Here is a 62,666-nt window from a genome sequence, read left to right on the forward strand (position 1 = left end):
CCCTACACCGGGGGGGGGGGGTCCTATCTCGTGGGGGCCTCAGCTGCTTCTTGACTTGCACTCCAAGTCCTCTGGATCACGTTCGTTCCAAAAATCACGCTCCCAAACGTTTCATTCCGTTTGGACTCCGTCTGATATTCCTTTTCTTGGAAATACTGAAATAGGCAAAAAAACCAGCAATATGGGCTGGCCTCCGGTTAGTAGGTTAGTCCCAAAAATGATATAAACGTGTAAAATAAAGCCCATAAACATCCAAAAGGGGTAATATAATTGCATGGAACAATCAAAAATTATAGATATGTTGGAGACGTATCAGGCATCCCCAAGCTTAATTCCTGCTCGTCCTCGAGTAGGTAAATGATAAAAAAGAAATTTTTGATGTGGAATGCTACCTAGCATAATTCTCAATGTAATTTTCTCTATTGTGGCATGAATGTTCAGATCCAAATGATTCAAAATAAAAGCTTATAAAACATAAAAATAATAATGCTTCAAAGCATATTAATAAATAATCATGTCCTATCAAAATAACATAGCCAAAGAAAGCTTATCCCTACAAAATCATATAGTTAGGCCATGCTTCATTATCATTACACAAAATACTCCTATCATGCACAACCCCGATGACGAGCCGAGCAATTGTTTCATACTTTTTAACGCACTTCAGCTTTTTCAACTCTTATGCAATACATGAGCGCAAGGCATGGACATATCACTATGGTGGTATATGGTGGTGGTTGTGAGGACAAAATGGGAGAAGATAGTCTCACATCAACTAGGCGTATTAACGGGCTATATGGAGATGCCCATTAATAGATATCAATGTGAGTGAGTAGGGATTGCCATGCAATGGATGCACTAGAGTTATAAATATATGAAAGCTCAACAAAAGAAACTAAGTGGGTGTGCATCCAACATGCTTGCTCACGAAGACCTAGGGCATTTTGAGGAAGCCCATCATTGGAATATACAAGCCAAGTTCTATAATGAAAAATTCCCACTTAGTATATGAAAGTGACAACATAGGAGACTCTCTATCATGAAGATCATGGTGCTACTTTGAAGCACAAGTGTGGAAAAAGAGATGGTAGCATTGTCCCTTCTCTCTTTTTCTCTCATTTTATTTTATTCTCTTTTTTTTCTTTCTTTCTTTTTTTTCTTTCGCCTTCTTTTTTTTCTTTTTGTCCTTTCTCTTTTTTTTTCTCTTTTTTTTGTAAAGTCTGAAGTCTCATCCCGACTTGTGGGGGAATCATAGCCTTCATCATCCTTTCCTCACTAGGACAATGCTCTAATAATGAATATCATCACACTTTTATGAATTTACAACTCAAGAATTACAACTCAAAGCTTGAACAAGATATGACTCTATATGAATGCCTCCAGCGGTGTACCGGGATATGCAATGAATCAAGAGTGACATGTATGAAAATTATGAAGGTGGCCTTGCCACGAATACGATATCAACTACATGATCATGCAAAGAGCATTATGACAATGATGGAACGTGTCATAATAAACGAAACGGTGGAAAGTTGCATGGTAATATATCTCGGAATGGCTATGGAAATGTCATAATAGGTAGGTATGGTGGCTGTTTTGAGGAAGGTAAATAAGGGGTTTATGATACCGGCGAAAGTTGCACGGTAATAATAAAGGCTAGCAAAGTGAAAGGATGAGTGTGCATATATCCATGGACTCACATTAGTGAAAAAGAACTCATATACTTATTGCAAAAGTCTACTTAGCCCTCGAAGCAAAGTACTACTACGCATGCCCCAAGAGGGATAGATTGGTAGGAAAAGACCATCACTCATCCCCGATTGCCACTCATAAGGAAGACAATCAAAAGAGAACCTCATGCAACAAATTTGTCACACAACTTTTACCATAAGTGCATGCTACGGGACTTGCCAACTTCAACAAAAGTTTTTCTTAATTTCATAATTACCCACTAGCATGACGCTAACATTACTACCTTTATATCTGAAAACAATTATCACGCATCAAATTGATCATAGCATCCAATTCTTTTTCTATGATAGTTTTTATTATACCCAACTTGGATGCTCATCATTCTAGGACCAACTTTGTAACCATAGTAAATACCATGCTGTTCTAAAAGACTCTCAAAAAGATATAAGTGAGTCATGAGAGACTAGAAATTTCTTCAAAATTAAGACACCACCGTGCTCTAAGAGATATAAGTGAAGCACTAGAGCAAAAACTATCAAGCTCAAAAGATATAAGTGAAGCACATAGAGTATTCTAGCAAATTATAATCAAATAGGCTTCTCACAAAAGGTGTGTACAGCAAGGATGATTGTGGTAAACTAAAAAGCAAAGACTAATATAATACACGACGCTCCAAGCAAAACACATATCATGTAGTGAATAAAAATATAGCTCCAAGTAAAGTTACCAATGAACGAAGACAAAAGAGGGGATGCCTTCCCGGAGCATCCCCAAGCTTAGGCTTTTGGCTATTCTTAAATATCTTGGGGTGCCATGGGCATCCCCAAGCTTAGGCTCTTGCGACTCCTTATTCCATAGTCCATAAAAGCTTTACCCAAAACTTGAAAACTTCACAACACAAAACTCAATAGGAAATCTTATAAGCTCCGTTAGTGAAAGAAAACAAAACCACCACATAAGGTACTGCAATGAACTCATTATTTATTTATTTTGGTGTTAAAAATACTGTATTCCAACTTCTTTATGGTTCATAAACTATTTTACTAGCCATAGATGCATTGAAATAAGCAAACAACACACGAAAAACAGAATCTGTCAAAAACAGAACAGTCTGTAGCAATCTGTAACTAACGCAAACTTCTGGAACTCTAAAAATCCTACCAAAATAGGAAGTCCTGGAAAATTTGTTTATTGAACAGAATCAAAAAAGAATCAACCCAAAATCACGTTCCTGTGATTTAACAAAATTATATCCGTGCGCGCAAAGTTTCTGTTTTTCAGCAGAATCAAATCAACTATCATCGTAGGTTATCCTATAGGTTCTACTTGGCACAAACACTAAATAAAAGATAAAAACACATCTAAACAGCAGGTAGATGCAAGATTTATTACTAAACAGGAGAAAAAACAAAAAACATAAAGAAAATTGGGTTTCCTCCCAATTAGCGCTATCGTTTAACGCCCCTAGCTAGGCATAAAAGCGAAGATAGATCTAAGTAGTGCCATCTTTGGCACTAAATTCATAAGTAGCACGCATGATAGATTCATAAGGTAATTTGACTTTCTTTCTTGGAAAGTGATCCATGCCTTTGTTTAATGGAAATTGGAATCTAATATTCCCTTCCTTCATATCAATAATCGCACCAATCGTTCTAAGGAAAGGTCTACCAAGAATAATAGGGCAAGAAAGATTGCAATCTATTCAAGAATGATAAAATCCACGGGTACCAAATTTCTATTTGCAACAATGAGAACATCATTGATCCTTCCTATTGTCTTTTTAATGGTGGAATCCGCAAGGTGCAAATTTAAAGAGCAATCATCAAGATCATGGAAACCTAGAATATTACATAAAGTTTTCGGAATCGTGGAAACACTAGCACCCAAATCACACAAAGCAAAACACTCATAATCTTTAATTCTAATCTTTATAGTAGGTTCCCACTCATCATTAAGTTTTCTAGGTATAGAAACTTCCAAATTAAGTTTTTCATCATAAGATTGCATCAAGGCATCAACAATATGTTTGGTAAAAGCTTTATTTTGACTATAAGCATGAGGACAATTAACAACGGATTGCAACAAGGAAATACAACCTTTTAAAGAGAAATTATCATAATCAATTTCCTTGAAATCCGAGATAGTAGGTTCAATGTTATTAGAAGTTGAGGACTCTCCAATCTCACTTTTACCAAATTTAGCATCAAGATCTAAAGACTCCGAATTCTTGGGACTCCTTCTAGGCAAAGTTGATTCATTATCAGTCCCATAATCATCAAAATTCATATTGCAAAACATAGATCTAATAGGAGACGCATCAATAACTTTAAGATCCTCATCATTATTTGCATGGAAACTAGAAGAACACGCTTTTATAAAGCTATCTTTCTTAGCTCGCAATCTAGCGGTTATTTCCTTACACTCGTCAATGGAAATTCTCATTACTTTGAGAGACTCATTGATATCATGCTTAGGAGGAGAAGATATAAGTTTAAGAGAATCAACATCAAGCGAAAGTCTATCAACGTTCCTAGCCAAATCATCAACTTTGAGCAATTTTTCTTCAAGCAAAGCATTAAAATTCTTTTGAGAAATCATAAATTCTTTCACACTATTCTCAAAATCAGAGGGCATATTATTAAAATTACCATAAGAATTATTGTAGGAATGTCCATAATTATTAGAGGAATTACTAGGGAACGGCCTAGCATTAAAGTTTCCTCTATAAGCGTTGTTTCCAAAACTATTCCTACCAACAAAGTTCACATCCATAGATTCATTATTATTATCAATCAAAGAAGAAAAAGGCATATCATTGGGATCAAGAGGAGTATTTTTAGTAGCAAACATCTTCATAAGTTCAGCCATCTTTCCACTTAAAACATTGATTTCTTCTATAGCATGCACTTTTTTACTAGAAGATCTTTCGGTGTGCCATTGAGAATAATTAGCCATAATATTATCAAGCAATTTTGTAGCATCTCCTAATGTGATTTCCATAAACGTGCCTCCCGCGGCCGAATCTAAGAGATTTCTAGAAGCAAAGTTCAAACTGGCATAAATTTTTTGTATGATCATCCATAAATTCAAACCATGAGTAGGGCAATTGCGAAGCATCAATTTCATTCTTTCCCAAGATTGGGCAACATGCTCATGATCAAGTTGTTTAAAATTCATAATATCGTTCCTAAGAGTAATGATCTTAGTGGGAGGAAAATAGTTAGAGATAAAAGCATCTTTGCACTTGTTCCAAGAATCAATACTATTTTTAGGCAAAGACGAAAACCAAACTTTAGCACGATCTCTAAGTGAAAACGGAAATAACTTCAATTTGACAATATTGTTATCTGTATCTTTCTTCTTTTGCATATCACACAAACCAACAAAGTTGTTTAGATGAGTAGCGGCATCTTCACTAGGAAGGTCGGCGAATTGATCTTTCATAACAAGATTCAGCAAAGCGGTATTCATTTCATAAGACTCAACATCATTAAGAGGAGCAATCGGAGTACTAAGGAAATCATTATTATTGGTATTCGAGAAATCACACAATTTGGTATTATCTTGCGCCATGGCAACAAGTAATCCAACACACAAGCAAGCAGAAAAAGGCAAGCGAAAAAGAGGAGGAGATTGGGAAAGAGAGAGCGAATAAAATGGCAAGGGTGAAGGGCGGGAGAGGAAAATGAGAGGCAAATGGCAAATAATGTAAATGCGAGGGAGATGGGTTTGTGATGGGTACTTGGTATGTTGACTTGAGCGAAGACCTCCCCGGCAACGGCGCCAGAAATCCTTCTTGCTATGTCTTCAGCTTGCGTTCGTTTTCCTCGAAGAGGAGAGGGTGATTCAGCAATAGTAGCGTAAGTATTTCCCTCAGTTTTTGAGAACCAAGGTATCAATCCAGTAGGAGGCTCCTCAAAAGTCACACGCACCTACACAAACAAACAAAGAACTCGCAACCAACGCAATAAAGGGGTTGTCAATCCCTTCACGGCCACTTGCGAAAGTGAGATCTAATAAAGATAGTAAGATAAGATAAATATATTTTTGGTATTTTATAATATAGATGCAAAAAGTAAAGATGCAAATAAAAGTAGATTGAAAGCAAATATGATAAGAGATAGACCCAGGGGCCATAGGTTTCACTAGAGGCTTCTCTCAAGATAGCATAAGTATTACGGTGGGTGAACAAATTACTGTCGAGCAGTTGATAGAAAAGCGCATAGTTATGATATTATCTAGGCATGATCATGTATATAGGCATCAAGTCCATAACTAGTAGACCGACTCCTGCCTGCATCTACTACTATTACTCCACACATCGACCGACTCCTGCCTGCATCTAGAGTATTAAGTTCATAATAACAGAGTAACGCATTAAGCAAGATGACATGATGTAGAGGGATAAACTCATGCAATATGATATAACCCCATCTTGTTATCCTCGATGGCAACAATACAATACGTGCCTTGCAACCCTTTCTGTCACTGGGTAAGGACACCGCAAGCTTGAACCCAAAGCTAAGCACTTCTCCCATGGCAAGAAAGATCAATCTAGTAGGCCAAACCAAACTCATAATTCGAAGAGACTTGCAAAGATAACTCAATCATACATAAAAGAATTCAGAGAAGATTCAAATATTATTCATAGATAAACTTGATCATAAACCCACAATTCATCGGATCTCGACAAACACACTGCAAAAAGAGTTTACATCGAATAGATCTCCACAAGAGAGGGGGAGAACATTGTATTGAGATCCAAAAAGAGAGAAGAAGCCATCTAGCTAATAACTATGGACCCGTAGGTCTGTGGTAAACTACTCACAACTCATCGGAGCGGCAAGTATGTTGATGTAGAAGGCCTCCGTGGTCGATTCCCCCTCCAGCAGAGTGTCGGCGAAGGCTCCAAGATGAGATCTCGTGGATACAGAAGGTTACAACGTTGGAAATTGTGTTTCGTGGTGCCCCTGGATGTTTTCGGGGTACGTATGTATATATAGGAGGAAGAAGTACGTCAGTGGCCGCCCGAGGGGCCCACGAGACAGGGGGGCGTGCCCTACAGGGGGTGGGGGCGCGGCCTCCTATCTCGTGGGGGCCTCGGCTGCTTCTTGACTTGCACTCCAAGTCCTCTGGATCACGTTCGTTCCAAAAATCACGCTCCCGAAGGTTTCATTCCGTTTGGACTCCGTTTGATATTCCTTTTCTTCGAAATACTGAGATAGGCAAAAAAACAGCAATATGGGCTGGGCCTCCGGTTAGTAGGTTAGTCCCAAAAATGATACAAATGTGTAACATAATGCCCATAAACATCCAAAATGGGTAATATAATAGCATGGAACAATCAAAAATTATAGATACGTTGGTGACGTATCACTAGCCCCGATGAACAGGCCGTGAACGACGACTCGGAGGACAGCAATTACATGCCTCTCTCCGAGGATGAGGTGAGCCTCGGCGACGAAGAATTTATCGTGGCAGAGGATCCCATCGAGCAGGAGCATTTTAAGCGCCGGCTTATAGCCACCGCAAAGAGCCTGAAGAAAAAGCAGCAGCAGCTTCAAGATAATCAAGATCTGCTCACTGATAGATGGACTGAGGTCCTGGCAGCCGAGAAATATAGACTCAAACACCCAACAAAAAGTTACCTGAAGCGCAAATTGCTACCTTAATTCGATGACAAGGCGCTGAAGCTGGCACTACCAGCGCATACTGCGGCTGACCGACCACCGCGTGGCCGAGATAAAATGGCAATTCAGCCCAAGCACCAGCCGGCACTGCCTCGCCGAACAAATAGAAACACAACAGCTCGGGGATACACACATGACCCGCGGTACGATTTGGAAAACAGAGCAGGACAAACCAGATCGATCTATGGATCGCGGGGGTGCGCCCCAACGTGCAACGACGACCAATAGGCCGGATATAACAAGGACAAACCGGTCTGGACCGAATACCACAGACCGGCTCCATCCGAGCTGCGTCCCGACATAGCCCGACACAGAGGTGCCGCACACCCCCTCTACTTCACTGATGAAGTAATGGAGCATGAATTCCTAGAAGGGTTTAAACCCGTAAACTTTGAATCATATGAAGGAACAACAGATCCCGTGGTATGGGTCGAGGACTTCCTTCTCCATATACATATGGCCCGCGGCGATGACCTCCATGCCATCAAGTATCTCCCGCTAAAACTCAAGGGACCAACTAGGCACTGGTTGAACAGTTTGTATATGGAAGATGCATTCCTTGACAACTTCCAGGGCACTTATGTCCGACCTCCGGATGCCGATGACTTAAGTCATATAATCAAACAGCCTGGGAAGTCAGCCAGGAAATTCTGGACTCGGTTCTTAACTAAAAAGAACCAAATAGTCAACTGTCCGGATGTCGAAGCCCTAGCGGCCTTTAAGCATAACATCCGCGACGAGTGGCTCGCCCGACACCTCGGCCAAGAGAAGCCGAAGTCCATGGCAGCCCTTACGACGCTCATGACCCGCTTTTGTGCGGGCGAGGATAGCTGGCTAGCTCGTAGCAACAACACCTCAAGTAAACCTGGCACTTCCGAAGCCAGAGATAGCAACTGCAAGCCCCGACGCAACAGACACAAGCGTCGAAATAATGGCGATAACACCGAAGACACGGCCGTCAATGCCGGATTCAGTGGCTCCAAGTCCGGTCAGCAGAAAAAGCCATTTAAGAGAAATAATTCGGGCCCGTCCAGTCTGGACCGCATACTCGATCGTCCATGTCAAATCCATGGCACCCCCGATAAACCAGCCAATCATACCAACAGAGAATGTTGGGTCTTTAAATAGGCCGGCAAATTAAACGCCAAAAACAAGGAAAAGGGATCACAAAGCGACAACGACGAGGAACCCCGGCCACTGATCACAGGGGGACAGAAGAATTTTCCTCCCCAAGTTAAAACGGTGAATATGATATACGCTACCCATATCCCCAAAAGGGAGCGGAAGCGCGCACTAAGGCACGTCTATGCGATGGAGCCTGTTGCCCCAAAATACAACCCGTGGTCCTCCAATTCGATCACTTTTGATCAAAGGGACCATCCGACTAGTATCCGTCATGGCAGTTCAGCCGCACTGGTGCTAGACCATATCATTGAAGGATTCCACCTCACACGCGTCCTCATGGACGGTGGTAGCAGCCTGAACCTGCTCTATCAGGACACAGTGCGCAAAATGGGTATTGATCCCTCAAGGATCAAGCCCACAAAAACCACCTTTAGAGGTATCATACCAGGTGTAGAGGCCTGCTGTACGGGCTCCATCACACTAGAAGTGGTCTTTGGATCCCCGGATAATTTCCAAAGTGAAGAATTACTCTTCGATATCGTCCCCTTCTGCAGTGGTTATCCCGCACTGCTCGGACGAACCGCATTTGCTCGTTTTAATGAGGTGCCGCACTATGCCTACCTTAAGCTCAAAATGCCCGGACCTCGCGGTGTTATAACGGTCAATGGAAATACAGAGCGCTCCCTCCGTACTAAGGAGCACACCGCGGCCCTTGTAGCAGAGGTACGGAATACCTTTCTTAGGCAAAACCTTAATTCGGCAATAAAGCCCCCAGACACCATCAAGCGAGTCCGAGCTACTCTGCAACAGAACCGTCCGGCTCGTCTAGAGCTCAGCTAGCAATTCGGCCTTCGTCCCAACCCCAATAAAGCGGTGAAATTTGTGCCACGCATACACAACTACGCACTTAAAATACCTTGGGCATGGACGGAGGCATAGCTAGACCGCGGTCCACAATGCGGATCAACCGCCCTGGATCCGTATACCTTCACCTTTTCTCTTTCTTTCAAGTTTTTTCTCCTCTCAGGGCTTTTTCTGATAAACCTGATCACCGGACCCATCGTGGGACGAATACACCAAGAAAGCTAGGGGCTCGGACGTACAAGGGAATACCCAGGTGGTCTCTGCTAACAATCGCCATACCTGTTTTAAATACCCGCACGCAGCTTGCTCTTGGTCGTGGCATGTTAAATAGCCTTATGTGCTTATTGCACTACCTTGTACACATACGCCTTGACGTATCAATTAACTTACAATGAAAAATAATCTGCAGCGTCTGCTCATTACTTAAATTTTTCCTTGTCTATTTATTTTCAATTGCACCCGTACATTCTGGTACGCCTTAATTCGATAGGGGCTTCATTGTACCCCATAACACGGCAAGAAAGTCCGAACACTTTTACAGTAAAGTTCGGCACCCCAAACTTATTGCATTATATGCATCGGCTCCGAATCATGTCTTTGGTCAATAGTTGTGTTACCCGGCTCCTGTGCTTGCTATCTTATGTTCCACTATATTGGCTAGGGTAATAAAGGGAGAACTACTGCGATTGTGTCCCGGTTCTTCCGGACGAGCACCTCAGTAGAGAAGGCCGAAAACTGACTGTCATGATGCGGCGATAGCTAGTCAGTTGTTCGAGAGGTTTTCAAATCCTTAGAGATTTTTTCCGCTTTGTGCGAGGAATCATTTTTTATCCGATTAGGCGTGTATAGCGCCCCAACTTCGGCCTTCCGAATACCAGGGGCTACGCCAAAATTTTGAAATTATAAAACTCCTATGGCTAAGTGAGGGTGATAAAGTTGTATAGTCCGATTTCCTTGTTCGTTGCGTTAAACACCTCCTTAAAGGACCAAAAATTTGGATACAGAATGTTTAGATTTATCCCGAACACCCCTGTACTAGCTACGTGGGGGCAGAAGCTGACGACTGGCCAACTCTCAGATTTCATAAACGGCTGCACAGGAGGTAAAATTTTAAAGAAACAAGCATTGATTACATAAAGACCTCGTTCCATATTACAGGACAGGATAAAATAATTCTTTCATGGGAAAATGATATCCTTGGCACATTGCTCCGCCATAAGGCGGGATCCCTCCATGACACTGTCATTGTACATCTCGGGCTTGCGATGCTTCTTGCCCGCAGGCAGACCCTCGGTCATCAACTTTGTGGCATCCATCTTCGCCCAGTGCATCTTGGCGCAGGCGAAAGCCATCCGCGCACCTTCAATGAAGACCGACAGCTTGACAACATCAAGCCGAGGGCAGGCACTAAATAGCCACTTCACAAGTCTGAAGTAGCTACTAGGCATGGGCTCGGCAGGCCATAGCCGGACTATTAGGTCCTTCATGGCTAGTTCGGCTGCCTTATGCAGCTCGACCAACTGTTCAAAGGTATTGAGACCAAAACAACTTCTCCATAGAGTCCCCCTCTTCGGCTCGAAAGAACTCTGCAGCATCTGATATGTTGCATGGCAGATCGGCAAACGCTCCTGGAGAACTCCAAATTCGGGTATGTAAAAGGAATGTTTCCTTCACACACTTGCTTTGCATAATAAAAGCCTTACCCGCCGCGGTCTTCTTGGCCGCCTGGATTTCCTGGAGGGCGCTCTGGGCTTCGGCCCGGGCATCTTGTGCGCTCTGGCGAACCTTGGCAAGTTCAGACTCTTGAGTCTTCAAACCACGCTCCAAGGAATCGTACTTTTTGACGGCGTCCTGGAGCTGTTGCTGGACCTCACTGAGGGAGTCCTGGATTAGGGGGTCCTCGGACAGCCGGACTATGTACTTATGTCGGACTGTTGGACTATGAAGATACAAGATTGAAGACTTCGTCATGTGTCCGGGTGGGACTCTCCTTTGCATGGAAGGCAAGCTTGGTGATTCGGATATGTAGATTTCCTTCTCTGTCACCGACTCTGTGTAACCCTAGCCCCCTCCGGTGTCTATATAAACCGAATGGTTTAGTCCATAGGACACAACAATCATAATCATAGGCTAGCTTCTAGGGTTTAGCCTCTACGATCTCGTGGTAGATCAACTCTTGTAATACTCATATCATCAAGATCAATCAAGCAGGAAGTAGGGTATTACCTCCATAGAGAGGGCCCGAACCTGGGTAAACATTGTGTCCCCCACCACCTGTTACCATTAGCCTTAGACGCACAGTTCAGGACCCCTACCTGAGATCCGCCGGTTTTGACACCGACATTGGTGCTTTCATTGAGAGTTCTACTGTGTCGTCACCATAAGGCTTGATGGCTCTTTTAATCATCCACAACGATGCGATCCAGGGTGAGGTTTTCCTCCCCGGACAAATCTTTGTATTCGGCGGCTTCGCACTGCGGGCCAACTCGCTTGTCCATTTGGATCAGATCGATAGCTACGCCCCTGGCCATCAGGTCAGGTTTGGAAGCCTGAACTACACTGCCGACATCCGCGGAGACTTGGTCTTCGACGGATTCGAGCCCATGACATGTGCGCCATACAGTCATGATGAGCATGACTTAGATCTGCCATCGGATGGTGTTCAGAAGATCAGACCTGCAGCTGCCCCGGCACTTAATCCGAAGCATATCGTGCCATCCGAGGACGGGTGGATGGACCCCGTCACGGAGGCGGCACACTCAGCGGCGATAAAGCCGAATACAGACTTCGCCTCCAATGACGTCTGCGTCGTCGGAACCCCGGACTCGTCTCCGGCCACGGGCTCCGAACCACGTACATCCGCGCCCATCGAACCTGATTGGGCACCAATCATGCAGTTTACCTCCGCGGATATCTGTAACATCCCAAATTTTGAATTTGGAATGTTATACATTAGATCATCATTGCATTTCATATTTTTTTTTGCATTTTCGTTTGATCCTAGAAATTTCATGCAACTCAAGGACCCGCGGAGAGAGTTGGGAATTTCGTTATTTTCTTATTTGAGTTTTTCTCAAATTTAGAAAAAGGGATCATTTGTTTTTAATTATTTTATCTTCAAATATTTCAGTTATAAAAATAAGAGAGAGGGAATGAAATGACTTTCCCAAAATAAAGAAATATTGAGGATTTAATATTAAAATCAAATAAAACTTTATTTCGTAGTTTTATCGCTATTTTATTTGAATTAGGAAAAATGTGCATTTTCCAAAATTGCATTTAGGCCCCAAATAAATGTTCATCTTGTCTGGCTTATTTTTAGAGGACGGGGGAAATTTATTTCGGGATTTTTGGAGTCCGTTTAGTATTTCTTTTATTTTTTTCCTACACGTCTGAATTATTTAAAAAAAATACTAACCTACTCGGGCCGCCGTGGGCCACCCGAACACGTCCGCCTCTCGCCTTTAAAAGCCGCCAGCCCCACCGGCCCACCCCAGCCCTGCCCCAAACCCTAACCCTAGCACCCGCCCCGCCACCGCCGCCGGAGCCGCCGCCATCGCACCCCGCCTCGCTGCCGACCGTCGCCGACCCCGCCGGAGCCCGCCGCTGCCTCGGTTTTCGCGAGAAAACCGATCGTTTTTTTTTTTCAAAACCTAGATCCGTTTTTTTATAGATCCGGTTCGGTTTATTTTCGGTTTAGTCTATTTTGCGGATGTTCATCCGTACGTTCGTTTTAACGAATGGTTTTCGTTGTTTAGCCGCATAGAGCGAACGTTCGTTCGTTAGCCTGTTCGTCCGATTTTCTTTTTCTCGGATTTTCCGCGATTATTTCTGATTGCGATTTCTGATCCAATTTTCGTTCTAATATAACTTTTTGCTCGTTTATCGGAATCAGGCGATTCAAGCGCCTGGAGTTCCGTCTCGAAACCCTCTTTCCGTTTAACCAACTCAACAAGTTTTGTCTACTCTAAAATTTGACTTAGGTCCAGATTAGTAAATGAAGCTTGTTTCTTTCGCCGTTTGACTTCCGTTGCTTCGTTTAATTTGATTCTTTTTGCAAACCGGAGTTCTTAAGTTGAACTTTCTGGTTAGATCTCTTATTTGAGTTTTATCTGTGCATTAGATGAGTGCTTATTGAATGCTTGTTTGTTTGCGATAGAGTACCCGGAGTGCGTCGTTTGCTACTACGAGTCTCTAGGTTTCACGGATCATCAGCAAGGCAAGTAACACTTTGATCATACCTCTTTACTACCCGGTTTTATTGCATTAGATCAATCCTCAAACAATTGCATTGGTTAGGATGTGATTTAATATGTGGGTTTTGGGAAGTTGATGAGGTAGTAACTATTACCTGTTTTATTATCAAACATTTGGGAGTTACTTCTACGTTTGCTTATATTGCTATGTTATGCTAGTAGACGTGGATTGGGTGAGTGTATCCATGATAGATGTGAGATTGTCATTTGATGGTTTACTTAAGGTGGCAACTTAAATTCACATCTGCGTGGATTGAGGCACCTGAGGAACCCAGTGTTGCCTGTATTTTTTGGAAATCCCAGGGTACCGTGTGATTCTCCTATGGACCACCACCCAGGCTCAAAGGGATCATGAGATTATTCATGCTAGAAACTTATGTGTGCATCCACAAGCTACTATGGGCTCTAGCATAGTTGAGTATGTTGTGTGACCTCTTTCGGTGGTAGAATACACTACAAGAAATATGCACGTTTATGACAAAAATTATTGACCGTGGTCAAATTGGTCATAAATCTATGACTTTTATTTGCATAATGGTCAAGGAGTGTCCGGGAGGGTCCAAACCCTAGCATTTTTAAGACCATCTATGTCAAAATGTCATGATCCTATTACAGAAAATGGTCATAAGGATCTATAATATTGTTTCTGGACATAATTCAACTGATTATCACTAGTGCAGAGACGCCCTATGCAAACTGTTTTCACCCCCTTTCGGTGACACAATTTTAAACTATCACCTTGCCTGTGTGGGCGATGGGGGGTGGTCTATCGCACACACTACCAAGAAACTGTTTGTGATAGGTGGGTCCATCACACACAATTGAACACAAAAATTGTGTGCAATGTGGATTAGCATCACACACGGTTAGTTCACAAAAACTATGTGTAATGTGTAGGTTATTGCACACGATTAAAGAGAAAAACCCGTGTATGATGTGAATGCCATCACACACAATTGGATCTACAAAACTGTGTGCAATGTGTGATCTTAACAATGTGTTAATTAGTCCTAAAATCAGTTAGACAGTAATCAATTTACTACGATCACCATTTCTTGAAGAAACATAACACAAGACATCACACATTCAAAATCCACTATATGATTTGTTTCTAACAGATACGTAACATCGACATGTTTCAAGCTTTTTCATACAACATACACAAGTGCAAATGTACTATCTCACACCACATGACAGCCAACACATACAACTAGCAATCACATCTAATTACGTCGCCAAGCTTCATCTGTCTCTTGTTCATCCACGACATCAACTACCAAACCTTCTAAGATTTCTTGTTGTATCTCATCCTGAAAAAACAAGAGAAAAGGGTATCAAGGTCAAAAGAAGTACTCCCTCCGTCCGAAAATACTTCTCAGAGGAATGGACGTATCTAGACGTATTTTAATGTTAGATACATCCATTTTTAGTCATTTCTACGACAAGTATTTCCGGACGGAGGGAGTACATGACTACATTTTTATTTCAAGTTAAAGGTAGCGATTTAATCATTCAACACTACAGAAGTTAGTGGCTTATCAGTTCCATGAGCTTCTCAAGAAGTTCTTCGAATGTTGTACTACTCTGTGGGTCGCTGCTTGCACTTGGACAGTGGCAGTAAGAACAAGTCCATTTTGAAACAAAATGAAGAACAACAGTAGAGCATCTAAAGTGCATCTATCCAAAGCATTGGCTTCATACATGTCATTTTTTCATGCACCATACCAGCAAACATCCATAAAATGATCACAAGATACATTACTTAATCAAATGTTCGGACAAGCGAGTATCTTGTCTAGTTGATTCCCATCACATGAAAGCTACAACTACCTACAAGAAGTAACAGAGGATAACCACAATTTTCACCGAACAATGAGGAACAAAAATTTCGGAGCACTATGCTACTAGCATGAAGAAATATCGCATCATAGAGACTGTCTGCTGAAACACACACAGATGTCTCAGTCCTGAATCCTGATGAATATGTATGTGGCATGCATGCCTACACTATCATCAAACCTCTAAGCTATATGTCGGAGTAATGGGCCACGGGTAGGCTGACCCTAGCCCCAGAACCTTTCAGGACATCGGGACAGGCCGCGCCCCTCAAAGCCGAGTCTCAGATGACGACTCCCAGATGAACCGAGTCTCTGATGACGACTCCCAGATGAGCCGAGTCTCAGATGACGACTCCCAGATGAACCGAGTCTCAAATGACGACTCCCAGATGAACCGAGTCTCAGATGACGACTCCCAGATGGGCCGACTCATGGCCGGCGACTTCCAGAGGAACCAGCTATGGAGAGTCGGCCCACGACTCCACACTCATTGCGGGTACGACCATGGCGTGGCCGTCACCTCCTGCTTGCGAGGAGCCGGCGTGGCTACAGTGTGCCGTACCGCCGGAGATCTCCGGCGTGGCCCGGCACTGTAGCCATGCCAGACCTGACCTCGGCCACAGTGTGTGGCGTACTGTGGCCACGATGGCCTACCTATACGGCTCAAAGACGGCGGACCCGCTAGTCAGTGAGAGCTAGAAGACGGCGGATACGCCCAGAAGGCGGCCCCGTGGGAGTCGGCTCCCCGAAGTCGGCCAGCCCCTCTCACGGGTCCCACGCGCCATTAACCAGACAAGATGGGGAGTAACGACGGTGATCGCCCGATAGATGGCGGCACTGTTGCCACGACCCAATGACCAAGCCTGCGTCATCAGAGGCACGGCTACAGTGCCGGACTCGCCGGCGGGGCCCGTGAGTCGGCGGGCCCCATCAGTCGGCGGAGAAGACGGCGGCCTGTGAGACAGACGGCTGGGACCCGCGCCCAGCCGGATTACCATTGTATCCCCGGGGGATAGGCCTATATAAACCCCCCGGGGCACCCATGCAAAGGGTTTGCATCCATTAGCCTCAGACCCGATGATATAGGAAGAAGAGGGCTAGCCTTGTCTCCTTCTACCTCCAGAATACAGCTCTAGGAGCAACCTTGTAGTCACTATGCCTTAGTGATCATGCGGAGACCCCGCAGAGCAGCAGTAGGGGTGTTATCTCCCCGGAGAGCCCCGAAGCTGGATAAGATTCGCCGGCGTGCATGCCTTCGCCTAATCCTGTTTCCTGGCACCGGCGACGTTCTACTCGCTCCCACCATGATAAGCCATCCTTTGGCATATGTCGCACCCAACCCCCGACATTTGGCGCCCACCGTGGGGCGAGGTGCACCGTCGTCCGGAGACCTACTTTGGACGGGAACCCTTTTCCTCCCCCGCGAGCGTAGCCAGCCCGGCACGCCCGATGGCGCTTGCCCCGACGCGCTGCAAAGCGTCGACGACTCCTGCGCGGCGAGCTGCCTCGCTGACCTTCTCGGCGAGGTTAGCATCTCCGACGAGCCTGCATCCGATGCAGGCACGGGCGGCCCGGAAAGCCTCCTCGCGGGCCTCCTCGACCATCTCCACGTCGCCGGTGAGCCTGCCGTGGACTTGGAGTCCGTAGGCTCCACCAACCCGATGCTGGTCGACTCCGACGGCGTGTCGCTTGACACGTTCCCCTCCAACGTGGTGATCTACGACGAGCCGCTCCCTCGCGAGGCGAGCGGTGGAAGCGCCATCACGGAAGTGCTCGTCATCAGTCATGGCGAGCGCTCCGGCGAAGGAGCTCATGACCCGCTCGACGCGGTTCTACGAGACCTGACGGCGCCCATTCTGGAGGACGCTGACGCCGAGACGCTGGAGGCACGCCGCCTTCAGCTTGTCGAAGGCGCGAAGAAGCTGGCAAGCATGAGACGCTTGTCGGAGGCCTACCAACATGAGATGGATCGCGCTGTGGGCGGCTCGCCAGCGCCGACTGGGCCTAGCCGCCTAGGCGCGGTCCGACAACGCGGCGCGGCCGTCGCCAACCTGTTCGGGGCCGATCGCCCTGTATATGCCACGCCTGCGGAGAACATCCGTGCCGCTCAGGCGGCAGCAGACGAGCTAGACAACTTCGAAGGCGAAGAGCACCGCCTAATGACCGAGCGAGTCCAGCGACTCCTCAAAGCGGCTGCCGCACAGAACGAAGCCGGTTGCCGCACGGAGGCGCCGCAGCGACAAAATGACGACTTACCTCCCGCCGAGATCAAGGCGCGACGTCTCGGACGCCGACTGGTCGAGTCCGCGGAAGAAAGGAGAAGGATCCGGCTGTCAGCCACAGTCGGACTCGCATCACCATCGAGCGCGACCAAGACGGCCGCCCAAGAGCAGTGGAGCGGCAGGGCGACTACCTGCCTCCTCCACCACGAAGGGAAAGACGAGTCTCCCCACCGCCTATCGATCATCCGACTCTCGGCGACCGCCTCGGCCGTCGAGAGGGAGTTGAAGAGGACGACGCACGCCACCGGATCGACCGACTCCACCGATACCTGGCGCTGGAAGAAGAAGACGAGTTGGGTCCACCCTGCTTTGGGCCCCGCATTCAAGATGAGCCCTTCCCCAAAGGGTTCACGCTCCCCCGAAACACACCCAAGTACACCGGCTCCGTGAAGCCAGAAGAATGGCTGGTTGACTACTCCACAGCCGTCAACATAGCAAACGGCAACAAGCGTGTTGCCGTGAAGTACGTTCCGCTAATGCTCCAGGGCACGGCCCGGACATGGTTGAACAGTTTGAAGCCCCGCAGCATCAACAGTTGGGTCGACTTCACCGAAGCTTTCATCCGCAATTTCACCAGCACGTACAAGCGGCCCCCCAAGCCACGACAACTCTCCTTGTGCGTGCAAGGCCAAGACGAGTCGACACGCGACTACCTCACGTGATGGGGCGAGCTTTGGAACTCCTGCGAGGGCGTGCACGAGGTGCAAGCTATCGAGTACTTCACCGCCGGGTGCAGAGAAGGCACCCTCCTCAAGCACCGGCTCCTCTGCGACGAGCCCGAGACCCTCGACGAGTTGCTGGTCATCGCAGACAAATATGCCACGACCGACTCTTCCATGAAGACAGAGATTCAAGCTAGTGCGACTGGCAAGGTGGCCCCTCAAGCTCCCAAAACTCCGGCCGGAGACACCAGTCGGCGACAACAGCAGAATGATCACAAGCGCAAGGCCCCACAGCCGACTTCCAGCAGTCGGCAGGTCGCGACAATCGAAGACCAACAACCTGAGGGGCAGCCTCTGGCGAAGCGGCAGAAAGGCGGCAAGTCCAACTGGTTGCCAACCTTCTCTTACGAGCAGACTCTGGATGGTCCCTGCAAGTTCCACAGCGGTGCAAAGCCGTCAAACCATACCACCCGAAAATGCCACTGGCTCACCAGAATCGCCAAGGGAGACGGCCTCCTTCCTCCACCGCCTGCTGGGCCGCCGCCTCCACAGCCGCCCCAGCAGCCGGCGGCCAGGCCAGTCGGGGCCGTACAAGATGAATACCCCGAAGAGCATGGAGCTTATGTGGTGTTCACCAGTATGGCTGATGATCGACGCAGCAGACGGTTGCAGCAGCAAGAAGTAAATGCTGTAGCATCAGATACTCCGGAATTTATGCATTGGTCCGAGAAGCCTATCAGTTGGAGCAGAGCAGATCACCCAGAGGTGATGCCGAATCCGGGCTCCTACGCCTTGGTTCTGAGTGCAACCTTGGCCACTGATAGGCGGGTCGCTCGCTTCTCGCGAGTGTTAATAGACGGAGGCAGCAGCATCAACATCCTGTACAAGGATACCATGGAGAAATAAGGGATCAAGCAGAAACAACTTCAAAGCAGCCGGACTGCTTTCCACGGCATTGTACCTGGCCTTTCCTGCTCCCCGATCGGCAAGATCCAGATAGACGTCCTCTTCGGAGACAAAGATCATTTTCGCCGAGAGCCAGTCTGGTTTGAAGTGGTGGACCTTGAAAGCCCATACCAAGCGCTGTTTGGCCGACCTGCCTTAGCCAAGTTCATGGCGGTCCCCCACTACGCCTACCTCAAGATAAAGATGCCGAGTTCAAAGGGGATTCTGACCGTGGCTGGCGACTACAAGAAGTCGTCCACCTGCGCGGCCGAGAGCAGTCGGTTGGCCGAGTCCCTAGTGATCGCAGCTGAAAGGCGGCTCCTTGACCGGGTTGTGGCGATGGCCGGCAAGCAGCCAGAGATGTCGCCCGATCCCAAGGAGTCGGAAGCTGATGGTTCGTTCAAGCCGGCTAAAGAAACAAAGAGGATACGTTTGGACCCGGAGCACCCGGAGAGGCACACTGTCATAGGTACAAACCTAGACAGCAAATAGGAAGGCGAGCTCATCGATTTCCTCCGTGAGAATCGAGACATCTTTGCATGGTCCCCTAAAGACATGCCAGGTGTACCGACGGAATTCGCCGAGCACAAGCTACATGTCCGATCTGATGTGAAGCCCGTCAGGCAGCCCTTGCGCCGCCTGTCAGAAGAGAAAAAAAGAGTTGTTGGGGAAGAGATAGCCCGACTCCTAGCGGCCGGCTTCATTATGGAGGTGTTTTTTCCAGAATGGCTGGCGAACCCGGTCCTAGTGCTGAAGAAGAACAAGCAGTGGCGGATGTGTATCGACTACACAAGCCTCAACAAAGCTTGCCCCAAAGATCCGTTTGCTCTGCCAAGAATTGACCAGGTGATAGACTCCACAGCCAGATGCGAGCTGTTGAGCTTCTTAGATGCATATTCAGGATATCACCAGATCAAGCTGAACCCGGCGGACAGACTGAAGACTGCTTTCATCACGCCGTTTGGAGCCTTCTGCTACCTGACTATGACGTTCGGCTTGAGGAACGCCGGTGCCACCTTTCAGCGTTGCATGCAGAAGTGTCTCCTCAAGCAACTCGACAAAAATGCCCACGTCTACGTGGATGATGTGGTAGTGAAGACGGAAAAGCGTGGAACATTGTTGGAAGATCTCCAAGAAACCTTTGAGAATCTGCGCCGATTCTAGATCAAGCTCAATCCGGAGAAGTGCGTCTTCGGAGTGCCAGCTGGCCAGCTCCTTGGCTTCCTGGTCTCTGAACGCGGCATAGAGTGCAACCCTGTGAAGATCAAAGCCATTGAGAGAATGGAAGTCCCCCGCCGACTGTTAGATGTGCAGAAGTTCACCGGCTGCCTGGCTTCCATCAGCCGATTCATCAGTCGGCTGGGCGAGAAGGCTCTCCCTTTGTACCAACTGATGAAGAAGACCACCTTTTTTGAGTGGAACCACAAGGCGGATGAAGCGTTTCTCGAGTTGAAGAAGATGTTGACTACTCCCCCTGTGCTGGCGGCTCCGACTCCCAAAGAGCCTATGCTCCTATACATTGCCGCCACCAGCCGGGTAGTCAGCACAGTTGTCGTAGTCGAGCGCAAGGAGGAAGGCAAGGCGCTCCCTGTCCAGAGACCGGTATATTACCTGAGCGAGGTACTGTCGACCTCCAAGCAGAACTACCCCCACTACCAAAAGATGTGCTACGGCGTGCATTTCGCCGCCAAGAAGTTGAAGCCTTACTTTCAAGAACATCCAATCACTGTGGTTTGCACCGCTCCACTGGCCGAGATCATCGGAAGCCGTGATGCTTCAGGCCGAGTAGCCAAGTGGGTCATAGATTTGGCTCCCTACACCATCTACTACCAGCCCTGCACCGCCATCAAGTCACAAGCACTGGCCGACTTCCTTGTCGACTGGGCCGAGACCCAGTACCTGCCGCCAGCACCTGACTCCACCCATTGGCGAATGCATTTCGATGGCTTCAAGATGCGCACCGGCCTGGGAGCTGGCGTCGTCCTCACCTCCCTGAAAGGCCACAAGCTCAAGTACGCGCTGCAGATCCACTTCGCCGCCTCCAACAACGTTGCCGAATACGAGGCGCTCGTTCACGGGCTCCGGCTTGCCAAAGAACTCGGCATCCGCCGGATCCTGTGCTACGGCGACTCCGATTTGGTGGTCCAGCAGTCATCTGGTGACTGGGACGCCAAAGACCCAAACATGGCGAGCTACCGCTTCCTGGTGCAGCAACTCAGCGGATATTTCGAGGGGTGTGAATTCCTTCACATTCCAAGAAATGACAATGACCAAGCGGATGCCCTGGCACGAGTCGGCTCCACCCGTCAAGCAATACCATCCGGCGTCGCCTTTCAGCGCCTTCTCAAGCTGTCTATCAAGCCTTCGCCAGAATCAGACTCCATTTTTGTGACAGCTCCCCCCGAAGAAGTCGAATCCGACTCAAGAGCACCAGCAGACGGCTCCAAAAATACCGCAGTCAAAGCCGGCTCGGGGACTTCAGAACCCGGCCCGGGGACTGCGACAGTTAGCCTGAAGACTTCAGAACTCGGCCCGGGGACTGTTCCATTCGGCCCGGGGACTTCATCGACCCAGCAAGCGGCCGCGAATCCCAGCCCGCCGCCTCCCAGCCCAACCACCCTTGTCCAAGTCGCAATAATGGCAATCGAAGAAGTAGCAGCACCCTCATGGGCCCAGCCCATCCTCAAGTTCCTAGTAAACAGAGAGCTGCCAGCTGATGAAATCCTGGCTCGGCAAGTGCAACGCCGAGCGGCAGCCTATACCATAGTCAACAGAGAGCTGGTCAGGCGTAGTGTCACTGGTGTCTACCAACGCTGTGTCGAGGCAGAACAAGGCCAAGCAATTCTCAGAGACATCCATGAAGGCGAGTGTGGCCATCATGCGACTTCAAGGGCACTCGTCGCCAAAGCCTTCCGACACGGATTCTTCTGGCCGACTGCCCTGGAAGAGGCCAAAGAATTAGTCCAAAACTGCAAAGGGTGCCAGATGTTCCGTTCCAAGCCACTCCAGCCGGCTTCGGCGCTCAAGACCATTCCCATCGCATGGCCCTTTGCGGTTTGGGGCCTGGACATGGTGGGACCATTCAAGACGGCACGAGGCGGCCTAACTCACCTACTTGTCGCAGTGGACAAGTTCACCAAGCGGATAGAAGCAAAACCCATCAAGAAATTGAATGGTCCGACTGCAGTAACCTTCATCGCCGACATTACGACTCGGTACGGCATACCACATAGCATCATCACCGACAATGGCACAAATTTTGCCAAAGGAGCCTTGGCCCGTTTCTGCGCTACACAGGGCATCCGACTGGACTTAGCGTCCGTCGCCCATCCGCAGTCAAACGGCCAGGTAGAGCGAGCAAACGGCCTAATCCTATCCAGCATCAAGCCCCGCCTGGTTGAACCACTGGAGCGCTCGACCGGCTGTTGGCTCGAGGAGCTGCCAGCCGTCCTCTGGAGTCTGCACACGACTCCAAACAAGTCAACCGGCTTCACGCCTTTCTTCCTCGTCTACGGTGCTGAAGCCGTCATCCCGACGGACATAGAATTCGACTCCCCGCGAGTCATCATGTACACCGAGGAGGAAGCAGAAGAAGCACGTCAAGACGGCGTCGATATGCTGGAAGAGGGCCGGCTGTTGGCACTCAGTCGATCCGGCATCTACCAGCAGAGCCTGCGCCGATACTACAACAGGAAGGTCAAGCCAAGATCTTTCCAAGAGGGCGACCTTGTGCTCCGACTGATCCAGCGGACAGCCGGCCAGCACAAGCTGTCGGCACCTTGGGAAGGCCCCTTTATTGTCAGCAAGGTGTTGGGCAATGACTCCTACTACCTGATCGATGCTCAGAAGCCCCGAGCTCGCAAGAGAGACGACTCCGGCAAAGAGTCGGAATGACCATGGAACGCAAACCTCCTCCGAAGGTTTTACAGTTGATTCAGTATGTATCACACTACCCCTTTGTATTAAAGTACCGAGACTTCGGGCCCCCCGAGACGAGCTCGGGGACTGCCCCTTTTGATTATCTGTATGATAAGAGTTATGCCGTCAAGTATGCTACTTCTTGCTATGCGCTTGGCGCCGGGTTCGACTAGTCGGCCCGGGGATTCGCCGTCTGGCGCTATGAAATGTTTCCTGAAGTCGGACAAGTAGTGTGCGGCGCCTAAGCTGTCTCCTGCTAGAAGTCGCAGCTCGCAGAGCGACTGTTTGGTAAGCAGGAGTAAGGATGAATGGACGTCCACACAAAAAATGGCTAAGGACCCAAAACATCAACATAGCTTAAGCCGGTTTCTAGCCCCCCTTTCTTACAAGCCGGCTCACGAGTATTCGGCTTACTGCTTTCTATCCAACTTGTTAAATAAACTCCAAAGAAAGGCAAGTACTTGCTTTCCCCAAAATAGCCAGGCATTTGGCCCAGCGGCAGTCCGCAGAGCGGTCTGCCGGCTGGCAAAGCGGCAACTAGGGGAAGGCGGCAAAGGAAAAAGCCAAAGAAGCAATGAGCAAGGAAAAATAGGACTCGGATTAATATTTACATAAGCATAGGCCCATTGGCCGAATCTTCAGACAGAAGTTTAACATACACCCCGAGGGTGGAATTGTGCAAATTAACAAATTCATCAAAGACCTTCTAGAATAGATAAATAAAGCCAGAAGGCAGCCTAAGGAGCAGCAGACGGGTTCGGAGGGTCGGAGGAGACGGCGGTGTCAGGCGCCGGGGCAGTCGGCTGGGCAGTCTCGGCTTGATCGCCGCCAGCGGCAGTTGGCCCGGTCGAACGCGGCTCGTTGCTAGAGGCGCGGTCGAGCTGAGGCTGGTCGCCCGCTCCACCTTCTGGCACCTCCGTCTCGCCTTCGTCCTCTGCCTCGCCTTCTTCCTCGGTGCTGGAGTCAATCACCTCCGCCGAGTCCTCGCCATATTCCGGGTTCATCCCGAACCACTCCGGCGGCACTTCCTCGCCGCCTTCAGCCCGCTCGGGGATGAAGCCACTGGTGTCCGTGTACTCGGCGATGGCCGTCGCATGCTCGACAAGGGCGCCCTCCACAGCCTCCAGCTCTGCCTGGGCCTCTGACCGGAATGCGGCCAGACGGTCCAGGTCCAGCCCCGGATACCACGCCTTGACGAACTCCAAGGCCCGGCGCGCTCCGGCCCGGGCCGAGGAACCCTTCCAAGCTTCAACACGGCCGACGGCGACTTTCAGCCAGTCGGCGGACCGACTGGCGGTGCGCAGAGCCGGCATGTCTGGCCACAAAGCGGCAACCGCCTGGGCGCCGACACACTGAAGCCGGCGCATCCGTCGGTGGGCCGGACGAAGACGAGCCTCGATGCTCAGAAGCTGCTCATCAACGGTCAAGGGAGCGTTGGCGGCAATCACCTCACCGTTTGCCCTTTGCGCCTCACGATCAGCCTCGATAGCCAGAGGGACTGCCTGCGAGTGGCCAGGGAAGAAGTCTGCCAAGACAAAAGAAGAAGCAAGTCGAAAAATCAGAAGTCAGCCTGACACATAGTCGAAAATTCAAAGAAAGCAAGCTCACCATCGACGATATCCTCAATCCCGTGGAAGCCGGAAGTCAGCATCGCCTCCCTGTCGGTCCAGGAGGAGCGCTCGCTCTCGAACTCGGCCAAGAGAGCAGCCTCCTTCTTCTCGGCCTCGTCCTACGCCTTCTTGAGCAGCTCCTTCTGCTCGGCCAGCTGCGCAGTAAGCAGATCGCGCTCCGCAGCGAGTTTGTTGCACTCCTCCTCCTTGACGCGCAAGGCAGGGTTAACTTCACCCAGCTGCTCCTGAAGAGTAGCGTTGACCCCTGAAAAACAAAAAAAAGAGACAAATAAGTCGTCAGCAAAGAAGGTCGCCGGAAATATCCGGCCCGACTCCTCAACAGTCGGCCCAAATCTCGGGGACTACAGCTCGCGGGTGCGCCAGCGCGCCCCCGCGAAGAAAGTAGAACAAGAAAGGAAAACGTCGAAGTCGCTAACAAAGAAGATCACCGGGAAGATCCGGCCCGACTGCTCAGTAGTCGGCCCGAATCTCGGGGACTACAGCCCGCGGGTGCGCCAGCGCGCCCCGCGAAGAAGAGAGGGAAAAGAACTTACTCCGGCTCTCCGTCAAGTCGGCAGCCCGCTTGCTCAACTCTTCAACATTGCGGTTGAAGGCAGTTGCGCGGAGGTTGTGATACTCCTGTAAACAACGATGTCAGACAAAATAAGTACTTCGAACTCGCCAGAGGGAGTTCCAAGCCGCCTGCTCAGCAGCCGGCCCGAAAGTCAGGGACTACACCCAGTGGGTGCACTGGCGCGCCCCCACAGAGAAAAACAAGAATCAAAAAGAAGAAGGAAACGTACTCGGACGGTCGTCCGCGCTGCCAGATGCGCCCTGGTGCAAGTTTGAAGGGTGTCGCCTTCAGCACACAACTTCGCCTGAACGTCCAGAAGCGCTTGATTCAGCGGCCCAGTGGCGCCTCCGCGCAACCACCCGATGGACGCGGCGCTAGTTGCCGCAGCGTCTAGGGCTGCCGAGCTGGCGGCGCCGGTCTCCCGAGGTCGCGGCGCCGAGGTCGCCCTCTCAAGACGGCGGCGCACCGGCGAGGCGACTTGGAGAAGCAGCCTCGCCTCGGACTCGTCCGCGGTCGGCGGCTCCGGCGGACCCGCCGGCTGTTTGCCGTGCGGTCTCCCAGACGGCGGTGGAGGCGGCGGTGGCGGCACGAGAGTGTCCGACATGGAGGCCTCGCCGCTCTCCTTCACGACGGGGTTCTCGGTGCCGGCCTCTCCGGTCTGTCCCGTGAACTTTGAAGGCGGCGGTGCAGAGGACAGTGGGGGGACGAGCATCGCCGATCGGCGACGCGCGGCCTCCTCGGCTCGTCGTCTCGCCACAAGAGCGGCTTCGGCGTCCTCCAGCTTCTTCTGGGCGGAGGCGGACGCCTTCTCGGCCTCCGCCTTCTCCAGACGGTCGGCCTCCTCCTCGTCGCGCTTCTCCCACGCGTTTCGCTCCGTCGCCTCCCGGAGGTCGGCGGCGGGGTCGACCCGCCGAGTATTGGCGGACGTCTCTGCCGACCCCATGACGGAGGGGACGGCGACTCTCTCAAGGGAAAGGGAGGACCTGAAGAAGAATGGAAGGAGTATAAAAGAAGACTCGGACAAGATTCACCGAAGGAAAATAAAAAAGCGTAAAAACTTACGCAGAGACTAGCGGCGGCCTTCTCACTTCCCTACGGAAGCGGTTGGCCTTCGCGGTCGCCGCCTCCCGTTTGATCGCGGCGGCCGCTCCCTTGAACTTCTTCAACTTGCCGCCGGGCGCACTCGGCCCGGCGTGACGCCTCTTCGCACCGCCTTGGCTAGCCAGGCCGGCGGAGGAGCCGGTGCCCGACGAGCCGACCCTCGGCTGGTGGCGCGAGGCGACTTCCCCTTCGGCGTCATCATCAGGCTAGTCGGTGAAGGTGGCCGAGGGCCTGAAGCCGCCTACCGCTCCTCCTCCCCCGCCTTCGGCGTCGGCTTCCATCGCCGCCGCCCCCAAGTCGGGATCGTCGACGTCGCTCTCCGCACGATCGGGGACAAACTCGTGGGGCTGTCTCGTGGCGCCGGCTGCAGGCTGCATGAGGGGGTTCTAGTTCAGAAGAAACCAAACGAGAATCAGAAACCGGATTCGGGCGCAAAGAAGACAAAGCAATAAGGAGATGCGACTTACCACTGGTGGGGGGTTGTCGCGCGAGTACGGCTCCTTGCCGAACTGCCAGTCCTCCCCGAACTCGCAGTTCGCGATATGATTCACCATGTTTGCCACCTCCGCGCGGGGCATCTCTTTGGTGCTCATCCGACTTGGGTCTCGTAGGCCGCTCATCTGACAGATCAGGTGAGGCCGACCTTGGAGCGGAAGAACTCGGCGCGCCACGAAGGCGGCCAGCAAGTCGGACCCGACGAGGCCCTCCGACTGCGTCAAGACTCGAAGTCGCGCTACGGCGGCGGCTCCGGCGGGAGTCAGCGTCTTGACCCGATGAGACCAGCTAGGGAGCCTCCCAGCTGGGGGGCCGGCTTCGTAAGCCGGCAGATTAACCCAGTCGCCGTCGGAGGCGAGATTCTTCACGTAGAAGTATGAGCGCTGCCACATCCTCACCTACTTGATCAGCGAGATGGAAGGAAAGGGGTTGTCGGCCGTCGAGCGCCGCATCGCGATGAAGGCACCGCATTGAGCCGGCACGCCGACATCAGGGCAGGCCGCGCCCCTCAAAGCCGAGTCTCAGATGACGACTCCCAGATGAACCGAGTCTCTGATGACGACTCCCAGATGAGCCGAGTCTCTGATGACGATTCCCAGATGAACCGAGTCTCTGATGACGACTCCCAGATGAGCCGAGTCTCTGATGACGATTCCCAGATGAACCGAGTCTCAGATGACGACTCCCAGATGAACCAAGTCTCAGATGACGACTCTCAGATGGGCCGACTTATGGCCCGCGACTTCCAGAGAAGCTGGCTATGGAGAGTCGGTCCACGACTCCACACTCATTGCGGGTACGACCAAGGCGTGGCCGTCACCTCCTGCTTGCGAGGAGCCGGCGTGGCTACAATGTGCCGTACCGCCGGAGATCTCCGGCGTGGCCCGGCACTGTAGCCATGCCAGACCTGACCTCGGCCACAGTGTGTGGCGTACTGTGGCCACGATGGCCTACCTATACGGCTCAGAGACGGCGGACCCGCCAGTCAGTGAGAGCTAGAAGACGGCGGATACGCCCAGAAGGCGGCCCCGTGGGAGTCGGCTCCCCGAAGTCGGCCAGCCCCTCTCACGGGTTCCACGCGCCATTAACCAGACAAGATGGGGAGTAACGACAGTGATCGCCCGATAGATGGCGGCACTGTTGCCACGACCCAATGACCAAATCTGCGTCATTAGAGGCACGGCTACAGTGCCGGACTCGCCGGCGGGGCCCGCGAGTCAGCGGACCCCATCAGTCGGCGGAGAAGACGGCGGCCTGTGAGACAGACGGCTGGGACCCGCGCCCAGCCGAATTATCATTGTATCCCCGGGGGTAGGCCTATATAAACCCCCCGGGGCACCCATGCAAAGGGTTGGCATCCATTAGCCTCAGACCCGATGATATAGGAAGAAGAGAGTTAGCCTTATCTCCTTATACCTCCAGAATACAGCTTTAGGAGCAACCTTGTAGTCACTACGCCTTAGTGATTATGCGGAGACACCGCAGAGCAGCAGTAGGGGTGTTATCTCCCCGGAGAGCCCCGAAGCTGGGTAAGATTCGCCGACGTGCATGCCTTCGCCTAATCCCGTTTCCTGGAACCGGCGACGTTCTACTCGCTTCCACTATGATAAGCCATCATTTGGCATATATCGCACCCAACCCCTGACACTATAAATGATTTGAAACCCACCAAGATGCAACTGCTACCTGAGCCATTCATACCATCAACAGTACTACATGCGCCCATATGAATGTATTAATCCGAGGAACAATTCTAAATAATCAACCAGACAACAAGGGGATACCTGCTTGCATTTACCTGCAGCTCGGTGGTGCGTGCGTGTGTAGACCAAGGCCGTGCAGACGAGGAAGCTGTAGAGGAGGTGCAGCTACAACGATTCAAAGCGTCCGCCGCAATACGATCTTGCTCCAACGAACCACGGCCTTCGCCCAGACTCATCCCCTGATGGGCGCCCCAGATCCCTGCTCTGCTTGGAAACAAGAACGAAAAAGAGTAACTCCAGTTTCTAACCAAATCAGTACATCCAGCCTACAAGTATGGCGAATCGAAACAAGTGGAGAGAATCTCTGAATATTACTACCTGTGACCACAGAGGAGCTCAATACTATCCTACTCGAGACTCCACTGATCTACAGAGCGTGGAAAGCTCGGGTCCATAGCATCGACCCCATGAACGCGCGGCGGCGAGGCCGCCTGGGGAGCCAGCGAGATGCGAAACGCCCTCCCGAGGAGCCGCCAGCTGGCCGACGAGCAGGAGCTAGCGAAGTGGGCCCGCCTCATGACGGCGGCCGCGGGGGCCATTTGACCATGGTGGGAGCGAGGAGGGGGGAGGGTTCAGGTCTGTGTGCGTGGGGTTTCAGAGCTCGGAGCAGGATCGAGGGGATGGCGAGCAGACGGCGCCGGAGATTGGTGGAACAGCCGAGGCCAAGGGGTGACGCAGAAAATCACCTGGGGAGGGCTCAGGACACCGTGGATCCGCGTGGATCAGCCGAAGACGCTGCAGATATGCCGCGTGGCCGTTGTGGATCCGTCTAACAGCTGCTCGAGCAACAACCACAAGGAGGAGGCGGTCTTGGTCTCGAATCCACCGGCAGCACCATGGGTTGGTGGATCTGGGGCCAAGGGAAGGGACAAATGGTGAGGGGAGGGGGAGGGGGTGGTGGTCGGCGGCGGAGGAGTAGGTCGCCGGTGAGGGCGGAGCAGCTGGGGTGGGGTAGAGAGGGGGCGGCGGCTCTCTGGAATGGAACGAGAACGAGAGAGAGGAGTGTCGGAGCCGGGTGGGGCATCCCGGACGGAGCGTGGTGGGCCGTTGGATCTCACGTAGATGAACGGTGATCACGCATGATCCGTGGGAGGCTCCTCTCGACCAATCAAAACACATCATTGTCTAAAATTGTTTCCTTTAATTATATATATAGAACAGGTTAGCTAAATAGATTAAAAAATAGTCAAACATTCTCATATTATTGGCATGCCATATTCAGGTCATATCATAACACCATGCCAATTTTCATATTTTTCAGACCACATTTACATTTTCTAGAATTAAAATAGCAGTAAAGTCAATGTTCGTGGTTGACTCTTGCCACATAAATCTTTGAAATTTCTTTTCATTTCTTGGATAAGACATACAAATGTACTCAAGACACAAATATGTCTTCTGTAATCATTTTTATATGCACTTTTTCATGTACGTATAGTTCAAATTTGAATTATATCCATTAAATGCATGTAAATGTAGTTATTGACTATAATATAGAAAATGAATTCGAAAAAGTGCCAAATTTGAACATGGTGGATTCTGTGGTATATATTGAGTGTAGAAAAAATATGCGTTAAAAGATGAAAGAAGTATTGTCTCCCCTTCAACTAGGTGCATTCACTCTCGAAAGCACGACTATTCTTTGGAGATGGTTCGATTTCTAAAGAGTGTATATTAAAAAAATTGCCAAATCATCTCCAATTTTTACCATAGTATATTGAGGTCATATCATGAAACCATGTCAAGTTTTGTATATTTCGCACTTCATTTCCATTTTTTGAATTAAAATAGCAGTAAACTCCATGTTCGCGGTTGATTATTACCACATAAATATTTGGAAATTATATTCATTTATTGCACGAGGCATACAAATATACCCAATACCCTAAATATGATTTTTCAAATCATTTTTTTGTACTGTTTCATGTACTCATAGTTCAAATTTGATTTATATCAATTAAATGATTAGAAATGTAGTTAATGACTCAAATATAGCAAATGAGCTCTGAAAAGTGCCAAATTTTAACATGGAGAATCCTATGATGTATGTTGAGTGTTGATAAAAAATTCAAGGTCAAATGACAAAAGAGAATGTCAGTTTGCCTCAAACTTGGTGCATTCACTTGCGAAACCACAATCATTCCTTGTAGGTTGTTCGATATCTAAAGGGTGTGCATCAAAAAAATTGTTAAACATTCTCACTTTTTTACCACGGCATACTAACATCACATAATGACACCATGTCAAATTTCATATTTTTCGTACTTCATATACATTTTCTATAATTAAGATACTTATAAACTCCATATTCGTGGTTGACTCTTGTCACATATATATTTGAAATTTATATTCATTTCTTGTATAAAGCATGCAAATATACTCAAGACACTAAATATGATTTTTCAAACCATTTTTATGCACTGGTTCATGTAATCATAGTTCAGTTTTGAACTATATTTGTTAAATGCTTATAAATGCAGTTAATGACTCAAATATAGCAAACAAGCATTGTTTCATGCTAAATTAGTCCACTGCGTTTTCATTCTACAAATATACAGAACCTCCTGATATTAGTTTTATTTATATATTTCAAATTTGACCCAATTCCTCCTAAATCGGTGAAGATTTTTCTTTTTGATGAGAGGTGGATCGAAAGATTTTGACACACAGACATTTGTTTAATTGGACATAAAATATGGTATGTTATTTTTTAAAATGGAGTGGTGACATTTTCTAACAAATATTTTGTAGGCCCTTTACAAAAAAATGCATTTCCCGCACTCGGAAAATGAAAAATTAAACTTTTGTGCAAAGAAAAATAAAAACTACATTCAACAAAATTATTTTCCATTCCAATACACATACTTACCCAAAATATGGGATATTTTTTACAAACTATGGCATGAATTTCGCCATCACATTCGTTATTTGGTCATTTGATGCTATTTTTTGCCGTTCGGATGTTTTCCTTGGCGTACCTAGTTTAATCTCGACCTTAAATTTTGATTCAAAAATTATGGTATCATGAAGGGTCAACGATCACCACCTCAAATATTAGTTGTAAATTTGTTCTAATCTATTTTTTAAAAGATTTATTGGAAAATATTTAAAAAACAAAATAAGAATCTTTTTAACGAAAAAAAGGGATCGGCCCAAGGCCAGCCACAGTCGGCCACCAAACCCCACCCGCAGCCCACCGCATCGCCTCCCCCTCGTCGTCTTATCGATCCCCTCTCATCGCCCAAACCCTAACTCCTATCCCCTTCCTCCCCTTGTCTCCCTCTCCACGATCCAGATCGAGAACGCCGGCTCCCTTTCTCCCTCGCCAGCAGGTCCCTCCACCGCCGCCCCTCCAACCCCAGCCCCGGCCATCCTCTCTTCCGCCACCCTCTCATGTCCCAGTCGCTCGCCTCTGTCCTCATGCAGCCGATCGAGCGTGCCGCCCAACCTCACCAGCGACATAGGCCCTGACGCCCAGCACCCACGGCGTCGCGGCTGGCCGGCTCGTCGGCGTGCGCATGCTTCAATGCGCGCTGCTCAATCGAGTTGGCCGGACCGCAGCGGCGAGTGATCTAGGGTTTTGGTCACTTTGCCCCACGCCGGCCACGACTCTCTGGCAACCAGGACGGCGACGACATCGATGGGATCCTCGAGCGGCTGTCGTCCACTTCACGTTGGAGGGAGGGGTCGGTCCTCTCCTCGGACAAGGGGATGGCCGTGTTCGTCGTTCCCCACCCTGGCAGTCGATCCCGGCCGCCGCTGCTTCACTCGCCCTCCTCCGCCGGCATCTCCGCGAGGGCGCCCGATGCCAGGTAGGCCATGGACGCGCCGGACCTCAAGGTCGGCGCCCTGGCTGCTCCTGCTCCGGCTGAGCACACCCAGAACTGTATTTATATAAGAATATTTTTGTGAGATATATGTGTTATTTCAACGCTCTTTTGTGTGGTTTAGGCATTATGTAATTAACTTGTCAAAGATTAGTAATTGGGTATGTCTATGCCATATGCTCCCTGTTGTTGGGACATTATGATATGCCATTTTTATTGTCATGTTAGCCTGGTCAACCTTATCATCTGAACTGTCGTACTAGATGGTTTCTAGGTGTATAGATGCACCCAATAGCTAGTATATAATGTTTAATATTTTTCGTGACTTTGCCATGGAAAGTTAGCGTCGGAATTTTTTGGTTTAGTACAATGCACAAATGTTCACATTGCCTCAAGGGTGCATATTTTACTGTATCAGAACAACTGTATGCTTCACTCATTGATGCTACTACAGATAATATATTTGAGTATGCGAATGTCGGAGGGGTCGTGCCTGAGGAGACCGAGCTCGCCATGCTGCTCCTTTTCATTGCCAACAAGGGAAGGGCCGACGAGGAGAACAGGGTCCTTGCACCAACAGGTTAGGTTTCCCTGGCTGCTCGGTAGTTTTCGGACCGCTCCCTAATTTTCCTTGGGCTCGTAGGTAACTGGCGCAGCCGTTGTAACTTGAGACGCTGGTCTGGAGGAAGGATCATGAGGAGAACAACTACACAATGTTGTGGATGAACAGGATGATGGTAAGTAATTCTTGAGTATGATAACATGTCATCTAGCTCAACCATGTTGACTTTGAAACCATACAATCTTGAGCTATCTGAATTTATCCATACCTTGCAAGACATTTAATGAGTATATTTGAGAAACCATACAGGGCTTCACTGTATTCACCTTCTATCATGCTGCCCTTTCACACTATGATCTTGTTTAGATGCACACCGCTCACTTTTCAAGAAAAGGTGTGATGTAAATACTGGGGGATATATAATGTATGTAACTGTGGCTGTAACAAATTATTGTAAATTGCTGAATGTTCTATTGTTTCATAAGGATAAACCAGGATATTTTATTTACCATGTATGTATTATTTGTCATTGAGTAATGATCTGGGGTTGCGTGTGTAGGGAGGGTGAATCAAATCCAGGAGCACATCAACTATGAGGTTTGCCGACACGACAAGTACCATATGTGTGTCTACTCGTCCAACCTGGTAATCCTCCATTTGCTCGCCTTTGATTGATATCCTCCAAAATAGGAGGAGATTCTGCTTTTGCTTAATCTCCTTGTGTATGCGCTTCTTGCACCTATTGATGCTACAATTTAAGTAACCAGATGAGCCCTTCATTTTGTGCAACTTTTGCTCCAGTTTTGTGCAACTTTTGCTCCAGTTTGTTGTACTGGGCATGAACTATTGTCAAGATTCCAACATGTTCTTCATTTTCTTCTGATGCAACAGTCAACTGGGTGCGGGAGAATCAATGCACATAAACTTGTTCTTTCTCTATTTTAAAGCATTGAAGATCATAATATTACGCACTATCAATTCGTTTTTTTGGCAATCCGTATTGCTAATACCCCTTAACATTTGCTTTTTCTTGTGGACACATGTATAAACACTAAACCTGTCTTTATTCTTTCTAGATCTCAAAAGTAGTAATTTCTTAAAGATTGTATAACCTCTATACTTCACTTTAATGCATGTGTGACAGCAGTAGAGGAAAGCATCCGATGAACTGATCATGATATAATTTTTTATAGGCTTGGATTTAATTAAGGCCTGTCTGTTGTAGTTTAAGCTTGAACTTGTCATTAGGGCTAGTTCCTGTGGGTTTTTTGGGGCCTTCTAGAATAAGTTGCCCCCTATCCAGCTTATTCTAGAAGCAAAACCATAGTGTCAAAAATGCTCTTATATTATGGGACGGAGGGAGTAGGCTTCTAAGTAAATAATTTTGTAGAATAAGTTGGGTAGGGGGCAACTTATTCCAGCTTATTCTAGAAGGCAGCAAAAGAACTGGCCTTTAGTAATTAGTATGACCTTCTAATGTTGGAGTCTCTTTAGGAGGTGGAGAGTTTACACAATATGATATAATATGAATGTTAACTTACTAGTGTTTAATATTTCTAACCTGATTTATGGAAGAAACAAAAGTTGGGCCATGCAGCCACATAAAACCCTCTAAAATGCTTACTGCTTGCATCCATGTGACTTGCTTATATACACTGTCTGCATTCTACTCTCAGCTTGCTGCATTTTTCTTATTTCATGTTAGGAGTAATTTGCTTCTCATGTGTTGTCCCTCCTGATGCCAGGATGGAACGCTTCTTTGGAATTCTTAAAGAGGAAGACAATGGAGCTATGATGTTGTTGTGCAACAGGCTATGTTTTTTGTAATACCATTTGTCTGGGCTATGTAATCTTAGTTTGTCTGTGCTAGGATACTCAAAAAGCTATTTGTGTAATCTTATTTTGTGTGTGCTGCGATATTCAAAAAGCTATCTATCTAATTTAAATATGTGATGTATTCTTCACTGAAGTTATACTTTTAGTACAGTTTCTGGGCTATAATGGTTAAACGACCTTTTTGAGCTAAAAAGGTTAAACAACCTAATAATACATAATGTATTGGACATGGGCTTTGGCCTAGTAAAATAAATGTGTATAAAGTTTTATGGGTTGGCCTTATTGGGCTTGACTTGTGTATAAAGTTTTATGGGCTGGCCTTATTGTGCTTGACTTGCTAGAAATTATGACGATTTTATATCATCACTACCAATGCCATGTCAGATCTGGTGGCCACGTGGATGATGCCACATCAGATCCTATGTGGATGAGGCACACAGGAAATGATGAAATTTTTTGTCGTTAAAAACTATGACCTAATAATTTTGGTCTTAAAAACTACGACCAAAACTTAGAAAAGGTCATGTTTGTTTGTTCTTGACGGTCAACTGTTGACCTTCTCAGTTTGGTCAAAACAAGGTCATATGTTGAAAACAACGACGATTTATTGACCAAAATAGTGGGTCACTATCGACCATATTTCTTGTAGTGCTAGCAGATGTAGGGGATGTAGGTTGGTACTGTCTACCCAGAGTAAAGAGTTAATGCTTCTGAAAGACTGTGTCTCAGTCATCCGTTTCTCAAACACCATGTAGTGCGAGAAATCCAATGGAGGAGATCGAGTCTTGCGGGGAAAAGTGCGCAAACCTCTGCGGAGTGTATAAACTAATCATGGTTAGTCGTGTCCACGGTTATGGATGTTTTGAGTATCTAGTATTTGGATTATCATGTGAATCTCATCATGTTACTTAATTAAATTTGTTGGGTTTAATGATAATGCTTAATTGGGATTGAGTTGGAGGAACCTTCTCCATGTTTAACAACCACCATGATAGTTAAATAAAATTTATTCCTTTGTTGTAGGGAAAAATTGTCTTTATGCAAAACTGTAACCATAGAGCTTTCCACCAGCCATATATGCATTTAATGATAGCATTATTCTGTTCATTACTCTCTATGTGTTGCATTGCCAACATATTCCATGTGCTGACCCATTTTTGGGCTGTAACGTTCATGTTGCAGACTTTTCAGACGACGAGTAAGGTGCCTTAGGTAGCGATCTTATAGTCGGTGATGCCGTTGGAGTTGATGGACTCACTTATCTTCCAAGCCTTCCGCTGTTATCATTATTAGATGGCCTTAAGCCACATTTATTGTAATAAGTTCTCTTTTGAGACATTTGATGTAATAAGTGTGTTATTGCTACTCTGTTATAAATCCTTCGAGTATTGTGCGTGTCAGCATTACCGATCCAGGGATGACACTGATGCACAGAGATCAGACTGTTTGAGGTCTGGTCGCTACAAGATGGTATCAGAGCACATGCTGATTGTAGGACACGACCACTAAGCTAAAGCCCTAGATCACTACTATCTCTTCTCATTTCTGACTCCTCATCTTTTCTACTCTTTTAGGATGGCGGATGCAAGGAAAAAGTTCACGCAACCGGATGAAGATACACCCTTTGGACGCCACTTGAAGGAAGTTACTAGATACCTGAACATCGGAGTACCAAGCTTCATCGAACCTACATCGCTACTTTACCAGAAGAGGAGCGTTGGATGATCCAAGTTCAAGTTCCAGGAAGGACATTCATGCCCGTCACTGAGCCCATAGAGTTTTCTTTTGATGCACTAACCTGGAGTCTAGGAAAGAGCATGGCAGCCCACATCACAATGGGACGCATTGGAGAAGTTTACCACAAGGATCTCAAGGATACTATCTACCAGATTTGTGGGCGCCGAGATGAGCAATGGGAGATGATCAGCACCAGGAAGGATAGATCAATTGCAGCTTTCATCCTGGAGTTAAACCAGCACATTCGTCGCCAGGAGAACCAGATGTGCGCAGGCATGATAGATCTGAAGAAGGCTATGACCAAGATCATGGAGCTGCAGGAAGAACTTAAGTCTACACGCGATGGTTATGAGGAAGAAATGACGACACTCGTGGAGAAGAATGATGATCTGAAGAAGAAGCTAAAAGTGTTTATGGGATTCCCCCCGACTGGAGGAGAAGACGATGATTGCACTTGCCTGGAGAACTACATCATCATCGATGACACCGACTCGGCCCCAGACGATAGCGATGATGACTTTGTTGATGAAGCTGGAGCAGATATCATGGAGTCTTCGACCGATCAATTTTTCTATTCGACCACCATAACAGTAGTAGTATTCCCCCATGTATATAGTATAGTCCGACCACTTTTGTAACGATAGTTAGACCGTTGTCTGCCCTTGTTTGAATTGATTGAAGTGATATTGTTTGTGTTTGTCTCATGAGCATATGGGTAGTGTTTTTCTCTCTAGACCTCACTCTATTCTATATTCTCATCCTTTCTAAACCCTCAGATGCCTCCGAGACGTGACAATGGATTTGCTTTTCCACCGGAGCTCACTCAGTTGATCCAGTAGCAAAATGCATTAATGCAGATGCTAGTCCAGAATCAGAATCAGGGGAACAACAGCAACAACAACCCACCGCCACCACCACCTATTGATCACTTAGCCCATTTCTTGAGGCTGAATCCGTTGGTGTTCTCCAGTATCACCGAGCCGATAGTTGCAAATGACTGGCTCCGCAAGATGGGAAGAGAGTTGACCACTACAGGATGCACAGATGCGGAGAAGGTACGTTTTGCCACACATCAGCTTGATGGACCCGCAGCATCATGGTGGGAGAATTTCACAGCCACTTACCCCATCAACACTGTCACATGGGATCAGTTTTAGCAGGCTTTCCGTACTGCCCATGTTTCAGCAGGAGCTATGGCCAGAAGCGTGAGTTTCACAACTTGTGCCAAGGAGGACGTATTGTTGGCCAGTATGTGGATGACTTTAGTAAGCTAGCACGTTATGCCCCAGATGACGTTGCTACTGATGCAGCTAAGCAGGAGAAGTTTCTGGAAGGACTGAATGATGAGCTAAACATGCAGTTAACGGTAGCAACCTTCAATAACTACCAGGAGTTGGTAGACCGAGCTCTCATGATTGAAGGGAAGCAGCAGCAGATTGACAGCCGCAAGAGGAAATATGGACAAGGGAAGTACAACTCTAGAGCTCAGCAGAAACCTCATTTTACCCCGAACTCAGGAGGACCTTTTCAGCATACCCATGGAGGAGGGAGTTCACACAACCATAGTGGCCCCAAGAATGGTAATGGGAATGGAGGAAGCAATGGGCAGAATCGTGCCAACCCATCAACACCAGCCTAGAGGGATCTAAGCCACATTACCTGTTTTAAATGCCAGAAGACTGGACATTATGCCACTGAATGTCCTGAAGCGAAGAATGGAAATGGCAATGGGAGCTCTGGGAAGAAGCCTAACCCTTTCAACAAAGGACAGGTGAACCACGTTAGCATGGAGGAGGTTGAAGCCCAGCCAGATGCAGTAATAGGTAAGTTTTTGGTTAAAGTCATTTACTGCAATCGTTCTTTTTGATACTGGTGCATCGCATTCATACATATCAAGGGGATTTATGGATAAGTATAAAACTACCAACCCAAGCCCTTAGGTCACCCATGTTAGTAACCTCGCCAGGAGCAGAGTATATGGCTAGCCTATGGTGTGATCGGTTACCGTTAAGGATTGGTAACTACGTGTTTCCCTCGGACATAATAGTATTGGAGTCGCAAGGACTGGATGTGATATTAGGCATGGATTGGTTATCGAAGTATGGAGGGAACATTGAATGCGCTAGTAAGTCGATTTTGCTTACCACGCCAGAAGGAAGAAGGATCAAGTATGTATCCCGGCATGTGCCGAAGAGGACTCAAGTAAATTCCTTATCAGGAGTTGTACAGGAGGAAGTACCAGTGGTGAAGGATTTTCCTGACGTATTTCCAAAAGAGTTGCCAGGCATGCCACCAGACAGAGACATTGAGTTTTTAATTGAGCTTTTGCCAGGCACAGGGGTGATATCTAAGAGACCGTACCGGATGCCCGCAAAAGATTTGGAGGAAATTAAGAAGTAGATTAAGGAGATACTGGATAAAGGCTATATTCGCCCAAGTTCTTCACCTTGGGGATCGCCAGTGCTTCTAGTGGAGAAGAAGGATGGATCATTAAGGATGGTTGTTGATTATTGAGGATTGAATGAAGTGACAATCAAGAACAAGTACCCGCTGTCGATGATCAATGACTTGTTTGACCAATTGCAAGGAGCTAAGGTATTTTCCAAGATCGATCTGCGATGAGGATACCACCAGTTGAAGACTCAAGAGCAGGATATAACTAAGACGACTTTTACCACCAGGTACGGGTTGTATGAGTATACCGTTATGTCATTTGGTCTGACTAACCACCTGCCTATTTCATGAACATGATGAAGAAGGTGTTTATGGAGTTTCTGGATAAGTTCGTCGTGGTGTTCATTGATGATATTCTGGTCTACTCAAAGAATGAAGAGGAGCATAAGGAGCATTTGCGTTTGGTACTCGGGAAGCTCAGAGAACATCAGTTATACGCCAAGTTCAGCAAATGTGGGTTTTGGTTGAAGGAAGTTGGATTCCACGGACATGTTATATCCGGAGAGAGAATAACAGTAGACCCCACCAAAGTTGTCACTGTGACAAATTGGGAAGCCCCGACGTTAGTTGGAGAGATCCGGAGTTTTCTTGGACTCGTAGGATACTACCGGAGGTTCATTGAAAATTTCTCAAAGATTGCAAAGCCCATGACGGAGTTGTTGAAGAAGGACACCAAGTTCAAATGGACCGAGGAATGTGAGGCCAGTTTTCAGGAGTCGAAGAAACGTTTGGTTACATCACCGGTGTTGATTCTGCCAGATCAACGCAAGGATTATGAAGTATATTGCGACTCTTCTCATCGAGGACTTGGAGCAGTGCTTATGCAGGAGGGAAGAGTTGTTTCGTATGCCTCATGACAACTTAATCCCCATGAGTTAAATTATGCCACCCATGATTTGGAGTTAGCAGCCGTAGTGCATGCATTGAAGACATGGAGACATTTTCTCATCGGAAACCATTGCAAGGTGTACACGGTTCACAAGAGTTTGAAGTACATCTTCACACAAAAGGAGTTGAATCTCAGGCAAAGGAGATGGTTGGAGCTCATCAAGGATTATGATATGAGATTGCATTATCACCCCGGAAATGCTAATGTGGTAGCCGATGCGTTGAGCCGCAAGAGCCATGTCAAGACACTCTTGACCGGAGAGTTGCCGAAGGAGTTAGCCGAGGATCTTTGCGAGCTATGTTTGGAGATAGTTCCGAGAGGCTATGTTGCAGCATTGGAGATTCAGTCTACTCTGATGGATAAGATCAGAGAAGCTCAGAAGATAGACAAGGAGATTGCAGAGATAAAGGAGAAAATGAGCAAAGGAAAAGCTAAAGGTTTTCATGAGGATGAGCATGATACCTTATGGTTTGAGGACCGCGTTTATGTGCCTAATGACCCGGAGATCAGGAAGTTGATTCTGTAGGAGGCCCATGATTCACCTTATTCGATTCACCCAAGAAATACCAAGATGTACCTAGATTTGAAGGACACTTTTTGGTGGACCGGAATGAATAAGGATATTGCGGAGTATGTAGCAGTATGTGATGTATGTCAGAGAGTGAAGGCGGAGCATCAGAAGCCAGCAGGGTTGCTACAGCCATTGCCAATACCCGAATGGAAGTGGGATAAGCTAGGCATGGATTTTATCACGGGATTGCCCATGACTCGTTTAGGCTATGACTCAATATGGGTTGTACTTGATCGTTTGACGAAGGTAGCTCATTTCATCCCAGTGAAGGCCACTTACACTAGTGCTAAGTTGGCAAAGATATACATGACCAGGATCGTATGTCTGCATGGAGTTCCGAGGAGCATTGTATCAGATAGAGGAACCCAGTTTACCTCAAAGTTCTGGAATCAGTTACACGAAACTTTGGGTACCAAGGTAGAGTTCAGTACATCCTTTCACCCACAGACAGATGGACAGACCGAGAGAGTCAATCAGATTTGAGAGGACATGTTGAGAGCTTGTGCGCTAGATTATGGATCTAGTTGGGACGACAATTTGCCATATGCGGAGTTCTCTTACAACAACAGTTATCAATCCAGTTTGAAGATGGCCCCTTTCGAAGCTCTGTACGGAAGGAGGTGCAGGACACCGTTGTTGTGGGATGAAGTTGGAGGTCATGTTTGTTTGTTCTTGACGGTCAAAACTTAGAAAAGGTCATGTTTGTTTGTTCTTGACGGTCAACTGTTGACCTTCTCAGTTTGGTCAAAACAAGGTCATATGTTGAAAACAACGACGATTTATTGACCAAAATAGTGGGTCACTATCGACCATATTTCTTGTAGTGCTAGCAGATGTAGGGGATGTAGGTTGGTACTGTCTACCCAGAGTAAAGAGTTAATGCTTCTGAAAGACTGTGTCTCGGTCATCCGTTTCTCAAACACCATGTAGTGCGAGAAATCCAATGGAGGAGATCGAGTCTTGCGGGGAAAAGTGCGCAAACCTCTACAGAGTGTATAAACTAATCATGGTTAGCCGTGTCCTCGGTTATGGACGTTTTGAGTATCTAGTACTTTGATCATCATGTGAATCTCATCATGTTACTTAATTAAATTTGTTGGGTTTAATGATGATGCTTACTCGGGATTGAGTTGGAGGAACCTTCTCAATGTTTAACAACCACCATGATAATTAAATAAAATTTATTACTTTGTTGTAGGGAAAATTTGGCTTTATGCAAAACTGTAACCATAGAGCTTTCCACCAGCCATATATGCATGTAGTGATAGCATTATTCTGTTCATTACTCTCTATGTGTTACATTGCCAACATATTCCATGTGCTGACCCGTTTTCGGGCTGCAACATTCATGTTGCATACTTTTCAGATGACGAGTAAGGTGCCTTAGGTCATGATGTTATACTCAGTGATGCCGTTGGAGTTGATGGACTCTCTTATCTTCCAAGCCTTCCGATGTTATCGTTATTAGATGGCCTTAAGCCATATTTATTGTAATAAGTTCTCTTTTTAGACATTCGATGTAATAAGTGTGTGATTGCTACTCTGTTATAAATCCTTCGAGTATTGTGCGTGTCAGCATTATCGATCCAGGGATGACACTGATGCACAGAGATCGGACTGTTTGAGGTCTGGTCGCTACAATATCTTTCAGTGCTCGCCTTGGGCGACATGCCAAACTCATTAAAATCTCTATCCCTTTAAGGAGACTTTGGGCCAAACTATGTCCGGCTTGAGTGGGAAGCGGACGGCGAGGAAATTCATTACCCACCCACCACCCATTTAATAGCCACTATCGACGACTCAACTGACATGCTTTATTTCGACTCCGAAGACATCGACGGTATGAATGACGATGCCGGAGAAGAACAGGAAGCACCGCCCATAGGGCGCTGGACAGCCACCTCATCATATGATATATACATGGTGGACACACCCAAAGAAAGCAACGACGAGGAACGAAAGGATGCAATGGAGGATAATCCTCTGGAGAAGCAACCAAAGCACCGACATTAGCGGCGCCACTCTAAATCCCGCCACAGCAAAAACAGCGATAACGACACAAGAAAGAATAATACCCCGGACGACTCCAAAGGTAACGACAACCCCACAGACCCAGCGATGGAGCAGGATGAGCCAGCGGACAGCGAACATAGTCCGGGGCCGCTGTCCGATCACTGCCTTATAAACCTGTCTCCGGAGAGGAGAACAGTCCGGACAACGATGCACTCATCATCCCGGAAAGGCATTTGGAACAAGAGAAACTCCACAAAAGGCTTATCGCCACGTTAGGAGCTTGAAGAAGCAGAAGCAAAGGCTTAAGGCCACGCAGGACATGCTCAACCACAAATGGAACAAACTACTCGACACTGGCGAAAAATACGGTGGCAATCGCCACACAAAGAGCTACCCAAAGCGCAAGTTGCTGCCCGAATTCGGCTATGAGGCTATAGAGCCCATCCCGCTGAAAAATAATACGGCCGATCTGCCGGACCGACCACCCGGTGGCCGAGACAGAATGGCTAATGACGCCGCACACAAGTCAACACATGATGTACGTGAGCACCTGGACAAAAGAGCAGGTATGGCCAGGTCCATCTTTGGATCTAGGAAGCGTGCTCCTATGTAGGATCACGACCGCCAAAACGACTATACTGATCGAATACCAGCTCTGAATCAACACCGAACACTACAACCGTCGGAAGCATTCCACGACACATCCAAATACAGGGGTGCCACGCACCCCCTGTGCTTCACCGATGAGGTGCTGGATCATGAATTTCCTGAGGGATTTAACCCGTAAACATAGAGGCATACGACGGAACGACAGACCCAGGAGTCTGGATTGAGGACTTTATTCTTCACATCCATATGGCTCGCGGAGACGATCTCCACGCCATCAAATACCCGCCCCTCAAGTTGAAAGGACCATCTCGGCACTGGTTGAAAAGCCTCCCCGAAAACTCAATTGGAAGTTGGGAGGAACTCGAGGATGCTTTCAGGGACAATTTTCAAGGGACCTATGTCCGACCTCCGGACGCAGACGATTTAAGTCACATAATCCAACAACATGGAGAGTCAGCCCGTAAGCTTTGGAACAGATTTGTCACCAAAAAGAACCAAATCATTGATTGCCCGGATGTTGAAGCCTTAGCGGCTTTCAAACACAGTGTCCGGGAAGAATGTCTCACCAGACACCTCGGCCAGGAAAAACCGAGGACAATGGTAGCACTAACAAGCCTTATGACTCGCTTTTGCGCGGGCGAGGACAGTTGATTGGCCCGCAACGGCACCAGCGACCCAGGCACATCCAAAATTAGGGACGGCAATGGGAAGCCGCGACACAATAAAAACAAGCATCGAAATAATGAAGACAACCCAGACAACACGGCTGTAAACGCCTGATTCAGGGGCTCTCAACCCGGTCAACGAAAAAAGGCATTTAAAGGCAGCAGAGATGGACCGTCCAGCCTAAACAAAATTCTAGACAGATCATGTCAGATTCATGGCACCCCCGACCTGCGAATCACACCAACAGAGAATGCTAGGTCTTCAAGCAGGCCGGCAAGCTAAACGCCGAACACAAGGGAAGGAAGCTGCCAAGTGAAGTCGAGGACAAACCTCGCTAGCCGAACACTGGGGTACAGAAAAAATTTCCACCACAGGTCAAAACAGTAAACATGATTTACGCAACCCACATACCAAAGAGGAAACGCAAACACACACTCCGAGACGTATACGCTGTAGAACCAGTTGCCCCCAAATTCAACCCATGGCCGGCCTGCCCGATCACTTTCGATCGCAGGGACCATCCGACTAGTATCCCGCATGGAGGTTCGGCTGCCTTGGTGCTCGACCCAGTAATTGATGGATACCATCTCACCCGAGTCCTCATGGATGGCGGCAGTAGTCTTAATCTGATATACCAGGACACTATCCGTAAGATGGGGATAGACCCGTCAAGAATCAGCCAAAGCAATACTACCTTTAAAGGAGTAATACCAGGCGTAGAGGCCCGCTGCACGGGCTCTCTAACACTAGAGGTTGTATTCGGTTCTCCCGACAACTTCCGAAGCGAAGAACTAATCTTCGACATTGCTCCATTCCGAAGCGGCTACCATGCACTACTCGGGAAAACGACCTTCTCTCGTTTCAATGCAGTTCTGCATTATCCTTATCTTAAACTTAAGATGCCCGATCCACGTGGCGTCATCACAATTAGCGGAAATACAGAGCGTTCCCTGCATGCGGAAGAATATGTGGCGGCTCTAGCAGCCGAACCACCAATCGTCCTATCCAACCCAAGTAACTAATCGATCGTTGAGACCACGGACACGGCTAGACGTGTTTGGTGCACCACTATTTGTAGCAGCCCAGATAAACCCGAGCTTGGCTAACGGCTATACCCCCATATGTGGTGCTAGGAGCAGCCCGCACGAATAAAATCCATAGTTCAGATGGATGCTATTCACACTCAAGAAATTGAATTTTCACGGTTCATTAAGTTTAACCGACGTTACGCACGGTTACACAAAAATATTGTTTAACCTGAGTTTTCCTTTCTTCTTTACAGATAACTACCATGCTATACCCTTCTAGGATACAGCACAACGGAGACAAAGGCACAGACGTGCAGCAGGACCCCGTCCTAAGGTTTCTTTTTAGATTAAGGCCCTGTGTAAACCTTTTTATTGTCTCTTGTTGGCTCATACCCTCCTGGTACTTAAAATGACCAAGAGGGCTACCGGCGTTATTGGCTAATTTATTATCCGCCGATCTAAACTGGACGTTACAAGGGCAGCATCCAATGTGTTTTTGGGATTTATACCCTCACCATAGCCGCTCTTTCGTCATGACTAATTTATGCACGTACCTGGAAATTCAGGGGTCATTATCGAGGGCGGTACTTAGCCCAGCATATGTTGTAATGTCCGAGCACCTTCGGGAGTGTTCGGTGTCGCGAGTTTGGCCTTATATGCATCAACTCTGAATCATGTCTTTGGTCAATGGTGGGTTTTGCCTAGCTCCCATGTTTTGCTACCTTACGTTCCACTCTATCTGCTAAGGTGGCACCGGGAGAACTACTGCGATTGTGCCCTGGTTCATCTGGATGAGCACCTCAGTAGAGAAAGCCGAAAACTGACTGTCATGATAAAGCGAGAGACTAGTCAACCAATCGATGACCTAGTGGAATCTTTGTGATTCCTGCGCATTAACGAAGGACCGGTTTCCTGGTCACTTATGTACACGCACCATATTCGGATGAGCGCAGACATACCAGGGGCTATATAGTATCCCCACCGTCAAACTCCTATGGCTAAGTGAAAGTGTTAAAGCTATATAGTCTAATTGCCTTGTTCGCCGCGCTATCACCTCCTTAACGGACCAAGACGTTGGATCAAGTGTGATTACGCGCTTTACCGAACACCCCCGCATTATATGCATGGGGGCTGAAGCCGACGACTGCAAACTTTTAGGTTATATACATACATACATAAACGACCGCACAGGAGGCACTACAATACTTTATGGGCAAAAGTATAAATATAGCCTTTATTATAAAAAAGCATTGTTTTTACAATCAAGATACATGTCACTGGAACATGGTACTCTTTGAGCATTGAGCCTCTATTAAATGGGCACCTTCTAGGACTTCTTCAAAATAGTGCTCGGGCAAGTCTTGACCGTCGGGCGGACCCCTGGTTGCAACATCGGTGGCCTCCATCTTTGCTCAATATGTCTTAACACAGGCAAGAGCCATCCGCACACCCTCTATGCATGCTGACCTCTTGACAACATTGATATGCGGCACAACACGAAGAAATTGTTGCACCAAACCAAAATAACTACCCGAGCTCGGTTCCTTCGGCCACAGATGATCCACGACAGCCTTCACGGCAAGCCCAGACAACCTATGGAGCTCGTCCCACTCGGCCATTTGCTCATTCAACAGCAGCAGACGCTTTGGAGCACTGAACTGCGACCAGAATAATCCTTCCATCCCATGATCTTTCCGATCCTTGAAATACTCCATCGCATCAGCAGCACTCTTTGCTAAATCCAAGTATGCGTCTGCAGAGCTCCACAATTGATCAAGAGGGGCATATTTCGGATCACCAAACTTCGTTCGCAATAAAAAGGGCTTCCCAGCCGCGATATCACCGGCTTGCCAAAGCTCCTCCCACGCCGCTCTGATTTCAGAGCGAGTTTCCTTTGCTGCTTGCAAGGCCTTCTCTAAGTCAGCCGTTTTCGTTTGGTTTTCCCTTTCGAGAAGCTCATATCGGCTGGCGGCATTTTGTAGCTCAATAGCCATGTTGGCTATTTTATCCTCACTTTGGCGATGCGCAGCCTGTTCGGCTTTTAATTCTTCGGCTGCCTTCAGGGCGGCCGCATCACTTTTCCTGGCTTGCTCCTTGGCTTGGGAAAGTTCTGCCCTAAGGGTCTCCATGGCGGCAGCTCCATCTGCAGTCAAAGCATACTATAAATACTAGCATCATGCTCTTCACAATATTTGCTGACCACCCGAATATACATACCCTGTGCCTTGTCAAGCCGCTTGTCAACAAGCGTGATGTCTGCATCCGCCACGTCAAGTTGCCGCCTCAATTTGGCAAATTAAGCAGTTCGGTCAGCCGCAAGATCTGCAGCCGCCTGCACACGAAAGCAACACTATCATTACCTGAGACTATGATCCTCTGCTCGCCATGTCTGGATGGCAACCAGAGTCTCAGGGTCTATTATCTATACAAAGCACAACTTGCATGTATGGTACAGTCAAAAATGTATATTTTACTTTGCGTACCTCAAAGCCTCTTAGCAGGCTCGTAAAAGCTTCGTTCAACCCGCTTTTTGTGGATGAAATCCTCTCAACCACCGTACCCATTAAGGTACGATGTGCCTTTGAGATAGCCGCTTGCTCTAGAAGACCTATCAATGTGTCCGGTTGTACACCGGACAATCCCGGGCTTTTTCTGTTGGTCTCCTTACGAGCCGAGAACTCCGGACTTCAGGTGGCCGAAGAGTTACCTTCTGGCCTTTGAGGATCAGGAGAAATCCTCCACGACGACACCTCAGGGTCATCCGTCTCATGAGGTGGGGAAGCAGGAGGAGGTGTTTCACTCTCCATCATCTCCGGAAGAAGATCCCCTAAGGATGAACATTGTTGAGAAGGGCTATGAGCCGGACTGCAAAACATATGTCTCGGTTGTTATTCTCAGGAAAAGAGCAGGGCATATTTACTAATGTGCCTTTGTTCACTTACAGCTCGTTTGACGGCTGGCCCCCTTGTGGGCGATGTGCGCTAAGGATGCCCTCCGGGGTAGGGCCCCCTGGTGAAGGTTTCTTCCCTCGTTTGGAAACCTCTATTTCCATGTCTTCAGGGGAAATCCTTTTCTTCCCGTGGGGAGAGGGGATTCTAGATTCACCTCCCCGATCATCCTCCGGCGCGGAGCAACTAATCCCTCCCCCCGATCGGATGTGTAACATATGAAGCCCGCTTTTGACTTCTCTATTCCTCCCCTCGTCTTCTCCTGATGGCACTTGATAAGGTGCGCGAGCCAGCATCCTGGTTAGTACAGGATCCGGCGAGCCTTCGGGAAGAGGGGCCGAACACCTGATCCTCTCTGCCTTTCTTATCCAGTCCTGGCCGAGGGTAATTTTTCAGAATAATGTTGTGATAAATATAATGATAGCATGCTCGGTCGCAAAGTTACTTACTTGGGTATCTGAACGGTTGCAGTTGAGACCCGCATCCTCAGTGGTGTCCGAACACTTTATTCGTGATCTGAAGAATAATGATACATCCCTTCGAGCATCACGCCGAAGAAGTGTTGAATGGTTCACGGTCCTTCTGGGTTGAACTCCCACATACGGAGAGATCGATGTTGGCATGACAGGACCCAACAAACTAACATTACTTGAATTACTTTGACGAGACTGATATCCCTCTTGAGGAGATCTCGGATGCGGCTTTGCAATGTTAGCACGTCATTAACTGGCCCCCAGTCCAGCCCTTTGTTGACCCATGATGCCAGTTGAGGCGGAGGGGCAGAGCGGAAGGCTGAAGCGGCTGCCCACTTTGTACCTCAGGGTGTTGTGATGCAAAACCACTCCCGTTGCCATAGGTCGGACACCTCCGGGAAGGAATCCTTTGGCCATAGGGTGTCGGCACATTTGCTTATTATAGCGCCTCCACACTTCGTGTGTTGCCCGTTGATCATCTTTGGCTTCACATTGAAGGTCTTGAGCCATAACCCAAAGTGTGGGGTAATGCGAAGGAAGGCCTCACACACAACGATAAACGGCGAGATGTGAAGGAAGGAATCTGGAGCTAGATCATGGAAATCTAGACCGTAATAGAACATGAGCCCCCTAACGAAGGGATCAAGACTAAAGCCTATCCCTCAGAGGAAGTGGGAAATGAATACAACACTCTCGTTGGGTTCGGGAGTGGGGATAACCTGCCCTTGAGCAGGTAGCCTGTGAAGGATTTTGGCAGTCAGATACCTAGCCTCCCTAAGCTTTTTGATGTCCTCCTTTGTGACGAAAGAGGCCATCCACCGGCCTTGAAGGTTGGATCCGGACATGGTTAAAGGTCCGGAGCACTTAGACTGAACCTTGGGTGTTGGAACTTGAGGTAGGGGAAGGGAAGGATCGGGCATGGCAAGAAAAGAACATGTCTTGACCTCTTTATAAAGAGGGTGAATATCAAGCGTCCTCCGCCTGGCCGTTTGGAACTTGCCTAAAACCGAGGAGTCATACTAACGGCACGGTTGGGTTACCCACGCCCGTATTGATGAGAATCCCGTGATAAGGGGAACACGATCTCTGCTTCGACAAGACGTGCCAATAAAACTGCCTCGCAAGACGTGCATCAGCAGGTTGAGAAAAACGGTTCGTATAATGACCGGGCCGCGGCGTGATGTCACACTATGAAAAGTTGTCAGAAGATTAGATTTGTGGAATATTGTGCTCTCTACGGTGGTACGTGGAATTTCTTTTGTAGAGCCGGACACGATTCATGTGTTCAAAATCTACCTTGGAGTATTCGGAGAAGGAACCTGCCTTGCAATGCCGAAGACAATCTGCGCGCCGGACTCATCGTCATTGAAGCCTGGTTCAGGGGCTACTGAGGGAGTCCTGGATTAGGGGGTCCTCGGACAGTCAGACTCTGTACTTATGACGGACTGTTGGACTATGAAGATACAAGATTGAAGACTTCGTCCCGTGTCCGGGTGGGACTCTCCTTTGCATGGAAGGCAAGCTTGGCGATTCGGATATGTAGATTTCCTTCACTATAACCGACTCTGTGTAATCCTAGCCCCCTCCGGTGTCTATATAAAACGGAGGGTTTAGTCTGTATGACACAACAATCATAGTCATAGGCTAGCTTCTAGGGTTTAGCCTCTACGATCTAGTGGTAGATCAACTCTTGTAATACTCATATCATCAAGATCAATCAAGCAGGAAGTAGGGTATTACCTCCATAGAGAAGGCCCGAACCTGGGTAAACATTGTGTCCCCCGCCTCCTATTACCATTAGCCTTAGACGCAAAGTTCGGGACCCCCTACCCGAGATCCGCCGGTTTTGACACCGACACTCGTTGACCCGGGCCTCCTGCTTCCCGCACGCGGCGCATTCTTTAGCCGCTTTGTCCTCGGCCTGAGCCATCGCCTTCTTGAGGGCCGCAACTTCGGTCGCGGCCCCGAATAAAGTTCATGACATTTTAGTCAGTACGAACTTTTCATCCTTCCTAAATATAAAGCACCGGTTAGTGCATAACTTTTCACGAGGCCGAGTTCTTCCTCGGCCCGCTCCAGATTCGGCTTCAAGCCGGAGACCTCCACATTATGAGCAGCAGCGGCCAGCAGTGACGCCTGGTTATTCACATAGACATGTTATGTTAGACTCCTACGAAAATTATTTTGATCCTCTGTTTTGTTTTTCTTTCCAAACACCGAACAGAGTATCAGGCGCTACTGTCTACAAGGTTATATTCTTTTACAACTATATTACTTACCTCAAAGCTTGTTATAAGGCTAATGCAAGTTTCGGCCAGTCCGTTTTTGGCGGATTGGACTTTCTGAATCACCATACTCATAAGAGTACGGTGTTCTTCCATAATGGAAGCACCTTGTAGCGCTTCCAACAATCTATCCGGTGCCTCTGGATGGACAGAGGTCACCGGTGGAGGCGGCTTGCCCCCTTCGTTCGAGAGAGGATGCCTGCCTGAATCCGGAGCCACTTGGGTCTCCGGAGCTGTATTCGGCTGAGGGCCGAACTGGATGTGGCCCCCATCGTCGGGGTCTGTAGGGGTCTTTCCCCCCATGTGCTCGGTAATCGGGGTTTTGTCCTCCGGCATCACCGGAACGGTCTCCCCTTGGCCCGGTATCCTTCGAGACAACACCTCGGTGTTGTCCGCGGCCTTGTGGGAGGTGGTCATCAGAAGGGACCCGTTGTTCATCGCCGACGGGTCCAGTGACCCCTCTGAAGAGGAGGATAGCTCGATGTTGGACTGGGCCGGACTGCAGATGCATGGTCTAGCACATTAATGCACGACAAAGTGAAAATACCGGAAATATTACCGTGTCTGAATACTTACGATTTGGCCAGGGGCTTGACCCTGGGCCCCCACTCCCCACTGCTGTTGGTGTCTACGGCGGAGTAGTTCGGAAGGGAGATTTTTCCCTTCTTGGATGCCTCGGCCTCCCAATGTGTGGACGTCTTCCTCTTCTTTTCCCCCAGTAGGGGGGAACGGGTCTTCTCATCCTCCTCCTCGTCGTCTTCGGCGGAGGAGTGCATCTCGAGGTCTTCGGATGTCACGTCTGAAACACCCTTGCGCCGGAGGCTACCTCTCGTCCCCTTGGCCGCCTTCTTGGCTTTCTTCTCCGGCACCTCATAAGGCACCGGAAACAACATCTTCGTCAGAATTGGCATTTCTGGATCTTCGGGTAGCGGAGCCAGACATTCAATCTGCTCCGCTATCGTTACCCAGGCCTGAAAGATTGGCATGGAGGCTTAGGTTCCTCCCGCAGATATGCCGGTAAAGGGTATACCTTGCAAGCATAAAAGAACTTACCGAATTAGCCCGGCGTTTTGTGCTAAGCCCGCGATCTTCGGTCGTGTGCGGTGGTACCTCGCCGGCCTTAAAAAGCACCTTCCAGATGTCTTCGTGTGTCGTATCGAATAGGTCCAGCAGCGTTTGGTGCTTGGCCGGGTCGAACTCCCACAAATTACAAGTCCGGCTCTGGCACGGAAGAATCCGGCGGAAGAGCATAACCTGGACCATGTTGACAAGCTTGATTTTCTTGCTTATCATGTTCTGGACAGATGTCTGGAGCCCACTCGCTTCTTCCGCTGAGCCCCAGGCTAAACCCTTCTCTTGCAGGAGGTGAGTCGCATGGGGATTCCGGATAAGAATTTGAGGGTCGCTGCTCAGTTGGTCTCGCGTGGCTCGGTGATGTAGAACCGCGCCGATTGCTACCCATTTACAGTCTCCACAAAGGAGCCTTCGAGCCAGGTAACATTGGGCATCTTGTCCACCATGGCGCCTCCGCACTCCACTTGTTGGCCGCTCACCACCTTTGGCTTCACATTGAAGGTCTTCAGCCATAGGACGAAGTGTGGTGGGATGCGGAGGAAGGCCTCACACATGACAATAAATGCCGAGATGTTGAGGATGGAGTTGGGGGCCAAGTCATGGAAGTCAAGCCTGTAGAAGAACATCAGTCCATGGACGAATGGGTGGAGGGGGAATCCCGGCCCGCCGACGAAGTGGGAGAGAAGCACCACCCTTTCTTGGGGCTCCGGGGTAGGGATGATCTGCCCCTTGGCCGGAAGCCAATGAGCGATGTCTTCGGACAAGTACCCAGCCACCCGGAACTTCTTGATGTCCTCCTTCTTGATGGAGGAGGCTATCCACTTGCCTCCAGCTCCGGATCCGGACATGATTGGAGTGCTTTCTTGGCGGAAGATATGGGTGCTTGGGCGCTGGATCTCGAGAATGAATGAGCAGAGGAAGAAGAAGGCATGGGTGAAAGAAATGAATCCTTATCCCTTTATAAAGGCAGTAAAAATCATGCACCTGCCCACTTGCCCAAAAGCTTGCTTATTTCCCAAGCGTCATGCGGATGGCACAGTTGAGTTACCCATACCCGCATTGATGAGAATCCCGTGATAAGGGGGCACGATCTCTACTTTGACAAGACATGCCAATGAAACCGTGCCTCGAAATACGGAGGGGCGGGATAAAACAGTTTGAATAAAGACTGGCCTGTGGCGTGATGTCACGCTATGGGTTGCCTGCAGATTGGACTCGTGGGATATTATGCTCTCTACAGTGGTATGTGCAATTTGTTTTGCAGAGCCGTACATGATTCTTATGTTCAAGATCTACTTTGGAGTATCCAGAGAAGGAACCTGCCTTGCAATGCTGAAGATAATCTGCGCACTGGACTCGTCATCATTGAAGCCTGGTTCAGGGGCTACTGAGGGAGTCCTGGATTAAGGGGTCCTCGGACAGCCGAACTATATGCATATGCCAGACTGTTGGGCTATGAAGATACAAGATAGAAGACTTCGTCCTGTGTCCGGATGGGACTCTCCTTTGCGTGGAAGGCAAGCTTGGCGATTTGGATGTGAAGATTCCTTTCTTTGTAACCGACTCTGTGTAACCCTAGCCCCCTCCGGTGTCTATATAAACCGGAGGGTTTAGTCCGTAGGACGAGAACAATCATAATCATAGGCTAGCTTCTAGGGTTTAGCCTCTACAATCTCGCGGTAGATCAAATCTTGTAATACTCATATCATCAAGATCAATCAAGCAGGAAGTATGGTATTACCTCCATCAAGAGGGCCCGAACTTGGGTATTGTGTCCCCCGCCTCCTGTTACCATTAGCCTTAGACGCACAGTTCGGGACCTCCTACCTGAGATCTGCCAGTTTTGACACCGACAGCAGCAGCATCAATATCCTCTATTATGATACTTTTCGCCATGTGAATTTGACTGACAATGATCTTAAGCAATCCTTTACAACTTTTCATGGGGTGGTGCCCGGTAAGTCGGCATATCCAGTTGGCAAGATAACCTTGGAGGTAATTTTTGGTAATGAGTATGATTATAGGGCTGAAAATTGACTTTTGAAGTGGTCAAGACCAAGAGCCCTCATCATGCCTTGTTTGGGCGGCCAGCTTATGCCAAATTTATGGCACGGCCATGTTATGTTTATCTACAGCTTAAGATGCCGGGTTATAAGGGTACCATCATGGTGCATGGAAATAGAAAGATAGCTTTCGAGTGTGAGGAGGGCGATGCTGCCTATGATGAGTCAGCTTGTGCAATAGAGGAGCTGAAGTTCTATAATGATAATGTTGACCCGGCAGATATGACCCCCTTGAAGAAGCCAACCACAGAGCAGGAACCGATGTTGAAGTTTAAGTTGACAGATGATACTAAACCGATTGACTTTGTTCCTGGCGATTCGTCCAAGTAGTTCATCATCAGAGCCAGCATGGATCCGAAATAGGAAAGTGCGCTCATCGAGTTCATCTGTGAAAACCAGGACATCCTTGCATGGAAGCCTTCTGACATACCAGGTGTACCGAGGGAACTTGTTGAGCACACTCTTAATATTGATCCGAAGTTTAATCCGGTTAAGCAATTCCTTTGTCGTTTTAATGAAGAAAGGCATAAAGCCATTGGTGAAGAAGTGGCCCGGCTCTTGGCGGCTGGGTTTATTGTTGAAGTTTTTCATCCGGAATGGTTGGCTAACCCAGTGCTGGTGCTTATGAATGGCACTTGGCGTATGTGCGTGGATTACACAGACCTTAACAAGGCTTGTCCGGCTGATCCTTTTGCTCTCCCTCGTATTGATCAGATCATTGATGCTATGGTCGGTTGTGAGCGTTTGATTTTTTTGGACTCTTATTCTAGTTATCTTCATATGAAGATGGCAGTTAAGGACAAGGAGAAGACATCCTTCATCACTTCCTTTGGAGCCTTCTGCCACGTGTCTATGCCCTTTGGGCTCAACAGTGCTCAACCGACTTATCAGCATTGTGTTCAGAATTGTCTACACAGCCAGATTGGGTGCAATGTTCGTGCTTATGTGGATTATGTGAAATCCAGAAAGGAGACCTTGATAGATGATCTGAAAGAGACCTTTGACAATCTCCAGGTATACAAGATGATGCTTAACCTAGATAAATGTGTTTTTGGTGTGACAGCGGGCAAGCTCCTGGGTTTTCTGGTCTCTGAGAGAGGTACTGAAGCTAACCCGGAGAAGATCAAGGCTATCACTTCCTTGTATAAGCCGGTGTGTGTTAATGATGTTCAATGTTTGGCGGGTCGTATTGCGGCCTTAAGCCATTTTATAAGCCGCCTGGGTGAAAAGGCTGTTCCTCTTTACCAGATGATGAAGAAGACATATCACTTTGTCTGGAGTGATGCTACCAATGAGGCGTTTGAGACACTTAAGAAACAGTTGGTTGAGCCGCCGGTTCTTGCAGCTCCTATCGATAAGGAGCCCTTGCTTTTATATGTGGCTGCTAACAGCAGAGCCACCAGTGTGGCAATTGTTGTGGAGAGGAAGGAGTCGGGCAAGGAATATCCGGTTCAAAGGCCGGTTTATTATGCAAGTGAGGTATTAATTGAGTCCAAGCAGAGATATCCACATTGGCAGAAGCTAGTCTATGGGGTATTCATGGCTAGTCGCAAGTTGAGGCATTATTTCTTTGGTCATCCCATCACTCTGGTCAGCTCTGCTCCTTTGAGGGATATTATTCAAAACAGAGAAGCTACAGGCCGGGTAGCAAAGTGGACTATTGAACTTGGACCCCATGGTTTGAAATATGTGCCTTGAGCAGCCATGAAGTCTCAAGCACTTGTTGATTTCATCGATGACTGGACAGAGTTGCAGATGCCTGAGGATAATCCATATAATACATATTGGACTATTCATTTTGATGGATCCAGGCAATTGGAAGGCTCGAGGGCTGGAGTTATTTTGACTTCCCCACGAGGTGATAAGTTTTGTTATGTTTTGAGGCTGATGTTTCCTTGCACTAACAATGCAGCTGAATATGAGGCTGTACTTCATGGTCTTCGTATGGCTAAGGAGATGAACCTAAGACGGGTTAGGTGTTTTGGCGATTCAGATCTAGTGGCTCGGCAAGTTTCAGGAACTTGGGATTCCAAAGACCCACTCATGGTGGCTTATCGCTGGGTGGTTGATGATATTGCTGGTCATTTCAAGGGTTATCGGGTGGAACATATTGATCGCAGGAAAAATGAGGCGGCTGATGCTTTAAGGCGGCTGGGGTCCCAGCGTAAACCGGTACCACCTAATGTTTTTCTTGATGTTCTGAATAATCCTTCAGTTTTGCCTACAGAAGAGGATCCTGCTATCCCTGACCCGGAGGCACAGTTGGTGGCGGCGCTTCATGCTATTCCTGACTGGATAGTTCCATATTTGGCTTACATGACCCGGGATGAGCTACCTGATGATGCCATGGACCTAGGGTAGGGTCATAGGCCTGACCTATATGCCCTACCCAAGGTCACTACCCTAGAATCAAGGACATTCGAAGTATAACAAGAAATATCGACTAAAGTAACCATGGAGTGCGATCCACTCGACCAACTACCTCACTCTGATACCTCCAGTTCCATTTGACCAAGATGAAGTCACTCGACCATAGAAGAAACCACTCAGAGTACAGAAGACCTAGAGTCACACGGGATGGCAATGGTCAGGTGTTCACTCCGTAGTCTTAATGGTCATTAATAGATCTTTATAGCTGGCGTTACCAATAATGCCCTGTCTTAATGTACATTGAACCCTATAAAGGGGGATGGCTAGGGTTCTGGCGCACTCTATATAAGCCACCCCCCTCCTCTGGCACAAGGGTTCGCACCCCCTGTAACACACACCCATATTCTAGTTGACCGCCTCAGGGCACCGAGACGTAGGGCTTTTACCTCCTCCGAGAGGGGTCTGAACTCGTAAACTCGTGTGTACAACCTCGCCGTAGCTAGGGCCTTGCCTCCTCATACGTAACCCCTACTCTTACTGTCAGACTTAGTACCACGACAGTTGGCGCCCACCATGGGGCAAAGCGTCATGGCAACTTCCGACGAGGTTGCATTTTTTCTGATCTTCATCAACATGGTTTCCGGTGGTGGTTTGGTCGTGGGCCGCGAGTTCCAACTCGGCGCGCTCACTTTCTTCGCCAACGCCTCCGCCTGGCTTCAAGAAGCCCTCCTTGATGTCGAGGCTCTTCCGATCCGCAGGTCATCGCACTTCCGCGCGAGTGCCTGTGGCGTTCTTCTACGACAGCCGTCGACTCCGTATCGGTCGGCCCTCGCATTGTCTGCTCACTCTGCTGGACTCCACCACAAGCGATCCAGCCGGTCGTGGCTCCAGTGGTGGGTAAAGCATGCAGTGGCCCATTAGACGGCCACCCCTCAAGTCACGGCGATCGAGCCCGATGAATTTCTCTATGGACCAGTCGACTGGCTCCGCAGATACTCTTTCCGAGCATGGGAGCAGCGACCCCGCGGCAGAAGTTCTCATGCTCGACTCTCGTCGCAGCCCACCCGGGTTTCACCACAACGGCAGCAACGGCAATGGTGACGGCTTGTCGTATGACCATGATGAGTACGAGCCCCAACTCTTAATTCGCAGCAGAGGGAAGAGTTGCACCACCGCAAGTTGGAGGCGCTCCAGACCCGCATCATGGGGGACACTACTGAGGCTCGGGCCTTGGAGGCTGCGCGCCTGGCCACGTTGGCCGAGCGAGCACATCTGGAGAACCTCCAACATTCTCTCAACAAATGCGCCCGTCGACTGGTCCCTGAATCCAGTCGATGACAATGACAATTGTTTCTGCCTGAACCCCAGGTATACCGCACTTCATCCAGAATCTTATAGCTGCTGCACGTATAGCAGAATCTATTCAGCCATCCCGTTTAGAGGCTTGAAGAGGCTTGAAGCAGATCTGAGCGCTGCTCCCGGCAGCAGGAGAACAATACTCTGCCGTTTCTCAGTCGCGCAACAGGATCCACAGCAGGTCAGTGAGGGCACACACAGTTCAGTCAGCACACAGTCCTAGGTCGCTTTTGTGACATGAAGATCGTGATCAACGTCGAGATCGGCACCTGGGAAGAGCCCATGGAGAATTTGATCGTGAGTATGCCCGTGACAACCACCGTCGAGTGCCTTCGCCCCTCCAAGGGGCGGGTCAAACGCACCCCGACGGTATGACAACAGGCCCCTGTATGGTAATGACCGCAGAGTTCCAGTCGACCCAACAGAGCCTAGGTTCGATGCAAGGCCAATCCTTGTGCAAGGTTTGGTCGACAGGAATACAACATACAGAGAAGGGATGGATAGAGATCGACCCAGTGGAAGCAGAGTGCACGTTTCCGGCCCCGAGTGCTTCGGAAGAGCCATCCGAGCCGCTGAGATCCCTCACAACTTCAGGTTGCTGACGGACGTAAGCATGTTCACCAGAGAGTCGAAGCCCGACACTTGGTTGGAGGATTACCAAGTGGCAGCGCACATTGGTGGTGGTAATGGTGAGGTGGCCATGAAACACCTCCCTTTGATGCTTGAGGGTTTGCAAGAGCTTGGTTGAATCAGTTGGCCCCTGGGAGCTTTTTCAATTGGGAAGAGTTAGCCCAAGTGTTTACCAAAACATTCGAGGGCACCTCCAAGAGACCTACTGGTTTGGCAGAATTGCAGAATTGTGTTCAGAAACAGAACGGGACTTTGAGAGACTATATCTAGAGATGGACTACCCTTCATCACACAGTGGAGAATTTGTCAGAGCACCAAGAAGTTTCAGCCTTTAAAGAAGGCGTTCGCTACAGAGAGCTCAATCTGAAGTTCGGTCAGACCAAGGACATGTCTTTGACTCGAATGATGGAGATTTCCACTCGATATGCTAACAGCGAAGAAGAGGACCGACTCTGGAGCGGCAAGAACAAATCAGTGGCCCAGGACACTGGAGGAGGAAACTCCAGTCAGAAGCAGAAACGAAAAGCTGAGGCTGCAGGTCCTGCTGAGGCAGCAGTTTTGAATCAAGGGAAGTTCAAGGGGAAGCCTAAAGGGCCTTGGACCCCCCAAAAAGTGAAAGATAAAGCGGTAAATGATGCGCTTGATTTATCGTGTCATATACACACCAAGAAGGATGAAGAGGGAAATTTGATTCTTCCCAAGCATACCACTCGACAGTGTCGACTCCTGATTCAGAGTTACCGAGAGGGCCAACCTAGTGAAAAGGACAAAGAATCTGATAAGGAGGAGGACAAAGAAGAAGATGGCATTTACCCCAATGTCAATGCCACTTTGGTGATTTTTTCTGACCTCAAGAGCAAAAGTCGACTGAAAGTTATTAACACAGAAGTGAACATGGTTGCTCCGACAATGACAACATATTTGAAGTGGTCAAAAACCACCATTACATTCGACTAGTCCGACCACCCAGCACACGTTGCTACCCCTGGGCGGCAAGCGTTGGTGGTCGACCCAGTCGTCGGGGGCACTCGACTGACCAAGGTTTTGATGGACGGTGCAATGGTTTGAATATACTGTACACTGAGGCCCTCCGAGGGATGGGTATTCTGATGTCCAAGATCTGTGAGAGCAAAATGATATTAAAAGTGTGTTACGTCGACTAGAAGGGGGGGTGAACAGGTGTTTCTTTATGAATTCTTCACTGAGGAATTTCAGGGTGAGGAAATTCCTAAGCAAAGAACTACTTGCAGTGGAATAAGTACTCAGGTATAAGCATAATAGAGCAACATCATAGTCATTAGGATGAAATGAAAGATAAACACAGAGTACAAAAAGCGTAAACACATGATGAATACAAACTGACTGAAGAAATAGGATTGGGGAATTAGAGAAAGTCTTCAGTCAAAGTCTTCAAACAGTAATGATCAGGTTCATCAACACATACACTACAAAAAAATACACTTTCGTGATGATACGTGTTTGTCACAGTAGGTCGCGTTTTTTGTCATGCATGTACATCCATGACAAATTTATGACAGAATCAAGATAGTCATACCTGCGCTGTCATAGAAGTGTTCCATGACATTACCAAAATTATCATCACGGAAGTGTCCACTTCCATGACGATAAATCGCGCGTCATAGAACTGCTTTCGTCAAGGGTGACCGACACGTGGCATCCACCATAACGGAACGCCGTTAAGCTATCGGGTCAGGTTTTGGATCCGATAACCCGTTAACAGCCCTGACCAATGGGGATTTTCCACGTGTAAAATCATCATTGGCTGGAGGAAACACGTGTCGGCTCACCGTTGGGACAGATGTCATCCACTCATTGGACAGAAGGCGCCTATGATACGTCGACACGTGGCACGACCCAATAGAGGCCCATTCCTGTGAAAAGGCCGGCCCGTTTGACTTGGTCAAAAGGTGGCGGGCCGGCCCATGGAAAGCCTGTTAACGGCCTGTTCGCATATAGCCCATTTACAGCCTGCTAACCCAAGGCCCGTTACGCCCTATCCGAATTAGGCCCAATAGCATCATCTGGGCCATCCAATATGATTCCAGCCCATTTTCACTTCTGGCCCATGTATTGCCCATGACGTCTTTCGGCCCATATGAGGCCCTATGTAACTCTTGGCTTATTAATGGCCCATGGTGAGACTGGCCCGCAATGAACAGTGTATCACTTTACACCCACTAACGGCCTATGGTGAAACTGGCCCGTAATGAACAGTATATCACTTTATACCCATTAAGGGCCTATTATTTAGTTGGGCTGTTTCCAGCAAATGTTATCTTTCGGCCTTCTCAGAGCCCATTTATTCTTGGGCTCATTTCCAGCATTCGTTTACTTACGGCCCGTTACTGTCATTTTCTGCTTGTGGGCCAAATTCAGCCCGTGGTCACATCGACCCGTTTGTGGTCTGTTAATAGGTTGGGCTGTTTTCATAGCGTCATCAAATACGGCCTATTAACGATGGCCCGTTATGGTCATACGGCCCGTATAAGGCCCATTGATGACACGGCCCGTAGAAGGCCCATTGTTTCTACGGCCCGTAGAAGGCCCATTGTTTCTACGGTCCGTAGAAGGCCCATTGTTTCTACATCCCGTAGAAGGCCCACTGTTTCTATGGCCCGTAGAAGGCCCATTGTTTCTATGGCCCATAGAAGGCCTACTGTTTCTATGGCCCGTAGAAGGCCCACTGTTTCTACGGCCCATAGGAGGCCCAGTGTCACTACAGTAAATATTAGCCCATGGTTATTGTGGCCTAGTTTTAAAAAGAACTGCACTGACTACAAGCAAACAAATAAACAAGACAACAAGGAAATAAATAAGCAAGCAACTTATGCTAGGCTATCACGGCTGTTACACATATTACATCCACTGGGCATCAAAGTTCGCCACCAGTGCAAATATAGGGAACAAAGCAGCATATCATATACACTGGTTGTCAAAGTTGGCGACCAGCGCAAATAAACACCGTAGCAAAACAAATCCAGAACTGAAACCACTTCAGATGATCTCAAGAAACAATATCCTGGGTACCCATAATGCTGGCAAGATGCTTAGCAAGCTTATTAACTTTCTCTTGTTTGGAGCTTAAATCCTCCAGCGCTTGCTGTTGCACCAGAAAATATGCATCTGAATTCTACAGGGACTTCCTCAGTCCTTCAGCTTCCTGTCGCAGCACATCTGATCGATGTCTTTCAACTTGAAGTTGAGACTCAAGAAGACGAACTGATTCAGGCAGCGAGTTCGAAGAGCTTGTGCCAGCAGTAGTGGCCAGTAACTCGAACACTACATCAAGACAGGACTTTTGGGTTCCCTCACTGTCGTCAAGATAGTTTTTATCAGCTTTCTTGGAGACCAATAAGGATGTCTCACTATCTTGAACCTTATCTGCATTACTTCCTTTACCATTGGATAACGCGGTACTGTTCTCCAATATTTTGTCCGTATTCTAAAAGAGAAACAAGCAGACACATCACATGTTTACCATGTTGTATATGAAACTCATTTTGGTAAATGAGTTCAGTAGTAAAGTGGACAAGACAATAGCATGAAACAAACATATATCTATGTGCAATGGTCACTTTATGGTCTATATCATTCTAGTTTTTGTTGCCAAATCAAGATAGAGACACAGTTCAAATAATATTTGTTCAAGACAAAGCAGAATAGACAGAATATATGTAACGCCCCGGATACAACTTTCCATATTCGTAACTCTGACTCTTGCCATTTCCGGCTATGTGATTTATTATTTCCTCCGTGGTTGGGTTTTTGTCTGTTGTTTTGCATTTTGTTCTTGTTATGCATCTCGTCTCATGTCATCATTCGCATTGCATCGACATCATTTTCATAAAACTTGCATCCGTTCGGGTTCCGCCGGTTCTCTCCGTTGTCCGTTCAGAGTCCAGACACACTCGCTCGCGCCCGCGGCACCTCCGAAATATTATTTTATTAGTGGCATAAAAATGTTCTCAGAATGGGTTGCAACTTGTCGTGCGGTCTTATTATAGTGTAGACAGGCCGCCTGTCAAGTTTCGTCGCATTCGGAGTCCGTTTGATTGCCCAGCCGTTAAATATGTAACTGCGATATAGTCGGTATATTCGTCGGACGTTTCGGTCTCCGAAACCATTGCCGGGCTGCATTTCTCCCCTCTCCTCTCATCCCAACCCTCTCTTCACAGCCCACCAACACTTCACCTAGTCCCTCTCCACTCCGGAGCCGTTCGATGGCGATCGTACGCTCCGAAAAGCCCCCCAAACCCCCAACCCTAGCCTCTTTTGCTATATAAAGACCCCCTCTCTCCATTTTGGCCTCCTACCTACCCCCCTCCTCAATTCCCGAAGCCAGCCGCCGCTTCCCTCCTCGTTTTCAGCGCCGGTGTGCTCCCCCGCCGCCACTTGGCGCCGTCCCGCTCGCCAGCGGCACCGTCCCCGCCGCCTTGGAG

General features: G+C 48.3%; 1 protein-coding gene and 1 long non-coding RNA gene across 7 annotated transcripts; one reads left to right on the forward strand and one right to left on the reverse strand.

Annotated features, from left to right (window-relative positions):
* Positions 1 to 14,712: 14,712 nt before the first annotated feature.
* Positions 14,713 to 29,822, reverse strand: LOC119295873. Of its 6 annotated transcripts, XM_037574313.1 has the most exons (5): positions 29,134 to 29,822; positions 28,851 to 29,019; positions 25,437 to 25,521; positions 24,881 to 25,147; positions 24,403 to 24,797 (listed from the first exon to the last, which is right to left on the reverse strand). In XM_037574313.1, the coding sequence occupies exons 2-4, from the start codon at positions 28,989 to 28,991 to the stop codon at positions 25,002 to 25,004; spliced, it is 372 nt and encodes a 123-aa protein (XP_037430210.1). In that variant the 5' UTR covers positions 28,992 to 29,019; positions 29,134 to 29,822; the 3' UTR covers positions 24,403 to 24,797; positions 24,881 to 25,001. The 6 variants fall into 6 exon arrangements, 1 of the variants encoding a protein (XP_037430210.1); XR_005144423.1 differs by lacking the exons at positions 24,403 to 24,797; positions 25,437 to 25,521 and adding an exon at positions 14,713 to 14,937 and having other exon boundaries at positions 28,837 to 29,019; XR_005144421.1 differs by lacking the exon at positions 25,437 to 25,521 and having other exon boundaries at positions 29,134 to 29,821.
* A 2,218-nt stretch (positions 29,823 to 32,040) lies between these two features.
* On the forward strand, positions 32,041 to 35,166 carry LOC119293562. The gene is made up of 4 exons (XR_005143108.1): positions 32,041 to 33,222; positions 33,286 to 33,379; positions 33,764 to 33,849; positions 34,950 to 35,166. It is a non-coding gene; the product is annotated as an uncharacterized LOC119293562 (long non-coding RNA).
* Positions 35,167 to 62,666: the final 27,500 nt, after the last annotated feature.

Source organism: Triticum dicoccoides, chromosome 4B (assembly GCF_002162155.2).
Source record: "Triticum dicoccoides isolate Atlit2015 ecotype Zavitan chromosome 4B, WEW_v2.0, whole genome shotgun sequence".
Lineage (NCBI taxonomy): Eukaryota > Viridiplantae > Streptophyta > Magnoliopsida > Poales > Poaceae > Triticum > Triticum dicoccoides.

What these genes read in the sequence shown, in the direction of transcription:
- LOC119295873 (XM_037574313.1), bottom strand. Translation starts at nt 28,991, where the DNA reads ATGAGTCTGGGCGAAGGCCGTGGTTCGTTGGAGCAAGATCGTATTGCG. An exon ending in CACGCACCACCGAGCTGCAG is followed by an intron (nt 25,522 to 28,850) that starts GTAAATGCAAGC and finishes CGTTGTTTACAG; the next exon opens with GAGTATCACAACCTCCGCGC. An exon ending in CGACTTGACGGAGAGCCGGA is followed by an intron (nt 25,148 to 25,436) that starts GTAAGTTCTTTT and finishes TTTGTTTTTCAG; the next exon opens with GGGTCAACGCTACTCTTCAG.